The sequence below is a fragment of the Nicotiana tabacum genome, chromosome 11 (genome assembly GCF_000715075.1).
Source record: "Nicotiana tabacum cultivar K326 chromosome 11, ASM71507v2, whole genome shotgun sequence".
Classification (NCBI taxonomy): Eukaryota; Viridiplantae; Streptophyta; class Magnoliopsida; order Solanales; family Solanaceae; genus Nicotiana; species Nicotiana tabacum.
Genome location: NC_134090.1, coordinates 140,951,629 through 141,023,717, shown reverse-complemented (window position 1 = coordinate 141,023,717; position 72,089 = coordinate 140,951,629). Strand labels below are relative to the sequence as shown.

At 38.4% G+C, this 72,089-nt stretch overlaps 1 protein-coding gene and 1 non-coding gene across 2 annotated transcripts; both read left to right on the top strand.

The window, feature by feature from the left end:
* Positions 1-34,195: 34,195 nt before the first annotated feature.
* Positions 34,196-43,020, top strand: LOC107802894 (uncharacterized). Its single transcript, XM_075225506.1, has 12 exons — positions 34,196-34,640; positions 36,536-36,682; positions 36,841-36,955; positions 37,057-37,151; positions 37,512-37,612; positions 37,734-37,771; positions 38,067-38,302; positions 39,521-39,614; positions 39,715-39,905; positions 41,273-41,492; positions 41,757-41,924; positions 42,544-43,020. Exons 1-12 carry the CDS (start codon positions 34,419-34,421, stop codon positions 42,696-42,698), a joined length of 1,782 nt encoding a protein of 593 aa, XP_075081607.1. The 5' UTR covers positions 34,196-34,418; the 3' UTR covers positions 42,699-43,020.
* A 16,555-nt stretch (positions 43,021-59,575) lies between these two features.
* Positions 59,576-59,682, top strand: LOC142166645 (small nucleolar RNA R71). Its single transcript, XR_012697048.1, has one exon. It is a non-coding gene; the product is annotated as a small nucleolar RNA R71 (small nucleolar RNA).
* Positions 59,683-72,089: the final 12,407 nt, after the last annotated feature.

The window sequence follows — 72,089 nt, the reverse complement described above, 5'->3', positions numbered from 1 at the left end:
TTACAACATAAATCCCGAAATTACCAAAATCTGACCCCCGGACCCATGTCTCGGAATTCGATAATTTTTACATCAATAGATTCCTTATCTCCCCACGAGTTCATACATACCAAGAACACTGAAATCGGAATCCAAATGGCCCCTCAAATTCTCATTTTAAAGTTTCTTAATCTCAAGCTCTAATTCCTCAATTTTTGGCTTAGATTCCATGATTTATTAGGTAGATTTCACAATAGAATCGAGTTTTAAGTCCAAAATGCTTACCTCCAAGTGATTCCCCTTGAATCCCTCTTCAATCCCCTTCAAAAAGCTCCAAAAACGACCAATAATGGAAGAAATAAACCCTAAATTCGCGGACAAGACGGCTATTTAAACCTTCTGCCCAAGCCTGAAATCCTTTTTCGTGAATGCGGTCAAAGCCTCGCATTCACGAAGCACAAAATTTCCACTGACCAAAACTCTTCTTCGCGAACGCAATCTCACCATCGCGAACGCGATGCCTCAGCTTCACCAACCTACGTGAATGCGGCCAGGCCTCTTGCGAATGCGTTGCTTACCATTCCGGCCCTTCGTAAATGTGGGACTCCCCCTCGCGAACGCGAAGGCCAAACCTGATGCCTCCTTTCCTGACCCTTCGCGAAATCAAGGGTCCACTCGCGAACGCGAAGAGCAAAATACCTGCAACAGTTGAAACCAAAATCTGCAACTTTATTTAACTTAAATTGATCCATTCAACCCTCTGAAACTCACCTGAGGCCCCCGGGACCTCAACCAAAGGCCCCAACATATCCAAAATCTTATTCAAACTTGTACCAATCTTCAAAACACCTCAAACAACATCAAATCAACCAAAACATATTTGATTCAAGCCTAAGTTTCCAAAATCTTTAGAATTCCACTTTTGATCAAAACCCCAACCAAACCGCGTCCGAATGACCTGAAATTTTGCACACACATCCCAAATGACACCACGGAACTACTTCAACTCTCGGAATTCCATTCCAACCCCTATATCAAAATCTCACCTACCAACTGGAAATCGCCAAAAATCCACTTTCGCCAATTAAAGCCTAAATCTACTCCGGACCTCCAAAACTCATTCCGATCACGCTCCTAAGTCCCAAATCACCTCCCAAAGCTAAACGAACCATCAGAACTCACATTCGAGCCCTCTAACACATAAGTCAATATCTGGTTGACTTTTCCAACCTAACCTTCCTCAAAAGAGACTAAGTGACTCAAACCTTACCAATTCCTTTCTAAACCCTAACTAATCAACCTGATCACATATAGAACCATTATACAAAGCAATAAGAAGCAGAAATGGGGGAAACGGAGCGGTAACTCATGAGACGACTAGCCGGGTTGTCATAGACATGAAGTTTCTGTTTAATGAGTAACTCCATAGCTTGACAATAAACGAGCAAATTGTCTATTTATAAATGAGTTTCTTGATCACTTATGATAATAGTGGAGTACCAAGTCTAGAAAAGATATTTTTCTTGAGAAAATCGCAAACAACACGAGCATTTTTTTAGTGGAAATTGCTTCTACTCATTCTTGTCACGACCCAAAATTCTAATTTAGGCCGTGATGGCGCCCATCACCATTGCTAGGCAAGCCAACAGTGAACAATCTAGTGATTTTCATTTTTAATAAGTTTCTCAAACAACTAACTTTCCTTAACTTAAAGAATTTAATGAATAACGAATTTTAAAGTAATCAAAACGAAAGCAGCTAAATAAAATCATAATCGTAGAAATACAATCCAAAATCATAAATCTACTAGTGTGTGCCAAGACCCGGTATCACAAGTATATGGGTTACTAGTAGAATATACAACAGATTTCTTATCTATTGTCTGAAATGGAATAGACAGAACAAATAAACAAAAGAAAGACTCTGGTTGCTGCAGAACAATTCAGAAAGGCAGCTCACCATGTAGTCTCGTAGCGGGGATCAAATATGCGCGTTGGACTGGTAACCAAATGTACCTGCCTCAGATCCTGCATAATTAAGTGCAGAAGTATAGTATGAGTACATAAACAGCATGTACCCAGCAGGTATCTAGTCTAACCTCGTAGAAGTAGTAGCGTTGGGTCGACTTTGACACTTATTATGGGCTAACAATGATATATTAAAATTTCATGCGAAGCATGGATTTCATGAATAATACTAAAAACTCAATAACAGGAAATAATAAATTCTTCTTTCACAAATATTAAATCCCAAGTTTAGTTTCATCATTTAACAGTTTGTATTTTAAGACATTTAGGCAATATCAATTATGAATAGTTACAAAGATTTATCACGCACAAATTACGCCGAGGTCGTACGGCTCGATCCAACATAATATTTAAACTGTGCATTGTCGAGGGTCGAACGGCACAAACCATAGATGCATCTATCTGCTACCGAGGCACTCGGCCCACTCCACAAATAGAAAACATTTTAAATAAAACACAAATTCTCATTTATGGTCAAGTGTTCCATTTGCAACTTCAAGTATGTGAATTTAACCTTTTACAATTCATTTATCAAATTTCAATACGACTTAAGCAATTAAATCAACAATTAGGGGTGCAAACATTTCAAGTATAGCATGGTATGGGTCCTAGACTACCCGAACAACAGCATAATTAGTAGCTACTTACGGACTCTCGTCACCTCGTACGTACGTAGCCCCCTACACATAGGTACAAACATTTATTTAATTCACCTATGGGTTTAATTCCCTCTTACAAGGTTAGAAACGAGACTTACCTCGCCTCAAAGTCTACTTCCCTATTCTAGAACGTGATCAAACCCTCAATTTGGCGCCAAACGACTCGAAACTAGTCAAATGTTATATAAAACAATTAATACATGCTTAAAAGTTCATACCCTAACTATCAACGTGATTTTCCAAGCCTATTTGCAAAAATCCTAAAACTCACCCCCGACCCACTTGCCCGGATTTCAGAAATTTTTGAAGAAGAAAATTGCTACCCATAACCTCATGAACTCAAATATATGATCTTTACTAAATTCCATAACAAATTTCGCGATCAAAACACATTTTTATCAAAAACCTAGGTTTTTACCTAAACCCATGATTTCCACTAATTTATATGTTATAATCTACTCATAAACTATGTATTTAACACACATTGTATAGAAATTACTTACCTCAAAATGCTCGGTGAAATCCCCTCTCTAAGAGCTCCAAAAATTGCCCAAATATGGAAATAAATGAGCCAAAATGACTAAGTCCCATTTTAAAAGAAACCATACTGCCTCCAGCGATTCCGCACCGATCACAAGGCCGCACCTGCGCCATCGCTTCTGCAGACAAAAGTTCGCTTTTGCGGATGTGCCCCGGGCAGGCTGGCTCCGCTTTTGCGGACAGGGTCACACTTCTGCGGAGGTTGGGGTGCACCTGCAAATCCTGGGTTGCCCTTCCTTGGCCGCTTCTGCGAGGCCTGGCTGGCTTCTGCGAGCTTGCACCTGTGGCTGGCCAAGCGCATGTGTGATTATGACAGCAACCGGGAGCTTCAACTATTTCTCCAAATTTTCAACTTGGTCCGAGCCTCGTCCAATTGACACTCAGGGTCCCCCGGGGCACCGCCCAAACATACCAACAAGTTTGAAATTATAAAGCAGACTCACTTGAACTTTCGAAACGCCCGAAACAACATTAAAACTAAGAATCACACCCTAAAATCAATTGAATCAAACTTATGAACTTCAAGTTCTTCAATTTACTTCCAATGCGCCGAAACGCACTTAAACTACTCGGAATGACACCAAATTTTGCGTGCATGTCTTAAATGACATTACAAAACTATTTGCGATCTCAGAATTCTGTTTGGATCTCGATATCACCAAAACCTGCTCCAAACCAAATTTAAAGAACTTCTTAAACTTTCAAAGAACCAATTTTTACTATTAGGTGCCAAAATGCTCCATGGTCATCCAAAACCTGATCTGAACATACGCTCAAGTCCAAAATCATATTACGAACCTATTGGAATTGTCAAATCCCGATTCCAAGGACGTTTACTCAAAATGTTGACCGAAGTCAAACTTGGCCTTTTTAGCTAACATTAAGGAACCTAGTGTCCTGATTTTAACCTGAACCTTTCCAAATCCCGAACTAACCATCCCCGCAAGTCATAAAATAGTAAAAGCATATATGGGAAGTCTTATTTAGGAGAACAGGGTTCTAGGAAGCAAAACGACCGATCGAGTCGTTACATTCTTCACCTCTTAAACAAATGTTCGTCCTCGAACAAGTTTAGATTGATACCTAGAGTGCTGAATAAGTGTGGATATCTGCTCCTCATGTCCTCCTCAAACTCCCAGGTCGCCTTCTCGAGTGATTGGACCCTCCACTGAACCTTTACCGCAGAAATCCTCTTGGATCTCAACTGGTGATCCTGTCTAGCAACAATGGGAACGAGCGATCATGTTTAGCAACAATGACAATTGGATCATCCTCATAACCCAGGCTCTCATCTAACTGAATAGTGCTGAAGTCTAACACATGTGACAAGTCGGCGTGATACCTCTGGAGCATAGACACGTGAAAAATCAGATGAACTCCTAGTAGGCTAGGAGGTAAATCAAGCTCATAAGCAACCTCCCCAACTCGTCTCAACACCTTAAATAGGCCTATAAACCTTAGGATCAACTAACCCTTCTTCCCGAATCTCATAATTCCCTTCATCGGCGAGACTTTAAATATAACATTCTCGCCCACCATAAATGATAAATCACGCGCCTTCTGATCCGCGTAACTCTTCTGCCTGGACTGTGCTGTGCGAAGCCGCTCCTGAATCAACTTTACCTTTTCCAAGGAATCCTTTACCAAATCAGTACCATATAACGTAGCCTCGTCAGGCTCAAACTACCCGGTGGGAGAACGACATCGCCGAACATATAAAGCCTCAAATGGAACCATTTCGATGTTAGACTAATAAGTGTTATTGTAAGCAAACTCGCTAAAGGTAAGAATCGGTCCCACTTCCCTCCAAAGTCAATCATATATGCTATGAGCATGTCTTCCAGAATCTGAAGTGTCTGCTCTGACTGCCCGTCGGTTTGTGGATGAAATGATGTGTTGAGCTCTACACGGGTCCCCAACTCACTCTATACGGCTCTCTAGAAATGTGCAGTAAACTAAGGGCCTCTATCTGATATGATGGAAACAGGCATACCATGCAACCAAACTATTTCCTGAATATAAATCTGGGCCAACCTCTATAAAGTATACAGTCACAGCCAGAATGAAATGTGCCAACTTGGTCAACTTGTCGACAATGACCCAAACTGTATCAAACTTTCGCAAGGTCCGCGGCAACCCAACTACGAAGTCCATAGTAATGTGCTCCCACTTCCACTCTGGTATAGTCATCTGCTGGAGTAGGCCACCTGGCCGTTGGTGCTCATACTTAACCTGCTGGAAATTTAGGCACTTGGATACATACTCAACTATGTCTTTCTTCATCCTCCGCCACCAATAATGTTGCCTCGGGTCATAATACATCTTTGTAGCACCTGGATAAATGAATACCGAGAATTGTGTGCCTCATCTAGAATCCTCCCTCTTAAGCCATCGGCATTAGGAACACATTGACGACCCTGGAATCGTAGAACACCATCATCGCCGATAGAAACCTCCTTAGCACCGCCCTGTAGTACCGTCTCTCTGAGGACCATCAAATGCGGATCATCAAACTATCGAGCCTTGATCTGCTCTAATAGTAAAGAATGAGCAACAACGCATGCAATAACTCGGCTGGGTTCTGAAATGTCCAACCTTACAAGTCTGTTAGCCAAGGACTGAATGTCCAAAGCTAGTGGCATCTTCTCTGCTGAATTGAATGCCAAGCTACCCATACTCTCTGCCTTTCTGTCAAGGCATCCGCGACTACATTCGCCGTGACCGGATGATAAAGAATGGTGATGTCATAATCCTTCAGTAACTCAAGCCATCTGCGCTACCTCAAATTGAGATCCTTTTGCTTAAACAAATGATGTAAGTTGCGACGATCAGTGTAAACCTCACATGACACCCCATAAAAATAATGCCTCCAGATCTTAAGAGCATGAATAATCGCGGCTAACTCTAGATCGTGCACGGGATAATTCTTCTCATGAATCTTCAACTGACGTGAAGCATATGCAATAACTCGCCCCTCCTTCATCAGTACACAACCCAAGCCAACACATGAAGCGTTGCAATAAACCGTGTACATCCCCGAATCGGAAGGCAGTGCTAGAACTGGTGATGTAGTCAAAGCTGTCTTGAGCTTCTAAAAGCTCACCTCACAATCATCAAACCATCAGAATGGAGCACCCTTTTGGTTCAATCCAGTCAAAGGTGCTGCAATAGATGAGAAGCCCTTCACAAACCGGGGATAATAACCTGTTAACCCCAAGAAACTCCTGACCTCAGTCGCCGAAGTGGGATGAGGCCAACTTTGAACTGCCTCAATCTTCTTGGGATGCACTATAATACCCTCACCTGATACAACATGCCCCAAGAATGCCATAGAATCTAACCAAAACTCACACTTGGAGAACTTAGCATATAGCTTCTGCTCCCGCAAGTTCTGAAGCACCACTCTCAAAGTTTCTCATTCTCCTCCATACTACGCGAGTAGATCAAAATGTCATCAATGAAGACAATGACAAGCGAATCAATATAAGGCCTGAGCACCCTGTTCATCAAATCCATAAACGTCGTTGGGACATTAGCATATAGCTTCTGCTCTTGCAAGATCTGAAGCACCACTCTCAAAATGCTGGTCATGCTCCTCCATACTACACAAGTAGGTCAAAATGTCATCAATGAAGACAATGACAAGCGAATCAATATAAGGCTTGAACACCCTGTTCATCAAATCCATAAATGTTGCTGGGGCATTAGTCAAGCCGAAAGACATCACAAGAAACTCATAATGGCTATATCTAGTACGGAAAGCAGTCTTCGAAACATCCGAGTCCCGAATCTTCAACTGATGGTACCCTGATCTCAAGTCAATCTTAGAGAACACCCTAGCACCCTGCAACTAGTCAAACAAATCATCAATACGCGGCAATGGGTACTTGTTTTTTATGGTGACCTAGTTCAACTGGAGGTAATCAATGCACATCCGTATAGTCCCATCTTTCTTCTTCATAAATAATATTGGTGCACCCCAAGGTGATACACTTGGTCTGACGAACCCTTTTGCTAGCAACTCCTCGAGCTACTCCTTCAACTCTTTCGGAGCCATACAATACAGTGGGATGGATATAGGCTGGGTACCTGGAGCCAAGTTAATACAGAAATCGATTTCACAATCTGGTGGCATAACTGGAAGGTCAAAAGGAAATACATCGGGCAAACTCCTGGACTACTGGCACTGAATCAATCGCTGGAGACTCTACAGTAGTATCCCGAACATAAGCTAGATATTCCAAACAGCCCTTCTCAACATATACCGAGCCTTCATAAAAGAGATAACCCGACTAGATGTACTAACAGATAAACCTTTCCACTCCAATCTAGGCAACTCTGGCATTGCTAAGGTAACAGTCCTGGCATGACAATCGAGGATGACGTGATATGGGGATAACTAGTCTATGCCTAGGATGACCTCAAAGTCGGTCATATCAAGAAATAGAAGATCCACTCTAGTCTCGTTACCACAGAATATGACCACACATGACCGGTAGATCTAATACATAACAACAGAATCACATATAGGAGTGGACACATAAATTAGAGTACCCAAGGACTCACGAGGAATATCCATGAAATAAGCAAACAAAGATGACACGTGTGGAAAGGTAGACCTTGGATCAAATAAAACTAAAGCATCCCTAACGCAAACAGAGATAATACATGTGATCATCTCATTTGAGGCTACTGCGTCTGGTCTGGTCGAAAAGGCATAGAACCTGGCTGGAGCACCGACTGGCTGGCCTCCGGCTGACTGAACAGTAGCTAGCTGAACTCCCCTTGCTTGGCATACACCTCTAGGATGGCCCCTACTCGCTTACCCTCTGCCTCTAGGCGACCGGACAGCTGGTGCTATAATTATGGGTTGCAGGCCCTACTACACTGCCTTGCCCCGAAGCTTGGGGCAGAATCTCTGCACTCTAAACAACCTCTCGGTGCGGTGATTTGCTGCCCTGAAATCTGACCTTGATGGCTCGAATACCCACTGGAAGAACTCTAAATAGCTAGTAGGCAGTACGAACTCTCTGGCATGGCACCGAAGTAAGCACTGGAAGAACGCTGATGACTCGAGTACCTACTAAAAGAACCCTGAATGGCCGGTGGGCAGTAAGAAGTCTCTAGCATGGAACTGAAATAGGGTCACGCCGGAACACCCCGAGGAGGTGGTGGTGCTGGATATGTGGGCCTGCTAGGCTGATCCCTCCCAAACTGTCCTCGGCCCCCAGTCGGGGCACCTCTAAACTCCCCAGAATAACGGACCCTCTTCTCCTTCTGCATTTGCTCCCTACCTCTCAAATGGTAACCCTCAATCCTCTGAGCTATCTCCATTACTAGTTGATAAGAAGTCCTCACCTCAACTTCCTAGGCCATAGTAGCCTGAATACCTGAGTGCAACCCCGCAACAAACCTTCACACTCTCTCTGCGTCAGTAGGAAGTATCATAAGTGCATGGTGAGACAACTCAGAGAATCTCGCCTCATAATCGGTCACAGACATATGACCCTGTTGGAGCTGCTCAAACTAAAACCGCAACTCTTCCCTATGAAAGGGTGGAATATACCTGTCCAAGAATAGGTGTGTGAACTAGTCCCTAGTCATAAGAGGAGAACCTATTGGTCTGCCAAGAAGATAAGACTGCCACCACCTACGGGCCTTGCCCTCCAGCTAGAAAGCAGTGAAATCCACCCCATGGGAGTCCAATATCCTCATGTTGTGCAGTATATCCCTGCACCGATCAATAAAGTCCTGGGGATCCTCATGTCGCTTACCTCCGAAGATAGGAGGGTGTAGCCTAGTCCATCTCTCCAATACCTTCTATGGTCGCAGCTAGTCTGGGCTCAGGTGCAGCTGCTATAATTGGCTGGGCTCCGTCTACGGGTAGTGCATCCGGGGTCTGATATACGGTAGTTGCATGCCCTAAAGCCTGGGCAGTAGGGGTCTGTGCTCCCCCTCCCACCTGAGATATGGCTGGGTCTACTGGAAATAAACCAGCCTGGGTCATAGTATCAATGGACCGCAGCATACGGTCCATGACCTCTTAAAAGCCCGGGGCTGACATGAAATCCATCGGGGATGGCTCTACTACGGGCACCTCGCCTTGCTCCTCAGTAATGGGATCCTCTACTGGATCTACTAGGGCAACTATTGGATGTCCTCATCCCCTACCTCGGGTTGGTGCCCTCCCCTAGCCTTTACCTCGGCCTCTAGCAATAGGGGAGCAACTCCTCTCGGTCTGGAACGTCCGTCGTGCGCGTTCTCACCATCTGTGAGAGAATAAGAGAAGAAACTTAGTACACCATCAACTACACGATAGGAGATGAATAAAGAATAGTTTTCTAACACCCTTATAGCCTCTCGAAGATAAGTACATACGTCTCTGCATCGATCTGCAAGACTCTATTAGGTCTGCCCATAACTTGTGAGACCTACGTGAACCTAGTACTTTGATACCATGTTGTCACGACCCAAAATTCTAATTTAGGCCGTGATGGCGCCCAACATGTTGCTAGGCAAGCCAACAGTGAACAATCTAGTGATTTCCATTTTTAATATGTTTTTCAACAACTAATTTTCCTTATCTTAAAAAATTTAATGAATAACGGATTTTAAAGTAATCAATACGAAAGCAGCTAAATGAAATCATAACCGTGGAAATACAACCCAAAATCATAAGTCTACTAGAGTGTGCCAAGACCTGGTGTCACAAGTATATGGGCTACTAGTACAATATATAATAAATTTCTAATCTATTATCTGAAATGTAATAGACAGAACAAATAAACAAAAGAAAGACTCTAGCTACTGCAGAACGGCTCAAAAGGGAAGCTCATCGTGTAGTCTCATTGCGGGGATCAAATATGCTCGTCGGACTGGTAACCAGATGTACTTGTCTCAGATCCTGCACAATTAAGTGCAAAAGTGTAGTATGAGTACATAAACAACATTACCCAGTAAGTATCCAATCTAACCTCAAAGAAGTAGTGGCGAGGGGTCGACTTTGACACTTACTATGGGCTAACAATGATATATTAAAATTTCATACTAAGCATGGATTTCATGTATAATACTGAAAGCTCAATAACAGGAAATAATAAATTCTTCTTTCACAAATATTAAATCCCAAGTTTAGTTTCATCATTTAATAGTTTGTATTTCAAGATATTTAAGCAATATCAATTATGAATAGTTCCAAAGATTTATCACGCGCAAATTATGCCAAGATCGTACGGCCCGATCCAACATAGCATTTAAACTGTGCACTGCAGAGGGTCGAATGGAACGAACCATAGATGCATCTATCTGCTACCGAAGCGTTCGACCCGCTCCACAAATAGAAAACATTTCAAATAAAACACAAATTCTCATTTATGGTCAATTGTCCCATTTGCATCTTCAAGTAAGTGAATTTAACCTTTTACAATTCTTTTATTAATTTACAATATGACTTAAGCAATTAAATCAATAAGTAAGGGTGCAAACACTTCAAGTATAACATGGTATGAGTCCTAGACTACCCAGACAATAGCATAATTAGTAGCTACGTACAGATTCTCGTCACCTCGTACGTATGTAGCCCCCCACATAGGAGCACATATTAGTTATAATTCACCTATGGGGTTAATTCTCTCTTACAAGATTAAAAAAGAGACTTACTTCGCCTCAAACCCCACTTTCTAGTCCAAGGTTATGCTCAAACCCCCAATTCAGTGCCAAACGACTCGAAACTAGTCAAATGTTATATAAAATAATTAATACACGTTCAAAAGTTCATATCATAACTATCCAAGTGATTTTCCAAGCCTATTTGAAGAATCCCTAAAATTTGCCCCCGGGCCCACATGTCCGGATTCCAAAAATTTCAAAGAATGTTTTTACCCATAACCTCATGAACTCAAATATATGATCTTTACTAAATTCCATAACAAATTTCGTGGTCAAATCTCATTTTTGTCAAAAACCTAAGTTTTCACCTAAACTCATGATTTTTACTAATTTACATGTTATAATCTACCCATAAACTATGTATTTAACACAAATTGTATAGAAATTACTTACCTTAAAATTCTAGGTGAAATCTCCTCTCTAAAAGCTCCAAAAATCGCCCAACAATGGAAATATATGAGCCAAAATGACTAAGTCCGATTTTAAAAGAAATCTCAATGCCTCCAGCGATTTAGCACCTGTGGTCACAGGGCCGCACCTGCGCCATCGCTTCTGCGGACAAAAGTTCGCTTCTGCGGAAATGCCCTAGGCAGGCTGGATTTGCTTCTATGTACGGGGTCCCACTTATGTGGTCCAGCTTCTACGGAGGTTGGGGCGCACCTGCAGATCTTGGGCTGCCCTTCCTTAGTCGCTTTTGCGAGGCCTGGCTCGCTTCTGCGAGCTCGCACCTACGGTTGTCCAAGCGCAGGTGCGATTATGACAGCAGTTGGGAGCTTCAGTTGTTTCTACAAATTTCCAACATGGTCCGAGCCTCGTCCGATTGACACTCGGGGTACCCCGAGGCCCTGCCCGAACATACCAACAAGTTTAGAATCATAAAACAGACTCGATCAAACTTTTGGAATGCCCGAAACAACATTGAAACTAAGAATCACACCCCAAAACCAATTGAATCAAACTTATGAACTTCAAGCTCTTCAATTTACTTCCAATGCGCCGAAACGTACTTAAACTATTCGGAATGACACCAAATTTTGTGTGCAAGTTTTAAATAAAATTACAAAACTATTCCTAGTTTCAGAATTCTGTTTGGACCTCGATATTAGCAAAACCCACTCCTAACCAAATTTAAAGAACTTCTAAAACCTTCAAAGAATTAACTTTCACTATTAGGCGCCAAAACGCTCCCGAGTCATCTAAAACCCAATTCGATTATTCCCGCAAGTCCAAAATCATCATACAAACCTATTAGAACCGTCAAATCCCAATTTCGATGTCGTTTACTCAAAATATTGACCGAAATCAAACTTGCCCTTTTTAGCCAACATTAAGGAACCAAGTATTCCGATTTTAACCCGAACCTTTCCAAATCCCTAATTAACCATCCCCGCAAGTCATAAAACAGTAAAAGTACGTACAGGAAGTCTTACTTATAGGAACGGGGTTCTAGGAAGCAAAACAACCGGTCGGGTCATTAAAATTCTGAGACATAATCAACAACTACTAAAATATATTCGCAACCATTTGAAGGAAAAAAAGGACTCATGAAGTCAATGCTCCAAACATCAAATATTTCACACACAACAATAGATTTAAGAGGCATCTCATCCGTTTTTAAAATATTATCGATTCTCTGACAATTGCCGCAAGCGGCAACAAAATTTCTTGAATCTTTGAACAAGGTAGGTCAGAAAAAAACCAACTTCAATTACTTTAGTTGTCGTCCTTCTTTCTCTATAGTATCCAGCTACAGCTCTATCACGACAATGACTTAAAATGTTGTTCATTTCTGTCCGGTACACATCTCCTGATTATGTCATATGCACAAAATTTAAACAAATAAGGATCTTCCCAATAATAATATCTTGCCTTTTTTAAAGTTTTTTTCCTTGTTTTTAAGAATAGTCTTTTGGAATCCACCCTCCGACTATATAATTGGCAATATCAGCAAACTAAGAAGGTCTATTTACAACTAACGTGATTGAAACGATATGCTCATCAGGAAATTCCTCCTGGATATCTAGTATTTCAGTAGGAGGATTTTCTAAATGTGACAAATGATCAGCTACCTGATTTTTTGAATATTTTTTATCTTTAATTTTGAGATCAAATATTTGCAAAAGTAGTATCCATCTTAGTAATCTAGGTCTATCATCTTTCTTTGCAAATAGATACTTTAAGGCTGCATGATCGGTGAACATTGTAACCTTCATTCCTATCAAATGAGAAAGAAATTTGTCAAACACAAATACTACTGCCAATAACTCCTTCCAGGTTGCTGCATAATTCATTTAGGCTTCATTGAGGCTTCTGATGGCATAGTATATGGGGTTTAAAGATGTTATTTTTCTTTTGTCCCAATATCGCCCCTACTGCTATATCACTTGCATCACACATTATTTTAAATGGTTGGTTCCAATAAGGAGAAACAACAATTGGAGCATTAGTCAATTATTCTTTGAGAAACTCAAATGCTTTTTTACAATCATATGAAATTCAAACTTCACATATTTACCAGTAGGTTAGTCAGAGGTTTTGAAATTTTTGAAAAGTCTTTTATAAACCTTCTATAAAAACATGCATGCACTAAGAAACTTCTAATGCCTTTAACAATGGTAGGAGAGGTAATCCTGCTATAAGATCAATTATAGCCTTATCAGCTTTTATTTCTTTAGCAGTAATTTTATGTCCTAAAATAATTCCCCATGTTGCCATGAAATGATATTTTTTTCCAATTAAGAATTACATTTGTCTCTTCACATCTTTTAAGCACCAAAGTTAAATGATAGAGACAATCTTCAAATGTTTTACCAAAGATTGTGAAATCATCCATGAAAATTTCAAGAAACTTTTCAGTCATGTCTGAGAAAATTACCAACATACAACGCTAAAATGTAGTAGGAGTATTGCATAGTCCAAATGACATTCTTCAGTAAGCGTACGTACCTTGGGGCATGTGAATGTAGTTTTTTCCTGTTCTTCTAGAGCTATTGGTATCTGATTATACTCAGAATATCCATCAAGAAAATAGTAAAAATCATGGCGTGCAACTACTTCAAGCATTTAGTTAATAAAAGATAAAGGAAAATGATATTTCCTTGTGGCATCATTAAGTTGTCTGTAACCAATACAGACTCTCTATCTTGTGACTCTTCTAGTAGATATGAGTTTATTATTTTTATTTTTTACTACTGCCATACCTTCTTTCTTTGGTACTACCTACACCAGACTTACCCAAGGGCTATCAAAGCGGAGAGATAATACATGTTGCTAAAAGTTTCACCGCTTCTTTCTTGACAACTTCCTGCATTGCTGGATCCAGTTTCCTTTGGGGTTGAACTATTAGTTTATAATTTTCTTCCATGAGGATCCTATGCATACAAATAGCTGGGTTGATTCCTTTGATGTCAGTTATATTCCACCCTAAGGATCTCTTGACTATTCTCAGGACTACAGTCAGTTTGCTTTCTAATTCTATAGTCAAAGAAGACGAAATAATTACTAGAAATAATTCAGGTTCAAGAAAAACATATTTTAAATGAGAAGAATGATCTTTGAGTTCAATTTTTGATTAAGTTTCTTCTTCTGAGATTTTTTCATTTTCTGATTCTTTTTTCAGTATTCCAGCTTCTTCTCTAATTATAGGATTATCATCACTTGTGGTACCTGACCTGGCCAAATATATCTCTAATAAATTAGTAATCAACTGATTATCTTTGCATTCATCTACAAGGTCATGTAATAAGTCAATTTGAAAGAAAGATGATGCCTCATTCCCAAGAAATTTTATCATTTTCTGCATGTCAAAATTACTCTCTCCTCATCAACTCGTAATATTAATTGTCTTTGATTAACATCAATGATCGTTCTTCCAGTTGCTAAAAATGGTCTACCTAAAATTAATAGTACCTCATTATTTTTTTCCATTTCAAGTATTATAAAATCTACTGGGAATACAAATTCGTCTACTCTAACGAGGACATTTTTAATTATTATTTTTGGTCTTTTAGTACTTTGATTAGATAATTGAAGACATATACCGGTATCTTTCATTTTAGCAAGTTCTAATTTTCTAAAAAATGAAAAAGGCATTAGATTTATTGAAGCACCCGAATCACATAATGCCTTTTCAAAGTGAGCACCTCCCACAATCAAGAAATTGTTAAATTTCCTGGATTACCAAGTCTATGTGGAAGCTTATTTTGAAGTATAACACTACATTTCTTTGTAAGCTTAACCACTGAAGCTTCTTCCAATTTTCATTTACTTAACAAAATTTCTTTGAGAAATTTAGCATATGAAGGCATTTGTGTCAAAGCTTCTGTGAAAGGTATATTAATGTAAAGTTGCTGCAAAATATTCAGAAACATTGAAAACTATTTGTCAAGCCTTTCTCTTTTCATCTTTTGGCAAAAGGGAGGGGTACAGAGTGAGTATTTGTCATCGATTCATTTTCTTGTACCTTTTTGTTCTTTTAGAAGTTCAGAGTCTCTTTTATTCTCATCTTCATTTACCTGTTCAACTTCTTGTGGCTTTCCTTGTCTATCTGCATATGGATCATCAAAAGTTTTACATGACCGCAGAGAGATGGCTTTGAGGTGTTCCTTTGAATTTTTCTTGGTGTTTCTTGGTAGAGAACCTTTTATTTGTTAAGACATGAGGGTTACTAATTGGCTCATTTGGATTTCTAAATTCTTGATGGCTGAATTCTCACTTTCAACCTTCTCGTACCATTGCATTTATATTATATGGTGTTGATGAGAGTACAAGTACGAAGGATGATGCAGTGCCATTATATTTTATATTATATGGTGAGGATGAAAGTTAAAGCACGAAGGGTGATGCCGTGCAATTTAATGATTTCATTGGTTTGCTTGACTCTTGGATTGTGAATTTAGCTAGGTTGCTTCGTTGCTCATTTTGGAAGGAGACCTACTTGGTGATATATACTTATTGTTTTGAATAATACTCCCTCTTTATATGCCCCCACCCCGTTATTACTTTTAAATGCCTTACTTGTTATTTCTATTACTTTTTATATATATAGATCTTCGCAGGTTTTAGTAGGTGTCTTATCTTAGCCTCGTGGGGGTTAGGCTCGACACTTACTGAGTACATTGGGTCGGTTATACTCATACTATACTCATGCACTTTTTGTGCAGATTTTAATGTTGCCACCAGCGGAGTTCCGAGCGGCACTTAGCGAATACCAGTCAGTAATTTGAGGTAGAGCTGCACCCCGTTCGCAGACCCTGTAGTCACTTTCTTATATCTATTGTATTGTTTCTATTTTATTTTGGACATTGTTATATTTCTTTGATTCCTTGTATTTAGCTGGATCTAGATGCTCATGTACTTGTGACACCAGACCTTGGGGTGGTTTATGTAATATTATTGACCAGTATCAGTCATCTATTAATTTTTCTTACTTGTATAATCTGTTGTGTTGTCTTGCCTGTCATTCAGTGTTAGGGGCTATCACGACCCCGCGGTTGAGATTTCGGGTCGTGATAGAAAACCAGGTGATCCCTACACCTACTTCTTTTGATTGAAAAATCTTTGAAGATTTTCAGCATCACTTGGGTTGTTCTATTGGAATCCCGGATATTTTTGTGCCATGGGACTACCGAATGGGTAACTAGTTCTATAACTAATATTATGTACTTGTTCTTCATTTTGCGTTAAAGCGTAGCACTCATGATTGAGATGATTACCTCCGCAAAGGTCACAAATCTCATGTTGAGATAATGATTGAGTATTTAGCTGAATGGCCTCAATTTTTTGTGTCAGAGCTGCAATTTGTTGGGCAAATGAATTTCAAGCTTCAAATTGATTGACTCTTGTTGCTTTCTTAACAACCATTTTGTCAGAGGGACATTGAACATCATTTTCTGAAATATCACTGAGCAATTGTATGGCTTCTACAGTGGTTTTGCTCATTATGGATCCTCCTAATGCTGCATCAATAACATTTATAGCAGAATGTTTAAGATCGTGATAAAAAATATATATAAAATATCAGGATCTTGGATACCATGGTGTGGACATTTTTTTAACATTACTTTTAATCATTACCATGCTTAGTATACAAATTCAGAATCTATCTGCATAAAATATTGATTTTCTACTTCGTTTTAAATATTTTTGCAAGTGAAAATATTTGTTAATTTTTTTGAGTCATTTGGTCCCATGTAATGATTGAATGTCATGACTCGAATTTCACATGTCGTAATAGCACCTATCACAATACTAGGCAAGCCGATAATCACCAATAACTACCACATTTTGGATTAAAAACATAACGAAACAAATTTAACAGTGAAAAATCGCAAACATAACCGGTAAGAAATATCGCGACTCAATACAAAATCCCCCAAAATTCGGGTGTCACTAAGTGCATGAGCTACTAAACATCAACATAGTCAAAATTTCTAATACAACTATCTGAAAATATAGAACAATGCTAAATAAACTGAAAGGAAGGAGAGTCGAGGTCTGTGGACGCCAAAGCAGCTACCTCAAAAGTCTCCAAGCAGGAAATGCTCCAAGTCTATCAACCACCGTGCCCAAAAGTACCTGGATCTGCACACGAAGTGCAGAGTATATTATGAGTACAACCGACCCAATGTACTCAATAAGTAACAGGATAACCTCGGGCTGAAAGCAGTGATGAGCTCAGAAAGGTATAGTCCAAATCCAGTTAATAACAATAGAGATATGATAGGAAAATGACAATAATAACTCAAAGAATCTCACAATCAATTATACTTGTTCACAGTACAGAAATGTACACATGCTTTCAAGTTTAACTGTTTAAGCTCAACACTGATAAATTAATGCAAGTATGACTGATATGAGGAATGTTACATCTCTATATCTACATGTCAAATGTGCATGTCATATGTAATGCATCACAATGATAACCTCATGTAGTCACACTCTCAAAGTACTCAATCTAACTGTCTTAACTGTCACTCATCACACTCAATCACTCAGCACTGCATGATACATGCACTCACTGCTGGTATGTGTGATGACCCCATCGGTCGTTTTGAGCATTTACACTTTGCTCGATAGTTTACGAGCATGAGTAGCTCTGTATGATATATTATGACTTGTGTGAATTATCTGTTATGGTTTCGGATTGTGGTTCCGAGAATTGGGATAGCTTCGATATGTAATTTGGGACTTGTGCGCAAAAAAGTTAGGTTCATTCCGGGTTGGTTTGCTATATGCCGGCATGAGTTCTGGAAGTTTAAAAGTTCAAAGTTCATCAAGTTTGATTTGGGGTGTGATTTATCATGTGTGATTTGAGTCCTCGAGTAGGTCAGCAGTGTGTTATGGGACTTGTTGGTATATTCAGACGGGATCCTGAGGGGCTCGAGTGAGTTTCGGGGTGGTTTCGGATCATTCGAATTTAGCTTGGACTGCTGGTTACTACTGGTTTCTGATGTCTCTATTGTTCTTCGCGATCGCGAAGAAATGGACGCGATCACGTAGTGATTTATGGAACTAAGGGATTTTCCTCAACACATTCGAGACAGGCCGATCGTGTTTGCGTAGAGTTGGGGCAAGTCTTCTTCGCGTTAGCGTAAGAGGGATCGCAGATGCGTAGGGTTAAGTTGGGAGCTAGAGTTGGAGGGCTTCTTCATCGCGTTCTCCTAGTTCAAGTCGTGTTCGCGAAGTTCTGAGCCAACTATAAGTCGCGTTCGCGAGGAGTGTACCACGAACACGAAGTGTAATTTTGTGGCAGTCGCGTCTATGCTTCACAATCGCAAAAGTATTCCCATGATTGCGATGAGTATTGCTGGAGCAGTGTTATAAAGTACTCTATTTCGGGGGTTTCGGCTATTTTTACATTTTTGGAGCTATAAAGCTCGGATTGAGGCGATTCTTGAAGCAATTTTCACCATGTGGATTGGGTAAGTGTTCTCTACTTATTTTTGATTTTATATCATGAATCTATCTTCATCTTTGGCATTTGATTAAGGGTTCCAAAAGAGAAATTGGGGGGGGGTTGCCTAAAGTTTCATAATGTGAATTTTTGAGTTTTGAACATCGATTCAGAGTCGGATTTGAGAGAAACTAGTATGGTTGGACTCATAATTGAATAGGGTATCGGATTTTGTGAGTTTTGTCGGGTTCCGAGATACGGGCTCGGGTTGGACTTTTTGGATGATTTTGGGCTTTTGATTAAAGATTCAACATTTATCGATGGGTTTGTTTTCTTTGGCATTATTTGATGTATTTGAGTTGCTTTTGGCTAGTTTTGAGTCATTCGAAGGTCGGTATGTGCGAGATGGCATTTTTGGAGCATCACTTGGCTTGCTCCTTATTGGAATTGGCTTGCTCGAGGTAAGTAACACTTCTAAACTTGGTGTTGAGGGTATGAAACCCCGAATTATGTGCTATGTATTTGGTGTCGAGGTGACGCACATGCTAGGTGATGGGCGTGTGGGCATGCACAGTGTAAGTTGTGACTCTGTTATTCCTATAGTACTATGTAGCTACCTTATCTTATCTGTAACCATGAAATTTCTACGTACTTGAGCTTTGAACTGTGATCCATGTTAGAAACCATGTCTAGGCCACATGCTTATCTTGTTGGGACCCACTGAGGTCGTTTCTGCTGTTGAGTTATACGCATTCATATGCATATCATATCTCAGTATCTATTACCATTTATTAACACATCATATCATCATTTTGGGCTAGTTTTATGATATTGTGAGCCCGAGAGACTTGAGAGATTGATGACTGAGTGAGGCCGAGGGCCTGAGTGTGAGTGATATTATGGGATCGGGATGCACACCGCAACATGTTATATTGATTATATTTATGGGATCGGGTTGCACGCCGCATCAGTTATACTAATTTATGATAGCGCTTGGGCTGAAGGAGCCTCTCTGGAGTCTGCACACCCCCTAGTGAGCGCGGATGATTATATTGAGGGATGTATCTTCCCTGAACATGGATCTTGTCCGAAGCATTTATATACCTGGAGATGGATCTTCCCCACGTGCTGGATTTGGACCTACTCGGTATTGAGTGACTGATGGTCGGTTGATGTATATATTCCGGGATGGATCTTTCCTGGGCCAGATTGGCCATATACAGTAGTGACTGATTGAGCATGATGAGTGAAAAGTGTGAGACAGTAAGATTGAGTACTCTGAGAGTGTGAGTACATGAGTTCATCTCTGAGATACATTGCATTTGACATGCACACATGACATACAGGCATAAAGATGTATTTTACTCATGTTGTACGGTATCACGTCATTCATGACTTCTTACACATATTGACATATGGGCATAAAGAGGTATTTTACACTTTCTATCTGTAAAGAAAATGAAACATCTTATTTATTGTTGAAAGGTTTTTTGGGAAAAATTACAATTTTCAAACTCACGCGTCTTCGACGATTTCGGTAAAGATTTGGGTTTTCACTGATATACTTGAAAAGCGGAACTATTTTTTGGGAACTATGAAAAAGCTAAGCATTTTATCTCTAAGTTACTACTTTTATTACTTGTTTTACATTATTATGAAATGTTGTTGGCTATTGGTATTGGACCCAACCTTTGTTCCAGCTCGCGGCTTTCAACCCAAGGTTAGGTTTGTTACTTATCGAGTACATGCGGTCGGTTATACTCAAACTACACGTCTGCACCTAGATGTTGGTTGTTGATGTTGATGTGATCGACGGGAGCTGGAATTGAAGACGTGCCTACATTCTGGTAGTAGCTGTCTCTTGTTCATGGTAGCCTTAGATTATAAAAATCTGTTTATGTATTTTTCGAACAAATGATGTATTTATTTCATACCAGCCTTGTAAATTCTAATCTTAGAAGCTCATGATTTTTACTACCAATTCTTGGAAAATGTATAAGATTCAGATAATTTCTTCTATTTAATTTTTTTATTAATTTCATTGGAATTGGACAGTTGTTAATTGGTTTACCTAGCGGTTTGGGTTAGGTTCCATCACTACTAGTTGGATTTTGGGTCATGACAGTATATTAGACTCTGGAGGGGCGGATCCTGCCCAAGCTCTAATATAAAGCCAATATGGCATGTTGCGACATCCAACCCGATCACATTATAATAGATAAAGCCTATAAGGCCCACTGCGGAGTGTAGCCCAATCCATAATAATAATATATATAAAGTCAAGAAGGTCTGTTGCGGCGTGCAGCCCAATCCACAACCTCACTCACAACACAACTCTCAGGCCCCAACTCAGTCATTAGTCTCTCCAGTCTCTCGGGCTCACAAATTTCATACCAATCATCCTAAATAATGATACATGATGCAACAATAAATAGCTACAGAGACTAAGATATGATATGCATATGATGGATGTGACTGAGTACGTAATTACCATTTAAGAAAATAATGACCCTAGTGGGTCTCAACAAAATAAGCATATAGCCTAAACATGATTTCTAATATGAATTTCAGCTCAGTTACTCTAACACATAGGGATCACATGAATAGAAACAAGGTTTGATAGCTACACAGTACCACGGAATCGACCGAATCACAATTACCACGATGCACACCCACACGCCCGTCCCCTAGCATGTGCGTCACCTCAGCACCAATCACATAACACGTATTTTAGGGATTCATACCCTTAGAACCAAGTTTAAAAGTATTACTTACCTCAACCGCGCAAATCTCTACTCCAACAAGCCCTTGTCTCGCGAATCAGCCTCCGAACAACTCGAATCTAACCACAAACAACTTAATACAATTAACACAAGCTATAAGAATCAATTCCATTCGATAAAGTTAAGTTCTTTAACAAAAGTCAAAAAGACAACTCAAAAAGTCAACTCCGGGCACACGTCTTGGAATCCAACAAAATATATAAAATATGAACACCCATTCAACAACGAGTCCAACCATATAAAAATCACCCAATTACGACCACAAATTGACATGCAAATTCCCAAATCTTACTCTACAATCCCTAGTCCAAAATTCCCCAAATTCCACCTTAAAACACATAATCAAGGTGGAAAATTCAACGAGTATTCAATATTAATGAATAAAAAGACCAAAAGTGGCTTACCTCTTTAAATCTAGTGAAACCCCTCTCAAAAATTGCCACTACCCGAACTTGCAAAGTCCAAAAATGAGAAAATCCTCAAAACCCTTGATTTTTATTTTCTGCCCATGCATCTTCGCACCTGCGGACTCACCAGCCGCACCTACGACTCCGCTTCTGTGGAAGAAGGTTCGCTTCTGTGGAAGTCACTTAAGAAACCGACCAGCCGCACCTGTAGCTCAAAACTCGTATCTGCGGCCTGCTCTTCGCTCCTGCACATCCGCGCATGCGGATTCCCATCCGCTTCTGCGAGTCCAAACCCATATATCAAAATTTGCATCTGCGGAGATTCATCGCATCTGCGGGCTCGCATATATGGAAAACACCTCGCACCAGCGACCACTGCCCAGACCCATAGGACCGCTCATGTGACCCCATGCTCGCTTCTGTGGTCGCGCACTTGCAGCAAATTCTTCGCAGGTGCGATCGCACCAGATCTGAAACACTTTAGCATTTCCTCAAGTTCAAACTCATTTTGATTCCAACCCGAAGCACTCCCGAAGCCTTCGGGACCCCATCCAAGCATACCAACACATCCCAAAACATCATACGATATTAGTTGAGGCCTCAAATCACATAAACAACATCAAAAACAGAAATCGCACCCCAATTTAAGCCTAATGAAACTAATGGATTTCCAACTTCAATCGATGTCAAAGCCTATCAAACCAACTCCGATTGACCTCAAATTTTTTCACACAAGTCATAAATGACACAACATACCTATTCTAACTTCCAGAACCAAAATTTGAGCCCGGTAACCACAAAGTCAACTCTTGGTCAAACTTCTCAACTCTCCAAACTTCAACTTTTCCAACTTTCGTCAATTCAATCCAAAATCATCTACGTACCTCCAAATTAATATCCGGACACACTCCTAAGTCAAAATCACCATAAGGAGCTATTCGAACTATCAAAACTCTATTTTGTAGTCATTTACATATAAGTTAACATCCGGTCAACTCTTTCCACTTAGGCTACCAACTTTGGGACTAAGTGTCTCAATTTATTCTGAAACATCCCCGGAACTAAATCAATCAACCCGGTAAGTCACCTAACAACAAACAAACATGAATAAGCAATAAATGGGGGAATAGGGCTACAATACTCAATACAACCGGCCGTGGCATTATATTCTCCCCCTCTTAAAAAAACATTCGTTCTCGAACGGGTCTAGAATCATAACTGGAGTCTCAAATAGGCATGGATATCTGCTCCACATCTCCCGCTCAGTCTCCCAAGTAGTCTCTTTGACTGGTTGACCTCTCCACTATACTTTCACTGAAGTTATATTCTTTGACCTCATCTTTCGAACCTACCGATCCAAAATGGTCACCGGCTCCACATCATAAGTCAAATCCCCATCTAACTGAACCGTGTTGAAGTCCAAAACTTGAGACGGATCACCGAAATACTTCCGTAGCATGGAAACATGAAACACTAGATGAACACTCGATAGTCTGGGTGGCAATGCAAGCTTATAAGCCACCTCTCAAGCACCTCAAAAGGGACAAAATATCGAGGGCTCAACTTGCCCTTATTCCCGAACCTCATAACACCCTTCATGGGCAAAACTCTGAGCAATACCTTCTCCCCCACCATGTATGAAACATCATAGAACCTTCAGATCGGCGTAACTCTTCTATCTAGACTATGATATGCGAAGCCGATCCTGAATCAACTTAACCTTTTCCAAAGCATCCTGAACCAAGTCAGTACCTAATAGCCTAGCCTCACCCGACTCAAACTAACCAAGCGGAGAAGGACACTACCTCCCATACAAGGCCTCATACGACGCCATCTGAATACTCAATTGGTAGTTGTTGTTGTATGCAAACTCTGTAAGCGATAGAAACTGATCCTAATAACCCCCAAAATCCATGACACGAGCGCGTAGCATATCTTCCAATATCTAAATGGTGCGCTCGGACTGTCCATCCGTCTGATGCTGGAATGATGTACTCAACTCAACCCGTGTGCCTAACTTTTGCTGTAATGCTCTCTAAAATACCGATGTGAACTGCGTGCCCTGATCTGAAATAATGGGCACTGGCACACCGTGAAGGCGAACAATCTTGTGGATATAAATCTCAGTCAACTGCTTCGAAGAATAGGTAGTACCAATTGGAATGAAATGTGCAGACTTAATCAACCGGTCCACAATCACCCAAATAGCGTCAAACTTCTTCAAAGTCCGTGGCAGCCAAACTACAAAGTCCATAGTGATATGCTCATATTTCCACTCAGGAATCTCAAGCCTCTGAAGCAAACCACCCGAACTCTGGTGCTCGTACTTCACTTGCTGATAATTTAAGCACCAAGCTACAAACCTCACTATATCTTTCTTCATTCTCCTCAACCAATAGTGTTGCCTCAAGTCCTGATATATCTTTATGACACCCAGATGAATGGAATATCATGAATTGTGGGCCTCCTTAAGAATCAACTCACGTAACTCATCCACATTGGGCACACAAATCTGATCATGCATCTGCAACACCTCATCATATCCAATAGAAACCTCATGGGCATCGTTGTGTTGAACCGTGTCCTTGAGGATAAGTGAATGGGGGTCATCATACTGATGCTATCTGATGCAATCATATAAAGAAGATCGAGAAACTACACAAGTTAGAACCCGAATAGGCTCCAAAATATCTAACCTCATGTCCTTATTGATTAAGGCCTGAACATCTGACGCAAGTAGTCTCTCACCAACAAGAATGTATGCAAGGGTGCCCATACTTACCGACTTTCTGCTTAAGGCATCAGCCTCCATATTGGTCTTCACGGGATGATACAAAATGGTAATATCATAGTCCTTTAGCAACTCCAACCATCTCCACTGCCTCAAATTTAGCTCCTTTTGCTTGAACAAGTGCTAAAGACTCTGTAAATACCTCACAAGACATACTGTAGAGATAATGCCTCCAATATTCAATGCATGAATGGTGGTTGCTAACACTAAATCATGAACGGGATAGTTCTTCCCATAAGGCTTCAATTGGCGTGAAGCATAAGCAATCACTCTACCCTTCTGCATCAAGACACACCCAACACCAATCCGAGAAGCATCACAATACTGTATAAGAACCCGATGTTGAAGGCAAAACTAGAACTGGAGTTGTGGTCAAAGCAGTCTTGAGCTTCTGAAAGCTCTCCCCATACTCATTGTACCACCTGAATGGGGCACCCTTCTAGGTCAACCTGGTCAAAGAAGTTGTAATGGATGAGAAACCCTCCATGAAGCGACGATAATATTCATCCAAGCCGAGAAAACTCCAAATCCCAATAGTTGAAGATGGTTTGGGCCAACTTTGAACCGCCTCAATCTTCTTCGGATCCATATTGATCCCCTCAATAGACACCACGTGCCCCAAGAACACCATCGAACTGAGCCAAAACTCACATTTGGAGAACTTAGCATAAAGTTTCTCCTCCCTCAACGTCTGTAGTATAATCCTTAGATGTTGTGCGTGCTCCTCCTGGCTACCTGAGTACACTAGAATATCATTAATAAATACTATGACAAACAAATCAAGATATGGTTGGAATACATTATTCATCAAATGCGTGAATGTTGTTGGGGCATTGGTCACCCAAAAGACATCATAAAAAACTCATAGTAACCATAGTGGGTCCTGAATGACGTCTTCAGAATATTCGAGTCCCGAATCTTCAACTAGTGATACCCAAACCTCAAATCAATCTTAGAGAGCACTCTAGCTCCCCGAAGCTGTTCAAATAAATCATCAATGCATGGCAAACGATACTTCTTCTTAATTGTAACTTCGTTCAACTATCTATAGTCAATGCACATATGCATATTACCATCCTTCTTCTTCACAAACAGAACCGGTGCACCCCAAGGCGACACACTAGGCCTAATGAAATCCTTATCAAGAAGCTCATGAAGCTACTCTTTCAATTCCTTCAAATCTGCTGGTGCCATACGATACAGAGGGATAGAAATAGGCTAAGTGCCCGGCACCAAGTCAATACCCAAATCAATGTCCCTGTCGGGTGGCATGCCCGACAGGTCTGCATGAAACACATTCGAAAATTCTCGTACACAGAATCAATGGTAGGAATGTCAGCACCAACATCCCTCACAAAAGCCAAATATGACAAGCACCCCTTCCCAACCATCTGTGGGCCTTCAGATATGAAATCGCTCTACTGGGAACATAGTCCAGAGAACCTCTCCACTCGATCCTAGGTAACCCTGACATCGTCAATGTCACAGTCTTAGTGTAACAAACCACAATAGCATGACATGGGGACAACTAATCCATACCCAGAATCACGTCAAAAATAATCGTACTAAGCAATAAGAGATCAACTATAGTCTCCAATCCCCAAATAGTCACCACACACGACCGATACACTCGGTACACAATAATAGAATCGCCCATATATGTAGATACATAAACAGGCAAAACTAAGGACTCACGAGGCATATCCAAATAACGAGCAAAATATGATGATACATATGAATAAGTAGAACCAGGGTCAAATAATATGAAAGCATCCATGTGGCATATTGAAACAATACTTGTGATCAATGTGTCTGAAGCAATAGCCTCTGGTCTGGTAGGGAAAGCATAGCATCAAGCCTGACCGCCACCTGATCGGCCTCCCCCTCTAGGGCTACCTCTAGCTACATAAGCCCCACCCGAGCTGGTTGGGCAGGTGGTGAAGTACTGGTGCGGAAGTCAGAATTGGACCCCTCTACTGAATTGGACCTCCCAAGAAATGGGGACAATACCTCTTCATATGTCCAAACTCTCCATATTTGTAGCAACTCTGATTCGTCAATAGTGGCGAACACTAAATCGAACCCCGAGAACCAGAATACCTACTAGAAGAACATGGTGCAGATGAACCCTGAACTAATGGAGCACGAGATGGACGCTGAGCTGGGAGGGCACTAAGAGATGACTGGATCGGACGGGCACTATATGAACCATGGCTAGTTGATGCACCATGATGAACCGGATGAGCCATTTGAGCGGACCTATAAGGACGACCCCTGCTGTGGTGGGATTGCCCTACAGAAGAAACATTGTTATAACCACCTGAATCATGAGGCCTCTTGGCCTCCCTCTCCTCACGCTCCTGACTACGGGTCTGATCTAGCCTCCTCGCAATATCAACCACCTTGTCAAACCTAGCATCTGATGCAATCTCCTGAGTTATGACAAAGCACAGTCCATAGTTGAGGCCATCAATGAACCTCCTAATCCTCTCCCTCTCTGTGGGAACTAACCAGATCGTATGTCTAGCCAACTCTGAAAATCTCATCTCGTACTAGGTTACGGACATACCCTCCTGATGTAGCTGCTCAAACTGCCTAAGGGACTCCTCCCTACAGGTATGTGGAACAAACTTCTCCAAGAAGATAACGGAGAACCCGTGCCATGTAAGTAGTGCAGCGCCAGCTAGACTGCTCAACTCATATGCCTCCCACCATCTGAAGGCTGCCCCCGACAGTTGAAAAGTAGTAAATGAGACTCTACTAGTCTCCTGAATACCCGTCGTGGTAAGGATCCGTTGGCATCAGCCTAAGAAGTCCTAAGCATCCTCCGACTAAGTCCTTCTAAATGATGGAGGCCTAAGCCTTCCAAACCACTCTAGCCTCTTCTGCTCCTTATCACTTATGGGTGGACCAACTGGGGCCTGAGCTGCTCCAATCGGTTGGGCTGATTGTACCCTCGGTGTCTGAAGTCCCTGAACTACCTGCTCTGGAGTACGGGCGGCGGGAGTCTGAGCACCTCCCCCGGCCTGAGAAACGGTTGGCGCGGCCGAAACTGAAACCGCCTAAGCAAGGATAGTGCATACAGTTAATATCTAGGCCAAAGCATCCTGAAGGCCTGGAATCATAACGGGCACAACTGGTGCCTAAGCTAGTCCCACCGACTCAACCACATCGGGTGTCTGCTCCTTAACTGGAGCAACTGGTGGATCTATATGTGCTGCTCCAGCTGTTGTACGAGCTGCACCTCGGCTTCTCGCGGCCCTAGCTAGTGGTACTGGTGGTTGTCCGCCCCGTCTAGTAGAACGTGTCCTCATCATCTATGAGAGAATAGAATAGCAGAAGTTTAGTTTCCAAAATCAACAAATTCGCATGACAAGAATACAAGAAAGTGAAGTTTTCCTAATGGTTTGGTAGCCTCTCGAAAATAAGTACAGACGTCTCTGTACCGATTTGCAAGACTCTACTAAATTTGTTCATGAGTCGTGAGACTTACGTAACCTAGGCCCTGATACCAACTTGCCACGACCCGAATTTTACATGTCATGATGGCGCCTATCATAATACTAGGCAAGCCGACAATCACCAATAACTACATATTTTGAATTAAAAACATAATGAAACAAGTTTAATAATGAAAAATCTCAAATATAACTGATAAGAAATACTGCGACTCAATACAAAATTCCCCAAAATCCGGATGCCACTAAGTGCATGAGCTAATAAACATCAATATAGTCAAAAATTCTAATACAACTAGAAAGATAGAACAATGCTAAGTAAACTGAAAGGAAGGAGAGTCGAGATCTGCGGACGCCAAAACACCTACCTCAAAAGTCTCTAAGCAGGAAATGCTCCAAGTCTAGCAACCACCGTGCCTAGAAGTACTTGGATCTGCACACAAAATGTAGAGTATAGTATGAGTACAAACGACCCAATGTACTCAATAAGTAACAGGACTAACCTTGGGCTGAAAGAAGTGATGAGCTCAGAAAGGTACAGTCCAAATCTTGTTAATAACAATAGAGATATGACAGGAAAATGAGAGTAATAACTCAGAGAATATCATAATAAATTGTACTTGTATATTGTATAGAAATGTAGACATGCTTTCAATTTTAATAGTTTAAGCTCAACATTGATAAATTATGCTAAGTATGACTGATTTGAGGAATGTTACATCTCTATATCTACATGTCAAATGTGCATGTTACATGTAATGCATCACAATGATAACCTCATGTTCACACTCTCAGAGTACTCAATCTGACTATCTCAACTCTCACTCATCACACTCAATCACTCAGCATTGTATGGTACCTGCGCTCGCTGCTGGTATGTCAGACTCCGAAGGGGCGGATCTCGACCAAGCGCTAATATAAAGCCAATATGGCCTACTGTGGCGTGCAGCCCAATCCCATAATAATCGGTAAAACCTATAAGGCATGTTGCGATGTGCATCCTGATCCATAATAATAATGTATATAAAGCCAAGATGGTCGTTGCGGCATGTATCCTGATCCACAACCTCAATCACAACACGGATATCAAGCCCCAACTCAGTCCTCAATCTCTCCAGTCTCTTAGACTCACAAATCTCATACGAATCAGCCCAAACAATGATACATGATGCAACAATAAATAAGAGAATGAGATATAATATGCAAATGATGGATGTGACTGAGTATGTAATTGCCATTTAAGCAAATAAATCAACAACAGAAATGACACCAATGAGTCCCAACAGAATAAGCATATATCCTACACATGATTTCTAACAAATTTTAACTCAATTACTATAACACATAGGGATCACATGAATATCAACAATGTATGATAACTACATAGTACCACGAAATCGACTGAGTCATAATTACCACGGTACACGCCCACACGCCCGTCACCTAGCATGTGTGTCACCTTAACACCAACCACATAATATGTATTTAAAGTATTCATACCCTCAGAACTAAATTTAGAAGTGTTACTTACCTCAAACCGCGTAAATCTCTACTCGAACAAGACCTTGCCCGCGAATCGACATCCGAACGACTCGAATCTAGCCACAAATAACTTAATACAATCAACACAAGCTATAAGAATCAATTCCATATGATAAATCTAGGTTCTTTAACAAAAGTTAGAAAAGTCAACTCAAAAAGTCAACCCTGGGACCACGTCTCGATATCCAACAAAATTTATAAAATCCGAACACCCATTCAACAACGAATCCAACTATACTAAAATCACCCAATTTCGACCACAAATCGACACTCAAATCTCTAAATCTTACTCTTCAATCCCTAGTCCAAAATTCCCCAAATTCCACCTCAAAAACACACAATCAAGTTGGAAAATTCCATGGGTATTCAATATTAATGAATAAAAATGATCAAAAGTGGCTTACCTCTTGAAATCTTGTGAAACCCCTCTCAAATATTGCCACTACCTGAGCTTGCAAAGTCCCAAAATGAGAAAACCCTCGATTTTTATCTCCTGCCCAGGCATTTTCGCACCTGCGGACTAACCAGCCGCACCTGCGGCTCCACTTCTGTGGAAGAAGGTTCGCTTCTACAGAAGTCACTTACGAACCCGACTAGCCACACTTGCAAGACCGCTTCTGCAGCTTGTTCTTCGCTCATGCGCATCCGCATCTGTGAGTCCAGCCCCATCTATCAGAATTCGCATATGCGGAGATCCGTCGCATCTACGGGCTCGCAGATGCGAAAAATACCTCGCACATGTGACCACTGCCTAACACTCATAGGACCGCTCCTGCGACCCCATGCTCGCTTCTGCGGTCGCACACGTGTGACAAATTCTTCGCAGGTGCGATCGCACCAGACCTGAAACACTTCAGCATATCCTCAAGTCTAAACTCATTCTGATTCCAACCCGAATCACTCCCGAGGCCCTTGAGACCCCTTACAAGCATACCAACACATCATACAATATTATTTGAGGCCTCAAATCACATCAAATAACATCAAAAACACAAATCGCAGCCCAATTCAAGCCTAATGAAGCTAATGGATTTCCAACTTCTACAATCGATGCCGAAACCTATCAAACCAACTTCGATTGACCTCAATATTTGCACACAAGTCATAAAGGACACAACAGACTTATTCCAAGCTTAGGAACCAAAATTCGAGCCCGGTAACTACAAAGTCAACTCTCGGTCAAACTTCTCAACTCTCCAAACTTCAACTTTTCCAACTTTCGTCAACTCAAGCCAAAATCATCTACGGACCACCAAATCAATATTCGGACACACTCCTAAGTCTAAAATCACCATACGAAGCTATCAAAACTCCGTTCCAGAGTCATTTAGATATAAGTCAATATTCGGTCAACTCTTTTCACTTAAGCTACCCAACCTTGGGACTAAGTGTCCCACCTCATTTCGAAACATCCCCGGAACCAAACCAAACAGTACTGCAAATCACATAACAATAAATGAACATAGAATAAGCAATAAATGGGGAAATGGAGCTACAATACTCAAAACGATCGGCCAGGTCGTTACATTGAACCTCTTGGCAGACTTCACGACCATATCTTGGCCATGCCTTTCAATAAAAAGGGAAAAAGCCGCAACCTGATAACGTATGTTGTGACTCCATTATACTTGCAAGTTTCAATTAATTCAAAAAAATCAATTAGATGGGTGTGAGGATCTTCAAGTGCATCAACAGTAAATTGACACGATTGCTGAATAGTTTGAATCAAGCCTATGCAAATTTCAAAGTTATTTGCTGCAGTTGGTGGTCTCCTTACATTTGATTCTCCTTCAAAATGTTATGGCCTTGCATAATCTCTTAGTATTCTATCACGTCATGGTGTCACCTCATCAAACTGTTCTTCTACTTGATGTGGCAGGAGTTGGTTGTTGTTGTTAAGTTCTTCGTTCTCTATTTCTTCTTATGAAAAAATTTGAGATCGTGAAACCTGTTCTTTTCGCAACAACCGCAATGATTTTTCAATTTTAGGATCATACTCAATTAGTTCTCTTGAGGAGGATAGGCCATACATTTCTTATTTTTTTTGCAAAAAAGTTAAAATAATTAGACAATAAAAAAATTATCAAATTAGTAGTAAACAATTAATCTTTAGTAGACATTGCCAATCTCCGGCAACGGTGCCAAAAAATTGACGAGTGTCTGGCGTATATAAAATTTAAATCGTACTCTGTCAAACTAACGAACAATGTATGAATAAAACAATAGAACATATTTTTATTTTTCACAAATATAATATAAAAGTGTTAGGATCCTGACTTCACTTAATATTTTTATTATATAGTAGATATATTTATTCTTCAATTTCTTGGCACGCCAAATGTAAAAATGCCTCTCATGATTACATTTATATATTATTGCTATAGTTGAACAATTAATTGCACTTCTCTCGGTTATACAAATTAATCTTTAAAATAGTAATATCAAAGAACCAGAAATATATATTTGAACCAGAACATGCTCTTTTAAAGTAAGTCCCTTTTGGTTACCCTACTTGTTATAACTGATACACTATCAGCATCTCTCGATTGCAAATAAGGTAGAATCAATTTTAACATATAAGAGCTACATGTCACTAAATTAAAGTTAACATCTATAAATACCAAAATTAACGGTATTACTTCTTCCGCCTCTCTCGATTACAGAATTAGCAATAAGTTAATATGTAGTACGAAATAGATAGATGTTAACAAATCAAATAACAACTAACTATAAAGCAGATAAAATTTGAATCGAAAGCTTCAACTCAAGCATGTGAAATTAAGGAATAATATCTACTATTATATAAAAATATTAAAATCTGTCATCCTCCCAACACATGGGATTACTCCATATTGGAGCTAGTACTGCAACAAAAATATTCTTGTCCATTAGATAAGAAAATAGAAAGAAATATTCAGAAAAAATAATTTACCCTATTTAATTAAAAGTAGGATATAGAATAATTTTCAAAGCTAAACTTTGTTAGGAACTAGAAACAAAAGCCACAGTAATGATTGGGCAAAAAAAAAAACTGAACAACTGATTGAAATGAAAAGGAAAAGCTCTGAAATGAATTCAATTGTCTGCCGAGCTCTCCTTTCCCCAACTGCTTTCTTCATTCGCCGAAGTATGCTTTTATAACCAAACCATAACAAGTTGGCTTGGTTATAGCTACTCGTTTTGATTGTGAAAGATTCTTTTATTCTTGGATCTGATAGTGGACACTTTGTTGCGGTAGATGAAGTTTATACAAGTTCATATTTTTTTCGTAACTTGCTTTCTTTTTCTTGAAGCCTTATTGCTTTTGCACCAATTCTTCTTGTAACATTTCCTGCGCAATCAAGTTAAAAATATAAAAGAAACATGATAATTTTTATGCTTTTACGAAGAAAGTTATATATTTAAAATCAAATAAAATACCTTATCAACATTAAAGATCAAATTGCTTCATAGCCCATAGCCCACTAAGGTTTTTATATCTCTTCTATCCACTTTAACTCCAAGCGCGAAGCTGCATCTTTGACAAATATTTGAATCCTTGGGTGACGAATTTGACAATTTGCCGCAAACTTCCTACTGCATTTGGTATTCTCTTTCATTTCAGTGTATACAATCAGAAAACTTCATTCTTAAAGCTCAAGTTTCTCAAATTTGAAATTTGACTGATTAAAGAATTTTAGTGTATCATTCTTCTTCTTCTATGGTAATTTTAGCGTTGAAAGTAAGGTCTAGTAGTGCCTAAAAGGTATTTTCTTTGTAAACGTGTATAATCGTTAATTATACACAATTATTAAATGTAGAACATCATCTAAACATTATAAATACATGTATATACATTGTGTAAATGTGTTTACGTGTATAATTTTAATTGTATATACCCGTGTATACGAATGTATAAAAGTGAAAATGATTTTTTTTTGTTTTAACCTTTTTCTCGTGTTGTACAACCTCCTTTACTCATTTTTAACTTATTTCTATTTTAGGTTAAATTCTACTAATGGTGCCATTAAAGAAAAAAAGCAAAGAACTATAATCTGGTGATGATATGTATATAAGAAGGAATAGCGGCCTATTTTACCATTGACAAAGCAAAAAAGCAGCAAAATTATTTTTTATCAATTTATATTTAAATATATGTCTTACTAATTGTTTAATTGAATTCTTCTTCGTTTAAATTTAAATATATGTTTAGTTACTATTTAATTGAAACCACCAAAGTCACAAAGAGAAAATGCTATCAATTCCACACTTCTCCTCAAATATATGAATGCTGAATATCATGGAGGCAGTAGTATTGGCCGCAACAATTAGTTGTGGGAAAAAATATTGGAACTAGGCTTATAGGCTATAGATTTGCAAAGTTATGAAGGAGAATGTATGTGTATGGATTGAAATTGTGTGTAATATTCCAACTAGTAAAAGACTCCAACTAGTAAAAGATTCCGATGTGTCACTGTCCTATTTGCTAACAGTCGTGGCCGCTCGTAAGTCCCAACAAAGACACTCCTCGGAAACCCCTTTCCCTTTCGGCTAAAGAAATATCTTCTTGTTCCAATCGCCCTGATATTTATATGTATATATAAACCACGCGCTCACTCTTTTTTCAGTCTTTACTTCTCGCGATACTTTTCGCCGTCGGCAAGAGATTATTGTAGCGTAAAGACACAGCAATGGCGCCGCCGGTTATTGAAGGTGGCGGAGGAGAACAGCCGGCCCCTGCGCAGCAGCAGCGGCAGCAGGGAGGAGTTGGACAGATGCTGACGGGGATAATAAGAGTAGCGGTTTTCTGGTACTTCGCTTCCAAGTTTTTCTCGCCGAAAAAGCCAATCTCCTCCGATCCGTCTGCTCCTAATCTCCAGATCTCCAATCTCTTCCACAAAGGCGAACCTTTGGTCCGTCCTCCTTCCCTCTCTCTCTCTCTCTCTCTCTCTCTCTTTGAATACTATTTCTACTTACTAGTATTCATCTGATTGTATAATTGTAACTGTGATACTAGGTTATTTACTGATAATTACCTAATAGGTGACCTGGTCATGTAAATATGGGTGTTTAACAGTTCACAGTAGAGGCGGATTTAGAAAATAGTAGTAGTCGGTTCGGAGTGTGCGCAGTTAATTGAACCCCTTGCCACAAGCTAGCTCCGCTGCTGTCACATTGTGAACAAATTTGTTATAAAAAGAAATTGCTTGATGGATTTCGAATGGGATAATTGGAGCACACAACAGTGAATCTGAAACTGATTGATTTTTAAGTTTTGAGCAACAGCTGAACGTAGAAAGATAGTTTCTTTCTCCTTTCTGCATGTAACTTGCTGTTTGTCCACCACCACCAACATACCCAGGGTATTCCCGTAGATGGGTTTGTCCACCACCAACAACATCAACAGCATACCCAGTGTACTCCACACAGACCTTTGCTGTTTGTCCATAGATAACATTTGGAATTTTTGAAAAAAGAAGAAATCAAACCAGTGTTTGTTTTACAATTTGGTGAATTTCAATTTCAACTCGAACTATAGATTTTGAAGTTTGTAAAACTGGTTTGAGGAGTACTTCAAGTGAAATATGATTTGCACTTATAAAACTTCACCTTTTTTTTTCCCCAACTGAAATTCATGTTTAATACCCAACTTCCAACTTTCAAATACCCTTTTTCCGACTTCAACTTCAAATATTCTTTGTATTTTTCAATCTTCAACCATTTATTTTCCTAATTTTGCGTATGGATATTTAGCTGAAGTTTGATGCAAATAGAGTGGACAACTTTTGTTGTTTCAATGGTAACACTATTTCCTGGGAAACGGAGTTAGGGAATCGAGTGATGTGCAAACTTGGATGTGATGTGCGAAATAATGGAGTTGCTGCTAAGCTGTGCTTTTTGCCCAATGTGAAAAATGATTCACGGCAAAAGATATTTTAATTGATGGATATAATTCTGTAAGATCAAAGGACAAGTAAAGTTTGAACCACGCCACTTGCAAAATCCTGGTATTTAAGTGGAGACGGTAGAGGACAAGCCCATTATATACTGAGTTTCGTACCGTGCATCAACTGTCCTTGGGGATTTTTTGATTATATAAAAAAGATCGAGGACAAGTACTTGTTTTGTTTGCAATTGCGATTGATATGAACTTGTCCCGTGAAATTCTTATGAGTTTGCTACCTCAGTAATCCCCCTCTTCGCCCATGCCTAAAGAAAAGACTTAAGTAGAGAATGATAGAAAAGAGGGAGAGAGAAATAGATTCTTGTCTTGTGGTTGTATTTTATCACTGGGGATCCTATAGCAAGCTGTTATCCACTACTGTTTCTTTAAACATTGAACTAGCATCATTGGCAAAATGATTTGCTCGAGTGGTAAGAACATTCCGTTTACAACCAAGAGGCTGGGAGTGCGCAGAGTGGGAAAAACCAATGCTGGCTTAGGAAGGGAGTGGCTTTAGGGCGCTTGGCGTTTACCGCATAAAAGAAGTTCAAATAGTGTCATTCACAGATAATAGCAAACTTATGTACCTACATAATGCTATTCCGTTTTATCCATTTGCTAATAAAATAACATAAACTTTATAAAAACTGAAAAGTCTGTCATTATGCAATGAAAATAAAGCAATTGAGAAAATTTTAATGCAGTAGAGGATTGAGGAATAGGAGGGTTTTTTTTTTTTGGGGGGGGGGGGGGGGTTACAGGATTAATTTCAGGTATTTCCTATAAGTGCTTTGTGAATACATCATGTCTTATTTAACTACAATTATGGTCAACTTGAAACTTTCTGGCATGGCCTTTTTATAGGACATGTGGTTCTATCTTTCCGAACAAGAAAAATTCAGTGACTTTGGCAGTGAAGGTGCACTTATTTGGCATGAGACAAATATACCATATGCAGTTTGGGGACCAGAAAGTACCAGGTCTATTTCTTTGAAGTATAATCCATCCGAGGTACCATTAACTGCCTTTTGAAGTGTCTTATTCAATTAGAAGAAAAAATTGATTCAGGATACTGTCTTTTGCTTTTGAATGCATGTGCATTTCCTGTTTTGCACTTTTATTGTGGCACAGTACTCATCTTTACTTGGTTGCCTATGATTTTTCCTCAGGCAGTGAAGCATAATGGGAGTCTATATGCTCATGTTTTCTTTGCACGTTCTGGGTATTCACCCGATCCAAATGATCCCGAGTATCAGCCATTGGCTGCTTTTGGTCAGACATATTGTAAGATCATATTATCTGTGAAGTTTTTGTCCTTACCTATGGTGGTAGAAGGTGGAATTCCTTAAGTACCTAATTCTAATGTACTGTTTCTGTGAACTCAGCTGTTGTGAAATATTTGCCCAAATCTAAAGCAGACAAGAAGAAGAGCCTTTTAAAAAATTCTGAGGACTCAAATGAGGGTCTTACCATTCCTGAGGTACACCTGTGTTTTTTATAGTTGGAGTGTGTGCGTATGCAGTATCTGTGGGCTTGTTTTATGGCTTAAGCATCAAATCTTTAGTTTCTGCATTTAATGCCTGAGTAATTTTTTCCCTATCTCAGTTTTCCTCAAATATACCCTCTAGATTCTTAACTTCGGATCCCACCCAACAGAATAATCTTTCTGACTATTTCACATGATGACATCAACTCCCGAGCCAGCATAATGACTGTTTTGACTATTTCACATTGTGGTGTAATAAATTTTGTTTGCTCCTATATGAGTTATCGTTCCTTTCGTCACCATATAAGGTTTTAATTCCATATGATCATGAGGTATGATGAGCAGTTTTCTCAGGCAGTTCAAGAAGCACAAGATGATAAGGAGGATGCTCCTGTTGAGTGGATTTCATATTGGAAACCTAATGTTACAATCAACTTGGTCGATGATTTTACAAGGTATGCATACTTGCCTCTCTTTCTGATCTGTTTAACTGTATTTCCTTCTAATGTATACATTCTAACATTCAGTTCTTTTTCTTCTTTCTTTTTCCACTCTTTGCTCTTTTCCTTTTTGCAGATACACTGGAAATGCGATTCCACCTATTGTTGCTCCTTGTATCCTTGGTTTTATGGCCTATGTGTCTTATTCTTCTTGTGGGTTCCTTTTACACACTGTACTGTGCTAAATAAGCTGCAATATTAGATACTTCTGCAGTACGCAAGAAGCAGCTCGATTAAACTTGTGGAAGAAATTGGTAAACTTGTTTCACGCAAGTTTATGATTACCTTCATGCTAAATCCTATCTTCTCTTTGCTATTTTATTTCTGTGTGAGTTGGCATCTTTCATCTGTTCTTCTTGTTAGCAAAAGATATTTTCCCACAGTTGAATTCCTTTACCTGACTTGTTAGATATGAATATCGAATCCACAACAGGAAACTACTATCCGACCGTTTTCTTCAATGAGTTTTGGTTACTTAGGGATAAATTAATAGCTCTCAATGAATCAGTAACTGAGGTGCCTCTGCATTTAGAGGTGAGCCCCATGAGCATGACAAAATGGCAGCTATTCCTGCAGATTGACCAATCCTTCCAGGTTCATCGTAGTTATGGTAGCATGCTCGAGGGGGAGTCTGATGAACTAAAGGTATAGTTTACTTCTTTTTTCCTGGGGTACTATGTATGCATTGGCATAGCATTTTTGCACATGAAATATCCAGATGCAAGTGATTTGTAGTTGAGCCTGAAAAGTGTGTAGATAAATGTAAATATTATACAGACACCACAATGCTCAAGAATAGGGGTGTACAAACCGAACCGGGAAACCGCACCAAACCGAAAAGTCAAACCAAACCGACTAAAAAACCCGATTAGGTTTGGTTTGATTTGGCTTGGTATTGAGTAAAAAATCCAAACCAAGCCTACATATAGATATGTAATTTTTATATATACTTTTAAGATTTTATATAGAGTTTTCTTTAAAAAATATCTAGAAATATTTGGGATTATCTTGCGGGATATAATATTTAATAGTATATGAAGTGCTCCATATTTATTAACCTATTATTCTCATCAAGTGTTATTGAAATGCGTCAATCTCTTTCTTCTTCCATATTCGTATCATATGTTAAGATCTACTGAATTGTTATATCTTTTTCGAATGTAAAGTGATTATTATTATTATTATTATTTAGGTATCATTTTAATTTTTATGTTTAATTACTAAATTCGGTTAACCTTGAAAGTGTACATCAACGAAACATTATTATCAGACGACTAAAAAAATAACTAATATATGTTACTAAGAAAATTCTCTCACAAAATATTTTAATAGATAATTTTTGTCAAATTTTTATATTTTTACTAAACATATATTTACTTATCAAAAATTTAACAAAGTAAGATTGAAATAATATTTAAGTAACAAAAAACCCGAAAAATCCGAAAAATTCGACAAAACCGAACCAATCCAAACCGATATAGTTGGTTTGGTTTGGTTTTGATAAAAACCGAACCAACCTGGTCCATGTACACCCCTACTCAAGAATATACTAGATGTTGCAAAAATTGGAAAACCAGGAAAAGTACATTATCTGTGTATATTCTGTTTATTACCTAGAATATGCATACTTTTTTTCTATCTGAATTTACTTTGTTATACTTCTTTCTTTTATTAGTACCAATTTGCATGTCTGCGTCCAGTAAATATCTATAAAATTTCCAACTCCAAAAGTTAAAACTAACGTATAGAGTCCTGCTTTAGATCATTGTGGTCATGGTGTGAAATTTTATCAACATACATTATTGTCACACAATTCAACTATTATATATGTGTTTGTCACGTGATTTATTGCACTTTTTCCAGAGAGTTTTTTTGGAAGGAAATCCATACCTTTTGGGAGTGACCATGATGGTCTCACTACTGCATTCAGTATTTGACTTCTTGGCGTTCAAGAATGGTAAATATAATTTTGCTTTGAGCATTTGGGCCTTCCTAGGAAATGACAGGAAGCGTGCAGTAGATCGGATTCAGAATAAATATGTTTTCTTTCCTTGCAGATATTCAATTTTGGAATAAAAACAAATCCATGGAAGGGTTGTCTGCAAAATCAGTCATAGTGAACTTTATTTGCCAGCTCATTGTCTTCCTGTACTTGCTTGATAATGATACTTCATGGATGATACTTGCAAGTTCTGGTATTGGTTGTTGTATAGAGTTCTGGAAAATAGGGAAGGCGATGCACATTGAGGTATGATCACTAATAATAGAGATGAATTTTTGTTCAGTTCTTTAATTGTCATTTGGCGTCATTGTAATAAAGTCTTCTAATTTCATGTTGGTGCTTGGCCGTTAGTTCATTCCTCTATTTGCTTTAGACAGTTAGAGTGATTGGAAGTTCAAGGCAAAATTTTATTGATATTTCCTGCCCTTTTTTTCGGTAATCTTATTGAGCATCTCAGTCCTCCGAAATATTTTCTTATTTACTATGTTCATTGACTAGTAATCAGGAGAAACACACACACACACACACACACACACACACACACACACAGGAGCCTACTAACATGGTTGTAGTAGGTTAGCAATGTACGCAGATTTGGTTTGCCTTAAATGCCCCTGACAACAAATTAAACAAGCATAATGATTAGGGGCTTTTTTGTCTTTATATCAAATCTTAAACCCAGATATATTCTCCCCTCTTGTTCTTTTTACTTCTCGCTGTCGTTTACGGCGAAAGCGGAAAAGAGAGAAGATTGATGTGGCTACTCAAAGAAATACCCAAACAACTCTAAATCCTTGAACAAGAAAGAGACCCATTATCCGACATCTCCAATTCCAATCTCATATCAGTTCCACTCCACAAGCTTTGCTCTTCCTCAGCTTCTTCAAAACATCAAAAATGTTAATTTCAAATCTGATTTGAATACCTCAAAGCCCAATAACAATTCCTCCAATAACACTTCCACGGAGGTTGGCGTTAAAACTAGTGGTTCTAAAAGAGCAGGAAAGAACAATAAAAAGATATTCCCGTCAGCCAAATGGTTCTGAAAAGAGAAACTATTGTTTGTCTTTAATTTATTTCCCAATTTTATGTTTGTTATTTTGGGCAGTCACCATTGACGAGGGAGACACAGAAAAGAGAAAGGAAAAGGACAACCATGTTTAGATTTTGGTAAAAAGACAGTAAAGCCCCTCCTATTAATGTTTTGTCAGTGTGCTAATAAGGTATTTAAGACAAATCAAATGTGCGTGCATTGCTATCCTACTAGAACTATGTAGTAGGTTAGCAAACCCCCCTCTCTCTCTCTCTTTATATATATATATATAAAGAGAGAGAGAGAGAGAGATTTACTGTTCCTTATGTCATCATGATCGGGCTACTTATCTTATATGATTGCTTCTTGTGTGGTTCTCGCTTAGTTTAGTTTGATGTACTTGGAAGATGTGAGTTGCTTAGGGGGTAGAATACTATAACTAAATTGGAGATTAGAAATTGAGAATTCAAACTTCTTAATGTCTTCTTCATTGTTGCTACCTTCTTTTTACATACTGTGATTGATTAAGCATAAATTCAAACCGCCAACAGTTCTATTGTTAATTGTCCTTGATTTCTAGATTGACAGATCTGGTAGAATACCTATGTTGAGGTTCCGAGATCGGGAATCGTATGCTGGAAATAAGACGAAAGAATATGATGATCTTGCCATGAAGTATTTGTCCTATGTGTTGTTCTTCCTTGTCGTGTGCTTTTCCATATACTCTCTAATGTATGAACGTCACAAGAGTTGGTACTCGTGGATCCTCTCATCCATGACAAGCTGCGTCTATATGTTCGGTAAGTTTCTATTGGTCTTTTCATCTTTTATCTTTAGGTATTTAGGATCTCAGTAATGTAGTTCAAAGCCTCGCATCAGTTGAACAATGTGATAAACATTTTCAGATCATCTTGCAACTGATAGTACAATTTCCATAAGTGCACAGTTCACACTTTCTAGAAGCATGTACTCTTAAAAACATTTAAAGCAAGGACTTCTGATAGCATATACTCCTATCACTTTGCTTCTTGGTAATTTATTATTTTCTACTCTTATTGTTGCAGGTTTTGTTATGATGTGTCCCCAGTTGTTCATCAATTATAAGCTGAAGTCTGTTGCTCATTTACCTTGGAGGCAGATGACTTACAAATTTCTCAATACCATTATTGATGATTTGTTTGCATTTGTAATAAAAATGCCATTGCTACATCGCCTGTCTGTGTTCCGTGATGGTAAGTTTTTGAAATAATATTCTTTGTAGTTGATCGGTTGTTTTTATTTGGTTAAGTAGCGGCCTTTCTCCTCTGACCGTTGGAATCCAAGCCAGTTTTGCCTGTTACTTTGAATTGTAATGTTGTTTCATAAACTCAAAGCCATAGAACATAATACAGACTCTTTTGAGAGTTTCATTGACCGTCTTTGACCTCTCTATTACGACACCAACGCCAAGGTCTTGGGACTTTCTTGGTTAATCAAGTGACCAGCTAGATAAGAACATCTTTTAAGATGCTAAGTCTGTGTTCTCACTGTTGAGACTTCAATACTGGTTGCTATAGACATCTTAACAGAAGCTCGAGCAATCTTTAACCATTATAAACGATGACCTTGGTTATTTGATTGTAGCAGCTTATATGTTGGATTCAGTTGACCATTTTGTAATACTGTTTTTTGTGAAAACCAAAGGAGCAGTAAGCAGACATTGCCTGGATGCTACTGTTCCTTTTACATTTGTCTTCAGCCTAATTGATATAGTTGAGCCACTAATTTTTGTGGTCATTTGTGTGGTTCTATTATATGCATTAGCTTTCATCCAATTGGGTTATTAATGCTTCATCTGTCTTTGCCATGCAGATCTTATATTTTTAATATACCTATATCAGAGATGGGTTTATCCAGTGGATAAGAAACGAGTCAATGAGTTTGGTTTCGCTGGGGAGGATACGGATCAAGCTTCTAGTAGTTCAGAAACTTTAGCACTGAAAGAAGACGAAAAGAAAACTAACTAAGCTGAATTTCGCTTACGTTTTACTACAGCATCAATGAACTATGGAGTTTGGTTTTGGAATGTTCTCAGAAATGAGTAGCTTCATCGAGAATCTGAGATGACAGACAGCGGCTTGAGAGGTATTTCTGGCACTTCCAGGACATTAAGCTTCCCCTGACTTTCCTTAAGATCCTTTTCTTCAGTTTTTTTTGAAGCCATAGTACCAGAATCTATTGTCATAGGTTTTTTGAGTTTGTTTTTCTTTTATTGCTTGTTGGAATCATGTTTCGGGTGTAACTAAGATAACTGCTTAGTGACTTTAATTTACTTGATATTTTTGACAATCGTCATTCAGAAAATTTTCAAATAGCAGTCTTGGAAAAGCTTGCATATGTGATAATCTAACCAGAATTTAGGCTATGTCAACCCTTTTCCAAATGGAGTTTCATAGCAGAGGAAAAGAATTGTTAACTGATTATAAAGTCGTACATAGTTTCATTTCCACGGACACTTGAGATCCTTCGTTCCTCTTAGTAGCGGAGTTTGCAACTGGCATTTGAATATTTACAGTATGATTTATTTGAAAATAATTCAAAGTGCAAGAAAAAGTCGGTCAAACCATTAACGCACGCTGTTTTTCGAAAGTGAGGAATTGACAAAATTACTTGTGTTAGGGAATTAATTTAAAAGTCCTTTAGATATAGGGTATAGGTTTGCGTATACACTACCCTCTCTCGTGGTATAATATTGGTTATGTTGTTGTAGTACTCTTTTAGATATAGCTCCCATTTAGTCATAGATTTTGACAACTTTTTTTCAATTTTTTCTTTTAAAAAATATTGTTTGTTCATGGAATATGATCAGTTTTTTAATTTTTTTTAACTTCCCGAAATCTGGTTTAGGGAAGTTCCTATGATGACAATTTTTCTCGAACTCACAAAATTTCAAAAAAAAAATTCAAACAAAATGCATGTTCAAATATAATTTTAATTTTAAAAAATTATTTTTTTTAACACAAATTTAATTTTTTTTTTAAGTTTCGGTTAAATCTATATCCAAATGCGAGCAAAGGCTTGAGCATACTGGGTGACGAAAATCTGGCCGAAGTAATCTTTTGACGGAAACGACTTGTGAGAAGCACATGAGAGTTTGAACTGAAAAAACTATTGGAATGGATTTCTTCCGGATTTATTTCTCTTAATTCATATTTTTAAAGAAAAATGCTAACTTTAGGATCTCGACAAAAAATGATGCTAGTGAAGGTTCAAAAAAGATATAAAAATTGATTCATTCGCTATTTCATAAAATATTAAGTAAAGGGAAGCGTATGGTTGGTTGAATTTGCTGGACTAAGGTTTTTCTTACGATACAACTGGGAAGAAATGAATCATAAGAAATGCGCCTCAATGGTTCTTTGAAGCAGTTCATGTGTTTCTTAATGAGCTAATTCAGCATAAGATAACTATTGTTGTGCTTGTGTGTATTAATTAAATATAATGGGAGATTAAAAGTGCTCAACTTTGACGAATGTAAAAGATAAAAAGTGTTCAATTTTGATAAACATAGAAGATTAATGGAAAATCTTGGATCAACTCCTAAATATTGAGGCGCTGTTGTTTTTCTTACAGAAGTCAAACCAAAAAGCAAGTTTCAAAATGAAACCAGAAAGACTTTTTCCAATGCAAACTCTACAAGAGAAAAAGGAGGACCTTGTCCAGCATCAACTACGGGCAAAGACATCCTCCTGTTTGTTCAGTTCAGACTTGAGAGAAAGGAAAAGAGCATGCAGCTGGTTACTTTTTGAAAGAGATAGTGATATTATATGGTACAGGTATTGTGTGTTAGCTAAAATAGGAATAGTCAAAACAAAAATAAGCAAAGCTGGGAATGGCAGTTAACGTGAGAGGATGATATCTCTGTCCTATAGACCAAATCCCTCAACCCCACCAAATCTTTAACAGTGTCGAGTAGTTCAAATACTGCATATTTTCACTGAAAGGAAATAGTAAGGAAGTAGGATGCTTTCATTGAAATAGGAAAGCATTAATTGGTTTGTCAAACAACTCTGTCCTTGGCACGATTTTGGTGTTTTAGTAGGAGCATCAACAGGGAACAATAGCGTGTTTTATAGTCAAATATGGGAGAGGAAAGAGGCAAGTAAATGAGAAGAACAAAAGCAAAAGTACTTGACTGACTGCAGCTTTCAGCCATTTTGCTTATTGCAATTCCTACTTTGGAGTAATTTGTGCAGCTAAGTACAGATAAGGTCACTTTCCTTCTTGTTCTTTCTCTAGACCTTAGGACTAGTGGTTATTACCTACTTAAGCATACTTTGACCCTTGGATATTAAAACATGCTAAGAAAAATTATTTGCCCCCCCCCTTAAACCAAATATTTGAACAAGCTACAAATTAAAATAATAATATCACTTAGGAGAGGTTTATTTTATACTCTTTTTATTCTATTTTATGTGAATTTATTTTCTTATTAGCATGTTTAAAAAATAATGATTATTTTATAAATTTAAAAATATTTAACACCACAAGTTTAAAGAAAGTTATAGCCACACAAATGTTATACTTTACTTAAAATCATAAATTTCAAAAGTTTTTTTTTTTATATGTGTTATTTAAAATGGATTCACATAAATTGAAACGATGAGAGTAAATATTTTTATGCAAATACATTCATTTATTGGTGCAAATATCAAGTATGAGTTTAAATATAAACTTTGGTATTACGGGAGACATTTGATAATATTTTTGTATTAAATAAATATTATAGAGAAGCGGTTAGACCGGTCATGATGTATGGGGTTGAGTGTTGGTCTGTTAAGAACTCACACTTCCAAAAGATGAATGTAACAGAAATGAGGATGTTGAGGTGAATGTGCAGGCACAAGATTAAGAATGCTGATATTGGGGAGAATGCAGACGTGGTTCCCATTGATGACAAGAGGCGGGAAGCGGGGCTCAGATGGTTCAGGCACATACAGAGGAGAAACCCAACTGCTCCGGTAAGGAGAAGTGAACGGCTGGCTTTAGAGGGTACGAGAAGAAGTAGAAAATATGAATATTGATGACATTAAAATCAATTAAAAAGTTATTTTATATAGATCGAAAAAATATAACCATGGTTGTTCACACGACGGTCCATGTTATTACCAGTTTAGCTTTTAATTCTAATTAAATATTTATAGTCTTACACAACTTTTTTTAAATATTTTTTTAGAGAGTTACGTTGAATGAGGCTGAAACCAAATTTGAATGGAGTAGTATGTTCTATACTACGTGCACATACATTGCTAGGAGAAAATTAGGAATGCCAATTTTGGTTTTTTAATTTGGCCGTTTAATTATGAGCACGCTAATAAACATGACAAAATAAAAATATTGGTTACAAAAAATCAGAAAATTATTTTGGTAGCAATTTTCTCATGAAAATATATTAAAAACAATTATAATGTTCTTTTTGAATTAAATTAGACTAACTTTTAAAACGTCCCAACTAAAATATAAAAATTGATTATACAAACACAAGAATTTTCACACTAAATCCCTTAGAATTGATTGAAAAATAAACTCTAATTCTGATTTTTACATGAATTTCATATTTTTACTCCTTCGAGAATAGTATTAACGTCTGATGTTAGTTAGATGATGTCATGTTTATGACTTTTTAGAATTAACACAAGAATATATAACTTTTTGAAAATATAAATATAATAATTCTAAATCTTCAAAGTTATATGATCTTGTTAAAACTAAAAAGGATGCATAACTTATAAAATTAAAGTAATAAAATTATAAATCTTAAATAAACTTTATGTTAAATATATTGACTGAGATGACTAAGAACTCATGTCGAACAAAGTTTCTTCATTTATTGAGTAGTAAAATAAAATCAAGAATCATCAATTTTAGGGACTTAAATTTTTTTCTTGACATATATTTCATGATTCAATAAGAAATTTAATTAAAAAATTTAAAAATTTGTTCTCATAGAGATAAAAATACACGCACAACGTGCATATCTTAAACTAGTGTTTTATAATAGTAACAATTATGTACGTAACTGAAGTTATATCCTTAAAGTAAAGTGTAATTTCATAATTCATACTAAGTCGGCTTCCTTTCTTGATGAAAATTAAGAAATCATGATTGCATTATTCATAAGAATAATAATATTTGTACCAAAACTTGTATGTTTGCACTAATTATTAGAGTTATTGTTTGCTCAAGATAGTTCTAGAAATCTACAAAATGGCATAAATTGTACCTCCCCCATTCCCTTTTATTTGATTTTTAGCAGTTTTTATTTGTTCCGAAATGATTATTTTTTCCACAAAACCGAGTAGGTGTTAATATTTTAAAAATACCCTCTACTTGCGGTGGAAAAGATTTGAAAAAAGGTTTTTAAAGGGCAGTTTCGTCTGTATATATGCTTTTCCATATATTAAAAATCATGATATTGTTAATGCCGTGGTTTGCAATGTATGCGAATAATACTAAATAGGGTATATAACTAATTGTGACAATCCGATAGGTCGTTTTGAGTACTAGCCTTTATTTTCATGTTTCGGAATCTCTATTAGCTTCATTTGATATTTCTCGATTTGTGTGCGTGATCCGTGTCATTTTCTGGAAATTTTTTTTACGTAAAAATTGGAAGAAATAGTAATTTTAGGCTTAAAATGGGACTTGAGTAGATCATGGTCAACATTCTTGGTAAACGACCTCAGATCGGTGTTTTGATGATTCTGATAAGATGTTATTACACTTGTGTGCATGTTTGCTTTGGAGCCCGATGGGCTCGGGTGAGTATCGGATGAACTTGGGATAGTTTGCTACTGCTGGTACATTACTGCAGATCTCGCATTTGCAAGCCTCGCTTTTGCGATCAAGAGATCGCATTTGCGAGCATGGGCCTGGGCTGGGTGACCTCGCATTTGCGAGGAAAATGTTCGTTTTTGCGAAGTGTTGGCGGCCGCTTTTGCAAATATCTTGGTCGCATTACCGACCAATGATAATTATTGTCAGCTTCGCATTTGCGAAGTATTTGGGCATATTTTCGATGGGCGGACCTTTCGCATTTGCGAAAAAAATGTCGCATTTACGATGGGGGACCTTCGGTGTTGGTACTAACCGTGTATAGCGGAGACTGCTTGAATTCAACTACTATATGATATACTCGGATTCGACTGCTCGATGTTGGTCCGCTACACGCTGCTAGGACCAACACCGAAATCTGCACAAGAACAACAAAAGTAAAACATAAGTACAATCGAGCTCATGTACTCTGTAAATGTCGAGCCTAACCTCAACAAAGTAGTGACAAGGTCATGACAAGACACTCATAATAAACCTGAACAAATAGTAATAACAAAATACAGAAATAGAATGTAAAGCAGTATACTCATAAAAACGGACCCGAAGGTCAACTACGAGAGGGCCCCAGAATAACATGATCTCAAATCTCATATCACATTACCAAGATAAACTCTAAAATTACAAACAGTTACAACACATCATACTCTGTTGCAGTATGCAACCCGATCCCAATATCAATTCATTTCAATATTGTTGCGGCGTACAACCCGATCCTAATGCCAACTCATTAACATAAATAACTCAACACAACCAACAACAAAAATCTCAACACGAAAGGGAAATGAAACGTACGAAACATTAAGGAACTAAGAGTACAACGGAGTATAACCAACACCTCGTATTTATTATTCTCTACTAATCACCAATACAAGAATAGCTAAGAACGCAAAGAAATCAGAATAATATAGTAAAGTGGAACAAGTAATGAAAAGTCAATGAAAGCAAGTTAAACATGAAGCAGATAAGTCAATACAATTAATACAATTAGGAACACATAGTAGGTAAACAGATATTGAGTGATGTCAAGAGATAACATGGAATAAGTGATGACATAAAGGTAAATAACATAATCCCGCATGCTTTAGCCCATGATGGTGCATATACACTCGTCACCTGGCATATACAACGTTCCTCACATAATTCACATAACAAATAGACCAACAAGTCCTAATTCCCTCAAATCAAAGTTGGACACGATACTTACCTCTTTGCGTAACCAACTCAACAATCCACCACGGCTTTTCCTTTCGAACAAGCCTCCAAACCAACCAAATCTAGCCAAATATCGTTCAAAAGATGTATAATAAGCTTTAGAAACTACCCATAAATGAAAAAGAATCAATTTTTGATGAAATTGAAAAAAGTCAACAAAAATCACCCTCGAGTTTGCTTGGTCAAAATCCAAGATCCGAACTATAATTTAATATTCATTCATCCCCGAGTCTGGTTATGTGATTTATTTTGAAATTCGACCTTAATTTGAGGTCTAAATCTTAATTTTACAAAATTCATAAATTCTACCATGAAAATTTCAGATTTGATATTAAAAACTCATGAAAAGTAATGGGAAATGAAAGAAAGTGAATTGGAGTTGCTTACCAATGATTTTAGGAAGAAAAGCTCTCAAGAAAATCGCCTCTAGAGTATTTAGGGTTGAGAAATAGTGTAAAATGAGCTAAGTCCCATTTTTTTCCTCTTTTACCCAGCTGCAGGTATCGCAATAGTGAACTCTTGTGCGCAATTGCGGAACCCGCATTTACGACAACGGATCGAAAATACGATACGTGTATCAGTTGCCCAGAATTCGCGAATGTGATATTTTGTTTACGGATGCAGAAGGTCCCCCATCTCATAGGCGCCCAAATGCTTCGCAAATGCGACCAAGATATTCACAAAAGCGGTTGGCCACACTTCGCAAAAGCGAACATTTTCTCGCAAATGCGAGGTCACTCAGCCCAGGCCCATGCTCGTAAACACGATCTTTTGATCGCAAAAGTGAGGCTCGCAAAATCGAGCATCGGAAATATAAGCCAGACCTTGCAAATGCGAGATCTGCAGTAATTGATCACGCCCAACTATGCCTTATAAAAGGACAATGCGGAAGTTGCAAATATAACCTGAGTATTTATGCCTAGAGTCGAATCCACAGAGAATTAATCTATCAATTACTTTCGTTGGACTTACTAAATTCTTTAGAATCAACTTCCTCAAACGTTGTGAATAACAGTTGATGGTATATTTAATAACTAAGATTGAAAGTCAATAAACAGTTGTAAACTAAATATGCTTAAGTTGTGAACTATAATGAGAAGGTTCTAAGGTAGTGATTTCCCCTATTGATGGAATACCTTCTGTTTATGTTTCATATAGATTTACCAACACATCTCTATCAATCATGAACACTCTTTTTACCGTGAATCTCTCCCGAGTAATCACGATAATTTACTAGACGCACTCTTCCGAGATACGCTAGTTGGCTTTGTTTATTACAGTTCACTTTAGATTGCACCCAAGACTTTGTTATCCCTAATCCCACCTTTAAACCCGCAGTTATAGATCTCTCTTATACTTTGGGAGTGATGTTGTTCAATAATTACCTAAATATGCACTATCTCTCGAGTTATGCATACTAAATAGGCACAGCTAATTAAGGATCCTGTCAATTAACTACAACAAACACGTAGTTGAACAAATAGAGATTAAACTGGCAAACTATATTAACATAATCAAGAAGTTCATCCTTCAATAGGTTCCATCAAAACCCTAGACAAAGGATTTAGCTACTCATGACAATGGGTAAATAAACTATGAAAATATTCATGATCAAAATTGCAGAAAAATAAAGAGAAGAAGAAAATATGATGTTTTGAGTGATCTCTCACACTTGTTTTTCTTGTCAAAGTACTTTCTAAAATATTACATGCCTCCCTTGGGCGAGTTCTGTTGTTTAATATAGGGTTTTGGGCTAAAAATTCCGTGTTTTGCACTTCAGCCCCTCAATTTTCCGTTTCCTATTGCAGTCCTACCGCGGTTACGCCAGGACCGCGGCCAACTAGCCTCTCAGAATCCGCAACAGCCTTCTGCCGCGGTCCGACCGCGGTTACGCCGGGATCGCGGTAGTCCATCTCCAGTTCTGGTTTTGCTGCCTTCGCGTGGTGCACTTAGAGGATATTGTATGATTGGCCTCTTTTTCTCCGTAATTGATCCCAGAAGTACTTCATAGACTTCTTTTATTGTATATAGCCTGCAAAGCATGAAAAACACTAATCAGAGCATTTTGTTATCACTTTTTACCATAAAAACTATACAAGAAGGTGGTTCTTTAGGGCCTAATTATAGTCTAATTCACCTATTATTAACACCCCACACTTAAATCTTTGCTCGTCCTCGAGTAAGTTGAACCACACTTCTAGGCCTAATCGTTCGATGCATTACCCAGTTTATGTCACACCCGCCATTATGAAAGAACAATCTAAGCAGTGCAACAGCCACACCTCAGATGAAGACTCTAATGCCATGCCACACTCGTGCTTACTCTAGTTACTCTAAATAGAGGTGAAAACTTGCTTTTTCTTCCTAAGTCGCATGCCCTCACATCACATTTCTGAGAGAAGTTCCACACACATAAAATCAATCAACAAGGAACTATAGATAGAACGAATCCACTCACTCTCAGCAAAGAACATTCACATACCACACAGATACACCATAAGCTTGCCCTTAGTGTAATACTCTACTAATCGAGCTGTTCAGTCCAAGATCAAGAGGTCTTTATTTGGTTATAATGTAGGCTAAGGGACATTTAGGATATATTTGGATATAGTGACTAACATCCCTAAGCACTTTTAATACAATCGTTCCCTTTATTCCAATTTCCATGTTCAACCCAATCATTCTTCCACACTTGTTTCATAGGCTACCCCCACTTTTCTTTAGGTGTAACTGGCCTCTTTTTTTTTCATAGCCATTTCACCATTCAAGTATTTTCCTGATTTTCCTTTTCCCACTCCATTACTACCCCACACTTTGACTTTTATATGCTCTTTAACGATTCAAGTGCTTCTAGGAGGTACAGGTTCAAACAGTCAAACTATTCAAACACAGGGATGTAGGTTGTTGTAAGGTTATCAAAGAACAGGTTTCAGGCTCGAAGGGGTTAGCTATGACAATATGTACAAGTGGATTCATAATTATACAGGCTACACAAGGAACTTCCTCAATCATCTCTAAGGCCAAACAACTTCTATTTCGCTTTGCAAACACACAGGGCAAGTTCTAGGTATCGCATGCAAGCACAGAATACAAGTATTATCTCACACACACTTGGCATGTAACTCATTCCGAATTAGTTTGTCAACACACTCACGTGAGCGTTCAAGAAAGACAAGGTGTGCAGAATTAAGGCATAAAATTACGAGTCTACAAACGAGCCTAGACGTCGCACCCTCAAGTTCGTTTTCGTTATTTGCAGGTGTGTACATTACGGGTTGCATTCTTGCCTTCATACATCTTGGTCCAATAGAGTCCTAAGGGTCCTAAAAATATTAAAGAAAAATCTACCTAACCCGATTCAAGAAAAGCCCTTGGAAAAGAACCGTGGTCAAAAGAAAAACTAAGGAGAAATTACTACACTACCTAAAAAGAAAAAAGAAAATTAAAAAAAATCTAAATGGACTACTTCCCTCAAGAGTACTGTCCAAGTGGTCCGTCCTCAGGAAGAGTCTTCTACATTTATTTATTTTACAACCAATGTATATGTACACTAACAATATACCACTAAAGCAAGTCTCCCACCCCACACAAAAAGAATATGGCATGTCCTCATGTCATAACACAAATAAAGTGCAGAAGGGTAAGAAGACTTCCCTGAGCGTCACTCGAAGTCAGAGACGGTGCTGGGATCTACATGACAAGCCCTCCCCAAAGCACGGAACCAAGCTATCATCCGGCTCTCAGACCTAGCCTGCCGCTGAGACATGGCATCCATACACACATGCAGGCCATCCACCGAGAAATGAAGATCTGCCACCTCTTCCTCCAAAGAATGCAACATGGGTCGGCTGGACTGTGATCTAGAGAACCCTGCCCCAGTATGGGGTCGCCGAGAGGATCCGGCTCCATCATAGGATCTCCTGGATGGTGCCATGGGTCTTGGGGCATCATCCTCATCATCAAGCTCAATGGTTGTGGGTGCATCTCTGCCCACTGTGATCTTTGAAGCTCTGAATGCCGTTTTTGCGGGCAAAGCTCCATCTGTAGGATTGGTGGGGACACCATCCAGCAGACACAACCTCATCACAAGTGAGGGGAAGTAAAACCCCTTAGATAGCAGAGGTGATCGAAGGATCATTTCATCTCCAATAATTCTCGCCACATCAAAGTCTTTCTTGGTGATGAAGCACCACACCAATAGAGCCCGTAGGTGGTTCACATCTGTCGTGTTGCCCGTCGGCAATAACCGGCTGCAAATAATGGTGAACCAGCACTTAGCCTCATGTGTGAACGACTTGGAGTGAAGGGTAATGTTTTCCTGTAGCCAGATTGGTCGACCCCCTGCGCAGATTATCTCAATCATAGTGTCCCAAGTGACCTCTTGGGCATCATGGTAATGATCAATGTCACCAGTGAACTGGGGCAGCTGCAAGACCTGGCGAATCTTCAGATTTGAGGCATCTACCACCCTGCCCCACACAATCACAGACCGGCACAAATTTTTCGGGCAGTTCGCGTAGAACTCCCGGACTATCATCTGGTTTGCCGTCTCAGGTTCATCAAACAAGAACTCCATATCCCTCCGTCTGACTTCCTCATACATGTCTGCTTTTTCTATACGGAGGGCAGCCCTGTCAACAGGAATCTCAGGGATAAAGCTTTTGGTGGCCTTAGCATGAAACGCGTCCTCTACCTCCTGTGACTGGAACCTGGTGGCATCATATATTGGCATTTGGGAAGTCTTGCCGAGCTCTTTCGCCTTTTTCGGGTCATATTACCTACAGACAATTCAGGGTAACAATGAGATGCATCCTAACATGTGTCAGTCGAATGGGTACTCAGACTTCGTCACCTGATGGCACCAAACATTTTTCTTTTGTCAAACAATGCTAGTATACCCAACTAGTAAGGTGCCCAAAGTTGACAACCTCCACTATTGCCCTCACACCACTATTAATTCTACAATTCCGCTATATAATACCCCACACAATCTCCCACAAGTGAATCATGTCAAATGCTACCACCACCACAAACTAAGAAGGGCACAAAGTGCTCCAAAATTTTACAACACACCCTAATTTTCGGCCATTTAGGCCCCTCCACCAAGATTCACCCGAAAAAATTTGTTTAGGCTTACAAATATTCTAAAAATCTCCCCCAAGTTAAGCACAATGAAAACCCAACCATTTAAGCCTCAATTATGTCCAAAAGAAGCAAATAATGGAGAAAAGGAAAGAAAAGAAAGAAAAAAATAAAAAATTTACACTAAAACACTACCTAGGGTGTAATTGAAACTAATTTAGACTATTTATTACACTAAGTTATGGAAAAGAAAGAGAAAAGAATAGAGAAGCTTACCTTGAGGATAAATGGAAGGGATAGGTTGTGGAGAGAGAGAGATGGAGAAGAAAGGAGGGGCAACAATGGGGGTTTGAGGGATAGGAGATGGTGTGAAAGAGAGAAGGGGATGGGGGATGCGGGTGGTTTGAAGAAAAGAAGGGTTTGGGGGAATAGTGGGAGGTTAGGTTTATTAAAAGGGGGGAAAAAAAGGAAAAAAAATAAATTCTGCACTTACCTGGCCTGCGCTGGTCTGCCGCGGTCCTACCACGGTTACGCTGGGACCGCGGTAGACCTCTTTCAGAGGGGGTATTTGACCGCGGTCCTACCACGGTTACGCTGGGACCGCGGTCTGGGCGTCCTTGACCGCGGTCCGACCGTGGTTACGCTGGAACCGCGGTCCGACCGTGGTTACGCTGGAACCGCGGTCTGGGCGTGTTCCTGCTACTTACTTTTTTTTATGCTTTACACTTACAACACATTCTTGGGTTGCCTCCCACGCAGCGCCTGATTTAACATCGCGACACGACGCAGATGAGCGCATTTAATGCTCGCTCGACCTCTGTGATTCAGTCAGGTGTAGCTCAGACACTTCCTTTGGTTCGCTCATGCACACATATAGTTTCAATCTCTGCCCATTGACTCTAAATGTATGAGAGTCTTTTTCTGTGGCAATCTCGACAGCACCTGAAGGGAAAACTTCGACCACTCTGAATGGTCCAGACCATCGTGACCTGAGTTTACCCTGAAATAGCCTTAATCGTGAGTTATAAAGCAACACCATATCTCCAGGATTGAAATTTCTCTCCACAATGTTCTTGTCGTGCAACCTCTTTATTCTTTCCTTGTACAACTTTGTGCTCTCAAAAGCAAGATGTCTGAACTCGTCGAGCTTATGCAATTCTGTGATTCTCATTGTGCCCGCAACCTCAATGTCTAGATTCAGCTGTTTCAGTGCCCACCACGCTCTATGTTCAAGTTCCACTAGCAAATGGCAGGCCTTCCCAAACACCAGCTTATATGGTGACATACCAATCGGTGTTTTAAAAGCAGTTCTATAGGCCCAGAGTGCATCATCTAACTTTTTTGCCCAATCAGTTTTTGTGGCGTTCACAGTCTTGGTTAGCACACTCTTTATCTCTCTGTTGGACACTTCAACCTGCCCACTAGTTTGTGGGTGATAAGGGGTAGCCACCTTGTGGCGTACATCATACTTTGCAAGCAACTTCTCGAAAGCTCTATTACAGAAGTGAGTGCCTCCGTCACTGATAATCGCTCTTGGTATCCCAAATCTGGTGAATATGTTCTTCTTCAAAAACTCCACCACCACTCTTGCATCATTAGTGGGCAACGCTGCAGCTTCTACCCCTTTGGACACGTAATCCACAGCAACAAGTATGTACTTATTGCCATAGGAGCTGACGAAGGGACCCATGAAGTCAATCCCCTAGACATCAAACACTTACACCTCTTGAATTGGGTTCATGGTCATCTCATGGCGACGGGAAATGTTCCTGGTCCGCTGACATTCATTGCAGCCCTTCACCTATTGGTGCGCATCTTTAAACACTGTTGGCCAAAAGAATCTGGCCTCAAGCACTTTCACAGCTATCCTGACCCCTCCAAAATGTCCTCTATAAGCCGATGCATGAAAAGCCTGCAAAACAGAAAATTATTCTATCTCCGGGACACACCTCCGGATCATATTGTCAACACAAATTCTAAACAGGTAAGGCTCATCCCAATAATACATGTGGAAGTCACGATAAAACTTTTTCTTTTGTACAGATGAAAGGTCATAGGGAACTATACCGCAGGCTAGGTAATTTGCAAAGTCTGCATACCATGGCACTTTCTCAAGATTAGTTGCGAGCAGCTGCTCGTCTGGAAAGGTTTCCAGAATATCTTCAACCTCAACTGTATTTTCATCTCCCTCAAGTCATGATAGATGATCAGTGACTTGGTTCTCTGTGCCCTTACGGTCACGAATTTCAAGGTCGAATTCTTGCAGCAGCAACACCCAACGAATCAGGCGCGGCTTAGACTCCTTCTTCTCAATAAAGTACCTGAGAGCTGCATAATCAGTGTATACAATTACCTTAGAACCAATCAGATATGATCTGAACTTGTCGAAAGCAAACACCACAACCAACATCTCCTTCTCAGTCACAGTATAATTCAGCTGGGCTCCACTCTACGTTCTACTTGCATAGTAGATTGGATGCATCAGCTTGTTTTTTCGCTGTCCCAGCACTGCCCCCACTGCGTAGTCACTGGCATCACACATGAGTTCGAATGGTTGCTCCCAGTTGGGGGCAACAATGATAGGTGTTGTGACCGGTCTCTTTTTTATCACCTCGAATGCTACCCTGCAATCATCAGAAAATAAGAAAGGGTGATCTTTTTCTAACAACTTACAGAGAGGATTGGCAATTTTTGAGAAGTCTTTTATGAATCTCCGGTAGAAACCGGCATGCCCAAGTAAGCTTCTGATTGCTTTGACTGAAGTTGGAGGAGGTAGCTTTGCTATTACATCCACTTTAGCACGATCCACCTCAATTCCTTTGCTTGACACCCGGTGCCCCAAGACTATGCCTTCTTGTACCATGAAGTGACACTTCTCCCAGTTCAGAACCAAGTTAGTCTCGATACACCGTTTCAGCACACGCGTCAAATTTATCAGGCACTCATCAAATGAATTCCCCATCACTGAGAAGTCATCCATGAACACCTCCATTATGTCCTCTACCATGTCAGTGAATATAGCCATCATGACCGTTGGAATGTGGCGGGTGCGTTGCATAGGCCAAAGGGCATCCTCCGAAAGGCATAAATGCCATAAGGGCAAGTGAAAGAGGTCTTCTATCTGTCCTCCGGTGCAATGGAGATATGGTTTTATCCTGAGTACCCGTCCAGAAAACAGAAGTGTGACCTCCCTGCCAGTCTGTCTAACATCTGATCAATGAAGGGAAGTGGGAAGTGGTCTTTTCGGGTGGCTAGATTTAGCTTTCTATAATCCATGCAAATTCTCCAGCCCGTGACTGTTCTTGTAGAGATCAATTTATTGTTATCATTATTAACTACCATCATGCCACCCTTTTTAGGTACACATTGAACTGGGCTAACCCAACTGCTGTCAGAGATTGGGAAGATAATTCCCGCGTCTAACCACTTTATTACTTCCTTCTTCACCACTTCCTTCATGTTAGGGTTCAGCCTTCTTTGGTGTTGCCTGGAAGGTTTGTGTCCCTCTTCCAGTAGAATTTTGTGCATATAGTAGGCGGGGATGATCCCCTTTATGTTTGTCATGGTCCACCCAATGGCAGTCTTGCACTCCTTAAGTACCTGCAAGAGTTGTTGCGCCTGCACATTTAACAAACTAGATGAGATAATAACAGGTAATGTGGAGTTAGGTCCAAGGAATTCATACCTGAGATGGTTGGGCAATGGCTTTAACTCTAGCTTTGGTGGTTCTTCGATAGATGGCTTGGCTGGAGGAGTCTCTCGATTTTCCAAGTGCAAGGGCTCAAATTCGAGAGTTCTATCCCATAACCCTCTACCCTCTAATGTCAACACCCATTCTGCCAGCTCCTCTCCATTCACCTCATCCAAATTCATTAAACATGCAGCAAGGGGGTCCTCAATGGTTAGCACCTCATCATCAGTCTCCACGATTACATACACGACATCAATAAGAGAACAATTGGCGAATTCACTTGGTCGCCTCATAGATTTCTGCACATTAAATGTTATCTCCTCATCGTTCAATCTCATCTTGAGCTCCCTGGTTTCATAATCAATGAGAGCTCTCCCTATGGCCAAGAATGGTCTTCCCAAAATTATGGGAATCTCTTCATCCACTCTGCAGTCTAAGATCACAAAATCTGCAGGGAACACAAATTTCCCTACCTAAACTAGCACATCATCCAGTATACTAGAGGGTCGTTTCACTGTCTTGTCAACCAGTTGTAACAACATAGAGGTGGGTCTAGCTCTTCCAATGCCCAGCCTCTTATAAATCGCCAGGGGCATAAGATTGATGTTGGCCCCTAGATCACACAGTGCTTTAGCAAAAGCAAAATTACCAATAGTGCATGGAATTGTAAAGCTCCCTGGGTCAGACAGCTTTTCTGCAATTGGTCTAGTCACCACTGCACTACATGTCTGAGTAAGAGTAACTGTGGCCAAGTCTTGGAAATTAAACTTTCGGGACATCAAGTCCTTCATTATTTTTGCATACCCAGGCATCTCCTTCAAAGCTTCAATCAATGGTATGTTTACCTGGATTTGTTTCAGCATTTCGAAGAACTTATTGTATTGTTCCTCCTTTTGGTACTTAGCCAGCCTCTGAGGGAAAGGTCTAGGAGGTCTCTTCTTCCAAATCAACTGGGATTGATCCTTATCAGCTGCTACATCAACTACTGGTTCCTGGACTGTCTCAGCTTCTTTCTCGGTCGCATTTTGGATGCTAATTTCTTCCTGGGAAGGCTGGACTAGCACCTACGTCAGTTTCGTTGACTCATCCAGCTCAATGGGCACTGGTATAAGTGTCTCAACTTGTCTAGTTTCTCGAGCCCTCTCTTGCTCTACATCCAGATCTCTACCATTACAGAGACTTACCGCCATCAGCTGCTTTGGGCCTTGATCTTTTGGATTTATCTGGGTGTCTGCAGGTAGTGTCCCATGAGGACGATTGTTTAGAGACATAGAAATTTGGCCCACCTGCACTTCAATATTCTTGATTGCTGCATCATGTCCATCCACTCTCTCATTAATCTTTGCATTAGACCCAATAACCTGCTGCATCATTGCCTCAAGTCTAGCAAACCCATCTTCCTGCCTTCTACCATGCTGTTGCTGATGAGGGTTATACCCCTGTTGCTGATTCTGATTATTATATCCCTGTGGCCTTGGGTAAGGTGCCATATTGTTAGGGGGTCTCATACCTCCCATGTTTCCATTGTTAAACTGTGGATGGACTGGCTTGTATTGCTGATTTTGCTGGCCCCAATTCTGACCACCCTGTCTCTGGCCTCCATAATTAGACACATAATTCATGTCTTCAGGGTAGTGGTGATGATCATGTTCTGCATTCCATTGGTTACCGATTGGATGACTAATGCAAGATGCGCACAAGCCCCCATTGGTAGTATCTACGATGTGTACCTGCTGCTTCTACCCTGACTCTTCCACCTTTTTGGTGAGTATACTCATCTGTGTCAATAAGGTGGCCATATTTTCAGCCATAGAGTTGGATGGATCTAAGGGCACTGAGTGAACCACTGGAGTGATCGGTGCATTCCTGGTTGTCCATCCCGAATTTTGTGCCATCTTGTCAAGCAGACTCTGGCCTTCTCTCCATGTTTTGCTCAAAAATGCTCCACCAGCTGAAGCATCAACAATGTTCTTCACGCTATCTGACAATCCCATGTAAAATCGCTGCCCCAACATCAGATCTGGAATACCATGGTGCGGGCATATAACCAGCATCCCTTTAAAGCGCTCCCATGTTTCATGCAGTGTCTCCATTGGTCTCTGTTTAAAACTCAAAATTTCATCAATTTGTTGAGCAGTCTTATTGGGTGGGTGGAACTTGTTATGGAATTGCCTGACTAACTCATCCCAAGTTGTTATAGAATTTATGGGAAGTGAGTTTAGCCAAGTCTGGGCAGCTCCTATCACTGAGAATGGAAACAATAACAGCTTGATTGCTTCAGGAGTTACATTGGGCTGCTTTTGGGTTTTGCAGATAGAGAGGAAGTTCTTCAAGTGCTGCTGAGGATCTTCGACTTGCGACCCCGAAAATAGTCCCTTGTTCTGCAACAAGTGCAGCATGTTATTCGTAATTTGGAATGACTCAGCCTGTATCTACAGAACTACAATGGCTGTGGACAGATTTTCAGCGGTGGGTTGTGTCCAGTCATAGAGAGCAGCCTCTAGCACTATTGGTACCGCTGGGTTTTCCTCGTGATCCCCCATGACTATTTCGAATTGTGCAGTTGTTGGTTGTTGTTTGTTTTTCCGATTAGCCCGATTCAAGGCCTTGAAAACTTTCTCGGGATCTGATAATGCTTCAAATACTTCACTAGATCTCGATGAGTTTCTAGGTATGCACCTGTGCAGCCAAGTCAACAAACGTTAAAATTTCAATGTAAAAATTGGGTATAGAGAAAAAATGACTACAATAAGAATTTTTGTACTTCTTTCAATTGTTATTGATAATACCGTTAATTCCCCGGCAACGGCGCCAAAATTTGATCACGCCCAACTATGCCTTATAAAGGACAATGCGGACGTTGCAAATATAACCTGAGTATTTATGCCCAGAGTCGAATCCACAGAGAATTAACCTATCAATTACTTTCGTTGGACTTACTAAATTCTTTAGAATCAACTTCCCAAAACGTTGTGAATAACAGTTGATGGTATATTTAATAACTAAGATTGAAAGTTAATAAACAGTTGTAAACTAAATATGCTTAAGTTGTGAACAATAATGAGAAGGTTCTAAGGTAGTGATTTCCCCTATTGATGGAATCCCTTCTGTTTATGTTTCATATAGATTTACCAACACATCTCTATCAATCATGAACACTCTTTTTACCGTGAATCTCTCCCGAGTAATCACGATAATTTACTAGACGCACTCTCCTTGATACGCTAGCGGAATTCGTTTATTACAGTTCACTTTAGATTGCACCCAAGACTTCGTTATCCTTAATCCCGCCTTTAAACCCGCAGTTATAGATCCTTCTTATACTTTGGGAGTGATGTTATTCAACAATTACCTAAATATGCACTCTTTCCCGAGTTATGCATACTAAATAGGCACAGCTAATTGAGGATCCTGTCAATTAACTACAACAAACACGTAGTTGAACAAATAGATTAAACTGGCAAACTATATTAACATAATCAAGAAGTTCATCGTTCAATAGATTCCATCAAAACCCTAGACAAAGGATTTAGCTACTCATGACAAGGGGTAAATAAACTATGAAAATATTCATGATCAAAATTGCAAGAAAAATAAAGAGAAGAAGAAAATATGATGTTTTGAGTGATCTCTCACAATTGTTTTTCTTGCCAAAGTAATTTCTAAAACATTACATGCCTCCCTTGGGCGAGTTTTATTGTTTAATATAGGGTTTTGGGCTAAAAATCCCGTGTTTTGCACTTCAGTCCCTCAATTTTCCGCTTCCTATCGCGGTCCTACCGCGGTTACGCCAGGACCGCGGCCAACTAGCCTCTCAGAATCCGCAACAGCCTTCTGTCGCGGTTCGACCGCGGTTACGCCGGGACCGCGACAGTCCATCTCCAATTCTGGTTTTGCTGCCTTAGTGTGGTGCACTTAGCGGATATTGTACGATTGACTTCTTTTTCTCCGTAATTGATCCCAAAAGTACTCTATAGACTTCTTTTATTGTATATAGCCTGCAAAGCATAAAAATCACTAATCAGAGCATTTTGTTATCACTTTTTACCATAAAAACTATACAAGAAGATGGTTCTTTAGGGCCTAATTATAGTCGAATTCACCTATTATCAGTAATGCACCAGCAACTGTTGAGCACCAGCAGTTGCAAACTATCCTAAGCTCATTCAATACTTACCCGAGCTTCTCGGGATCCAAATGAAACATGCACACAAGTGCAATAATATCCTACAAACTTGCTCGCTACCTCAGATCATCAAAATAATATCAAATAACAAGAATTGATCATCAAAACTCATGATTTTAACCTTGAAAGCTCATTTTCACAATTTTTCACATAACGCGCCAAAATGCGCGGGTCACCCCGGACCCCAACTAAAAGTATGTACAAGTCCAAAAACACCATACAAACCTACCAAAATTATCAAAATACCGATCCGGGGTCGGTTACCAAAAATGTTGACCGTGGTCAAGTAAATTTCCCTTTTAAGCCTAAAATCACATTTTCTTCAAAATTTTACGTAAAAACTATTCGAAAAACGACGCGGACCTCGCACACAAATAAAGAGACATCTAATGAAGCTAATAGAGGTATCTGAACATGAAAATAAAGGCTAGTACTCAAAATGACCTATCGGGTTGTCACATTCTTCACCTTTAAATTATTAAAACTGGTTAAGTAATTAGCTAACGTTGACTTGCCTAGCAAGTAGATGTTAGGCGCCATATCACAACTCCATGGTTAGGATTTCGGGTCGTGATATTAATGTATTAGTTATACATAAATTGAATAAATACTACCAAATAACGAATTAATAATGCAAAGTTAATGCATATTTTTTTTAATACATCCTACTAAACGACCCCTTAATGTGTATTAAATAATCAAATAGTTAGGCGTTTATGCGACAAGACTTGCTTGCGTTTTTTCTTCTTTGGTTTGCTCTAGTCCTCTCTCTATCAGATATTTCCAGACGTAGTACATAAAATACTTAAAGTTTTAAATAGGTGTTTGTTTTACAGTATAATTCATTATTTTGGTTTTAATTTGAAATAGAGAGTTGAATTTGAAAAACTGTTTTAAAGAGCATTTCAAATGAGATACAATTCTCCTTATGTATAAATTTGTATAACACATTTCGAGAGTTAATTTGACTAATCTTTGAAACTTAAATAGATTAGTTTAACTCAGTATTTCAAAATTAAAATTTAGATATTCGGGAACTATACGAGAATATTATAAATTAATATGATAAAAAATAGCATATTTTAAAATATTGATTAAACTTCACACAATTTGAATTTCAAAAAGTAAAATGTGTCAATATTAAAACAAAGGATAATAGTTTTCGCCATGGGCGAAGTTACATGTTACAAACCACCCTTCGTCGGAAAATTACACTGCGTATATAGAGAAAATGTTAGATTTTAGAAGTATGTAACATCTATTGAACACTCTTTCTCGGAGTATTTTTTCACTTCTTTCAAGTTTAAACACTCTTGAGTAAATTCTTGGCTTCGCCACTGATTTTTGCCCACAAAAAATCTATATTTCTCTTTTCAAGTAAAACATATTCAAACACTAAAACGTCCAAATGGAGTTTATCATTTTTTAACGTCAACTCTAAACAATTTTAAGATCAATCAGACCTCAACTATATTATCCAAAACCCTAGTACAGTAGGAATAATGCTTTCCATTATAATAGGTGCGTAAAATGAAGAGAATCTCTCATAAATATTCGAAATAAGTCATAATTTATTCATTTCTAGCCATTACTCATAAATTTACCAAAATTAATCAAGCACGTATAAAAATTAAAATCTAAATAAATAAGATTCTTTCTCCAGAAGAATCACACGCAAAGATCTTCTTATATATTTTTAAACGTGATCAGCAACATTAGATGCAAGACGAAAAGGAAATTTCGTGGATGAGGTAGCGAATAAGGTGATAAAATATATATACAAGATTCCAAAAATTTAAGCAACAAATGGCTTTTTTCAATGCGTATAATTGAAATTTATTGAAAACATATAGATGAGTCAATATACAAAATTTGAGCAAGATTGGGGGTGTTTGGATTAGTTTGGTATTAAAATACACAGTTAAAATCGAGTTCAATTTTTTTTTCTGCGGCACATGTATCTCACACACATGTATATATGGATATATACGTGATACAAAAATGGTACACATATCATTTTTTCATGTTCATTTTCTACTTCAAATTTATAATTCAAACCATCTCAAAACTCCACTAAATCATCCCAAAATTGAGAGTCAAGCTCCTTAAGATGTACTCAATCTATTCTAATAACACTCACTCAAAATAAAGCAAAAATTTGGCTTTTTATGCTACAAATAGTTAATTGACTAATATTGATAATATTTGGCTAATATTATGAATATTTTATGAATTGACTAATTTTTATAATAAACTGCTTATAAATAGATATAACTGGTAGTTTCCCTAAAATGAATCCTTAAAAAAGGTAGAACGTATTCCTTGTGTTTCAACATGTGACATTTTTTGTTTTTCGAAATTTAAACTTCTTTATTTAATCGAGTATTGGATATAGAATCTTTATAATTTTCAAAATACAACAACAACAACAATCCAATATAATCCTACGAGTAAGATTTAGAGAGGGTGGAGTGTACTCGGACTTATCCTTACTTTCAAGAAAGCTGAAAAACGGTTTCATGTAGACCCTCAAACTTTTCAAAATAATATTAACATATTTAAAAATTAGGTAGAATAATTAATAATTTAAAATATTTAAATAATATAAAAAAAAATTACAGTAAAAAATTAATTTAGTTAACTTTCAAAGTTTATACACCATCACAATAATAAAAAAGAAAGATAGCAGAGATGGGAAGGCAAGTACGAGAAAGGCAGAAGGGACAGGAAGTGGAGTAATCGTCCAATCCCCAAAATCTCGAAAAAATTAAAAAGGCTTCGTTCGGCCGCCACTGAAGCCGAGCATTAAATGAAAGGTAATAATTAAAGAGGATCTCAAGTTCCTATTTCCATCATTACAGAGATTTTATTATATCCCCTATTTTTGTAAAAACCTACTACTATAGTACTCCTGCTCTGCTCTGACACACTTGCCTCCCCCCAATATCCCAAATCCCCATAATCCTCTTCATCTTATTTGAATCAATAATTTCTACTACTAACAAAAAGACAAACTAATTACTTAACATTGTTTTGGATATTCTTTTACGTGTGCACAAAAATAAATACCAAGGGTTGTTTGGTATGAAGTATAACAAAATATAAAGGTATTATAAAAATTTAATATCATTTTAATACTCTGTTTGGTTAGCAAATCAGGTATAAGTTATTTTGGTATTAATTTTAACACTGAAATAACTTATACCTTATAGAATGTGGGGTAATTAGCACCGGTATAACTTATACCTTTTTCTTAGAAATTATGCAACTGACATTCTTAATACAACATACCAAATTATAAATAAATAACAATTCTATTATAACTAATCCTAATATAACTTGTATCGACATAACTTATACCGGTATAAATCGAATTTCAACCAAACGACCGCTACAGTGTTTATGTATTCTTGCACTGGAGATTTTAAGTATTATTATTGTTAATAGACGTACAAGTATATTAATAGAAATACATTGGGTATGCTATTATTTTTGTTATAATAGACAGACAGGTAAATTGTTATAAGAACAAGATGAATTAAGAATTTAAATTTGAAAGATTTAGACTTTAAATTATAAGAACTACTATACTTTTAAAACTATAAATTTAAAATTTAATATTTTTCAATTTTATATATGTATATATTTTTATGGTGCATGTCGAAAATGTTAAATTCTAAACCATTACTGATAGTATTATAATATAAGCTATATTCGCCACTGGCAAAGAAAAGGACAAATGGAAGGGAGAGGAACATGTTCATATACTCCACAATCCTATTGTGGAGGACGTTTAACACAACTTTAGGTTAGTTTAAGAACAATATATATATCTTTTTAAAAAAAAAAAAAATCAAAGAGGTATTTTGAAAACCCAAGACAACATAAATGAAGACATTAGTTCTGACTTGAAATTAAAAATTTGTGATTATTAATTAAACTTTATTTCATATTAGTGTCATTTTGAAAATGTGGACTTAAATGACTAACAAATATATGAACTAACAAAGATTTGTTAAAGTTTTTTTACTCTTGGAATGATATACTAAAAGCTTTGTCACTTCATGAAAGTAGTACTACTTAACAAAAACTACAAAAAAGTTAGAGAAACAAATATAGCATTTAAGTTATAACCATAAACAAAAGACAAAAGTTTAAGAAATAGACTAAAAAAGAAGAAGGTAGGGTTTTATAGGGTGAGATTATTACAAACTCAATACGTTTCCGATTTCCATCACCATATACTACTCATAAGCTAGGGCTGTTTGGTTTAAGGGAAAGAATAGTTATTCCAGTATAAATTTTGAAATTAAATTTATTTCATATTTAATTGAAAGTATTAATTAAAATTAATATTATTTTATATCCAAATCTTAATATTATTTATCCTATATTAAAAAAATATAATCTATCTAAGTTATATTTTCAACAAGGCAGAATAGCCTAGTAGATACTTGTACTTATACCGCTTTGATATTTCGGTCCCACTACTTTGCGAAGTTTCATCTAAGCACTTGTACGTGTCCATAAAGAGTATTTTAAACACCTCTGACCATTGAATATAATACGTATTTCTCACTTGCTTGACAGGAATGACACATCAGATCCACATCACTTGCCATGTCATTTTTTATCTTTGTCAATTAAAAATTCCATTTGAAAAACTAAAATTAAAACCCTATGTTTCACATTTTCTCACCCATTTTTGGGTCCTTTAAATCATGTTTCAGTCAACCCACCGGAACAATGGCTCATATACATATTTTCTCCAAACGGAAAGAATTTACAAAATTTTAATTGACACTCACATACAAATTCACAATCACTTCACCCCTCACCGTCAACTTTCCAGTCTTACTCATTTTTAGAACCACTAGTGATCATCGCGACACCACTCCTTCCGCCAGTGACAAGAAATAGTAGCTATAAAACATAACCATCAAGCTCAAAATTTTGAAATACTTCACTCGCCGGAAAATATACCCAACAAGCTTAATATTTAAGAAGTACTGAAATTCAAACAAAATTTATTTATTTTAATATATTTTTATTTTTGAAGAGTATTGGTGGAAGAAAATTTTGATTTAAAAACTTTAACCACCAAAAAGATTGTGTACAAAGCAGAAAATCTTACGAAGAATAGAATAAAGAAAGAGAAAGGGAAAGGGAGGGGAGGGATCTGATAAAGAAAAGAGAAAGGGAGGGGGAGAAACAAAGAAGGACGACAAGGGAGATGATTCTATTTTTCTTTCTTTATTTTTTGTTTATTTTTTGGTTTTGTTGTTTTCTTATTTCCCTCGAAGTAAAATCACCAATTTAGTGAATTCACGTACCATATGTGCGTATAAATCACGCGATTTGTCCAACTCATCCATATAAATGACACATAAGCTCAGTCAATGGTCAGATGTGTTTAAAATACTCTTTTTGGTTACGTACAAATGCTTAGATGAAACTTTGTAAAGTAGTGGGACCGAAATATTAAAGCGGTATAAGTACAAGTATCTATTAGGCTATTCTGCTTTCAACAACAACAACAACATATACAGTATAATTTTACAAGTGAAATATAAAGAGAGTAAATTATAGGAAAAATTACCCTTACCCGGTGATATAGAAATACTTATTATTGTCACACCTCCTTTTTACCCGTGCCCGCAGAGGCATAAAGGAGTTTTTCCACTTAAATGACAATCGGAACGGGATTTATTATTGAGATTCAGAGTCCCCACTTGGGAGATTAATGGTATCCCAAGTCACCGGTTGAATCCAGAACCGAGGAAAATATGACTCTGTTAACAGTCCGCGAATCAGAAATCCGAGTAAGGAATTCTGTTAACCTGGGAGAAGGTATTAGGCATTTCCGGATTCCGTGGTTCTAGCACGGTCGCTCAACCGTCGTATTTGATTTTATCTGACTTCAAAACATGCTCTAGCTTATGTGTTGTTTATTCGCTTTAAAACCGCTTTTATTATTATATTTATTTAAAAGGATTACAACGTCGTGAAAACGCATCTCGAACCACGCCGCAATCAATGCACCCGTGGTGGTCAACACATTTCGACTCCGTTGAGATTTGGATTTGGGTTGCATATATGCGCCCGAGTTTAGGAATGTAATTTCATTAAAATCGCGCCTAAAGAGTCTAACGCGTTATTATTTGGGGAAGGTCGTGAAATTCGCTAAACGGCCCTCCCGAATTCTAAGTATTTTCATATAATATTTATTGAGGGCCCCGCAGTTTGTATTTTTGTTTGGCGAGGCTCGTCTCATCATTCTATTAAAAGGCCAACCTAAAAGTGACTATGATTTTCTATTTGTTTGTCCCTAAAAAATTTCCCTAATTAATTAAGAACTGAATTATACCAAGCTAAACTATACATTGAATTTTAAAACAGATCCAAATCTACGCACTAAATGGGCCTACTTGAAAGCTGCAGTGAATGGGAATCGTTCCCAGCTTTGGAAAGGGGAGCTACTTGGGCCTATGGGGAGTAAAACAGGCCCAAACAGCCGTAGCCCCCCCAATACCAATATCGAATCCTGGCGTGGGCAAAATAATCCAAACACGCTAAGAGGCCAGGAACAAAGTGTTATTAACTCAAAACCTTCTGATTTTTCTAGCTAAGTTGCTCTGAACCAAAATTGAATTAACTAGGACCAAAAGGAAATATCCATCAAGATTAGTCTAATAGTTTACTCAAATCAGGTAAATACACAAAACTAACTATGAATCATGCTTTTCCGGTTCCAGTTCGACATTCAAATTCATGCAACATTTAATTAATAATAGTGAGGCTAGACAAGGCTACATAATTCCAAAACAAGTGTTAACCTAAATATCTGAACATTAACAGGGCTCAAGCAACGATATAGACACCATGAACGATTTTCATACATCTCAGATTAGCTAAGAGACCACCCTCATCACACACATGCTTAAGACTTTAACACACTACTGGATTCAATGTCTGCCTACTAGTTTCAACTCAATGTTGTTAATACAAGTGAAATCCATGAACTTCTAAACCATTTTCTATTTCAGCCTGCTTTTAATTTCAGAATTATACCACACAAAACGAAATTAAATCAATACTATAATAGTTCTATCCGTTCAGTTATACACCATAAAACCAAAATGAGTTTAAACAAATGCAAATTATCTACTACTACTCTACTAACAGCTTAAACACATAAATTCCAAAGAAGACCATTTCATTTCAGCTTTCAATTCAAACGGCTACATTGGGCCAGTTTCAGACGTGTACCTGGATTGGAAAAACAGAACAAAAGAAGGAAGAGCAGTCAGCAGCAGCGGATGACACAATAACACCAACAACAAATCACCAGCAGTAATAGAATAGTTAAAACAAAACCCAACACGACAATACCACTCTCCAAATCAGAAATACACTCAAACAAAAAAACCACACTGATTTGTAGAACCAAACAGCAATACGGACGCCCAAACAGAACAAATTGAGCTCGGATAAGTTCTCTCAGATTGACTTTTCCTCTCCCCAGGTCTCCCAATGCCTATCTCTCTATCTCTTCTCACATAATCTTTTAACTCTCTGTCTTCTCTCTATATCTTTGGATTTTTCTCTCTGTGTTTTCACTCTCTCCCCTCTTACTGCTTGTTCCAGTCTCTCCCTTATGTCTCTACTCATCTCTATATTTAAACCCAAACTGTTCAACCTTTTTCAGCCCTCCTCTTTTCTTTACAGTTGTAAGAAGGATCTTTTATTATTACCCCCCATGTTTCTTTTTCTTTCCAGCTTGTAATATTCCTCTACTACGTGTATCCTTTAACTTTTTATCATTACCCCCCATACCATTATGTTGTGTTCCCGACTAATGCATTATTTTAATGGTACATTAGTACTTAGTGGACAGAACATTCAACTTAAACCATTTTCAAACCTTTTAAATCCCAAAATACCCTCTTAAAGTCCCTGAAATTACTGTCCTACCCAATCCCTTTTAATCTATATTAAACCTTTCAGCTCTAACCTATTCAAACCTACCAACTAACTAAGTTGAATCCTAATTAACTAACAAACTACAATAGCTATAACCAATTCAACTTGTCAAATCAGTCAGTAATTCAAGATAGAAACTCATATCAAATCAAGTGGCATCAAAAATGAAGACTAAGGGTTCAGGGCAGTACATATTGAACTAACTATATTGGGCAACCAATCATATTTAGCTCAGAAACAAATGAACTGAAATCAACTAGACGAGCATACGCTTAATTAAATTGGAACACATAAGAAGAAACAGCTAGAAGAGCTTTAAGGGGATTGACAGATTCAGGATAACAAATGACCAAGGAATTCAGTTCAATGTGATGAACTGAATATACCAACAGGCTCAGTTCTAAGTTCAAATATACCAACAGGCTCATTTCAACACAAAATTTAGAACAGAAACGAAGCGGGAGGGGAAATAGACTGGAATGAACTATGAAATCAAGACCAAAATTAAACTACTATCATGTTAAACTAACACTCAAACCTACCGGACTAATCGACGAAACTTATTTAATTGATCAAACAATTTATTACATATAATCAACAACAGAAAATTTGGACCAAGAAAAATGTCTGATGGAGAAGGGAGAAAATAGCGGACAAAAGACGAATTACAACGAACCTAATTTAGGCAAACGAATAATCAATTGAACTACACCAGAATCAGAAAAAGTAGCGGAGTATTTACTAGGTTAAGAATTATCTTAAACTGAAAACCCAAAGAAACGACTTATTACAACCTAACACGGACAAATCAACATATAGAAAAAGGAAAAGAAGAAGCTAAGAAGAACTTACTGTTCTTTTCTCGGATCCCACCAACATGCCTTTTCGAACTTGAGTTCCAGTTAGTATTATATGTCTATTTCGTCAGAAATAGGCTTATAATACTAACTAGAACCCATTCGACCATGACAGCTTTGATACAGTCCCGAACCGTTTGAACCCTAGATCTGTCATTCGACGAGTTTTACTCAGATTCGAGCCAATTTGGTTAGGGATTAGCGACAAGGAGGTCAAGGGGATTATTGGGTGTGATTTTGGGGTTAAGTGAACAGGCTAGGGTTTGGGACGTGGATCTTTGATCAAAGATTCGAGAAGTTGTAGTATGATTCGAGGTTAATGGAGTGTGGAATCGGAGAGGGGGAGCAGGGTAGTTCAGGGGTGTTATTTTCACGGCCATCGAGGCTGGTGCCGCCGGGTTTACAGGCGAAGGGAACGAGGGCAGCTAGGGTTTAGGGGGGGGGTCGTCTCTGAAGGGTCTGAGAGAGACGATGGGGCGAGGGGGGTTTGGTTTGGGGGGTGGGGTATGGTTTGAAGTATATATATGAAAGGGTGGGGTGAATCCAGGCCGTTCGATGTGATGAGATCAATGGCTTGGATCCATTCATAAATGGAAACGACGTCGCTTCGTTTACCCTTGATACCAGATCGGTCTTGGATGGGAATGGGTCGGGTGACGGAGGATTTGATTTGGACCGTTGATCAGCTGAGATCAACGGCCCAGATTGAGCGTTACTAAACGACGTCGTTTGGTTTGTCTCTAAGACGGACTGGACTGGGGCGGGTATTGGGCTGATTTTTGGTATGGGCCTGGTCCGAATTTCTCATCTTTCTTATTTGTTTCTTCTTCTTCTTCTTCTTATTTCCTATCTAAAATTTAGATTAAGTTACCAACCAAAATTAAAAAAAAAAACTAATTATCTTCTAATAACAATTATCATGCACAATCAAATACCAACCAAAATAAAATCACACAATTGGAGATTAAATTAAAAATGCAAAGTACATATTTTTTGTGATTTTCATTCTTATAAATTCAAATATTGTTTAATTAATTCCTATTTGTAAAGTTAAATCCTAAATGCACATATATTTATTTTTTTTGTATATTTTTTTCTTCTTAATTAAAGTAAAAACAATCATGCACAGATAAATACAAATAAATCACAAACAACACAAAACTATCTTATTTTGAATTTTTTGGGAGTAGTTCTCATAGGGCAAAAATCACGTGCTCACAATTATTTTTGATATATCATCGGCTAAAGCAAAATGCAAAAAAGAAAAGAAAAAGAAGAAAGAGGGAGAAGACAAAAAGGGAAAAGGGTAGAAAAGGAGAGGCCGGAAAAGAAAAAGTAGAATTAAATAGTAGTAACAATAGGGAAATTGTTATAAATATATTATATTATGGATGTTCATTTAGTACTCCATTGTAAATAAGCTTCTTGAAGAAGCTTACCCATATGGGACTCCACCGTAAATATGTTTACCTATTTAGTACTCTATTGAAAATAAGCTTCCTGAAGAAGCTTA

What these genes read in the sequence shown, in the direction of transcription:
- LOC107802894 (XM_075225506.1), top strand. Translation starts at nt 34,419, where the DNA reads ATGGCGCCGCCGGTTATTGAAGGTGGCGGAGGAGAACAGCCGGCCCCT. An exon ending in TGAAGTATAATCCATCCGAG is followed by an intron (nt 36,683 to 36,840) that starts GTACCATTAACT and finishes ATTTTTCCTCAG; the next exon opens with GCAGTGAAGCATAATGGGAG. An exon ending in AAGCTGCGTCTATATGTTCG is followed by an intron (nt 41,493 to 41,756) that starts GTAAGTTTCTAT and finishes TTATTGTTGCAG; the next exon opens with GTTTTGTTATGATGTGTCCC.